At 44.4% G+C, this 58,824-nt stretch overlaps 1 protein-coding gene and 1 long non-coding RNA gene across 3 annotated transcripts; both read right to left on the bottom strand.

The window, feature by feature from the left end:
• Positions 1-429: 429 nt before the first annotated feature.
• LOC139580281 (transmembrane protease serine 9-like) lies at positions 430-38,380 on the bottom strand. Its single transcript, XM_071408828.1, has 17 exons — positions 38,027-38,380; positions 36,693-36,713; positions 36,401-36,563; positions 36,025-36,293; positions 35,784-35,929; positions 34,907-35,534; positions 34,528-34,693; positions 34,105-34,361; positions 33,502-33,599; positions 32,803-33,173; positions 4,247-4,267; positions 3,983-4,088; positions 3,082-3,757; positions 2,703-2,868; positions 2,280-2,536; positions 1,677-1,774; positions 430-1,348 (listed from the first exon to the last, which is right to left on the bottom strand). Exons 1-17 carry the CDS (start codon positions 38,082-38,084, stop codon positions 992-994), a joined length of 3,858 nt encoding a protein of 1,285 aa, XP_071264929.1. The 5' UTR covers positions 38,085-38,380; the 3' UTR covers positions 430-991.
• On the bottom strand, positions 23,967-28,134 carry LOC139580391 (uncharacterized). Of its 2 annotated transcripts, XR_011676028.1 has the most exons (4): positions 27,671-28,134; positions 27,280-27,369; positions 27,097-27,178; positions 23,967-26,345 (listed from the first exon to the last, which is right to left on the bottom strand). It is a non-coding gene; the product is annotated as an uncharacterized lncRNA (long non-coding RNA). The 2 variants fall into 2 exon arrangements; XR_011676027.1 differs by having other exon boundaries at positions 23,967-27,178; positions 27,671-28,133.
• Positions 38,381-58,824: the final 20,444 nt, after the last annotated feature.

The raw sequence follows: 58,824 nt of genomic DNA, 5'->3' as shown, positions 1-58,824 counted from the left end.
TGTCAAAGGACATGACCGAGACAGCTGTCAAAGGACATGACCGAGACAGCTGTCAAAGGACATGACCGAGACAGCTATCAAAGGACATGACCGAGACAGCTATCAAAGGACATTACCGAAACAGATAAAGGATATTACCGAGACAGATAAAGGACATTACCGAGACAGATATTGCTCTTCTATTGTTAAAATGATTCTGTATTTTTGTTTATATAAAGGATATACTGTAATGTAACTCTCAATACGGATTTAAAGATGACATTTTCAAGTTGAATATAATCTATGACCTATAGTAATCACTCAGGTTGTACAACTGATATAAAACACTTTTGACACAATCGTTTGGCTGCACTACAACATTTACACAAATGTTGTGTGGTGTCTAGTCTATATAAATTCTGCTGTTTATTGGAAATAAAAAAATAACTAGACAATTCATCATTTTAATTTCCAGATGCAACAGTAGATCAAGTCATTACATTTAAATAAATAATTTCCTGATCTGTCTCATAACATGAAAAACTGACCTGCATAGACTTGATAATAGACTACAAAGAGAGAATACTTGTGAACTGATTAGTGGTAGTTTCATATTTCAATCCAGTCAGAATAAATAAACAATTAGATGAGATAAACCTTCTGCATAGGATAACGAGCAGCAGTAGTTACAATGTTTATGTTTTCCTTACTGATAATTTGGACCTATCAGGATTGGGCGAAGGCGATGCTTAAATTTCAGTGCTTTGGCTGAGAGTTTCCTTTTGCAAAGGATGGAGACATCGCAAACCCAAACTCTCAATTTGAAACACATGGACCCAGAAATAAATCACGCAGCTGACCAAATTACGCAAGATTTTAGTTCTGGGATAACCAAGATTAAACTCACCAAAACATTCTAAGCTGCAATATATAAAGCGCAAGGGTACATACTTCAAACAGAGCACATTTAGACCCTATTGCCAGAGGTTTACATGAAGGTGACTCCTCAGCGTCACCTGGCTTGACCGAGAGACAGTAGGAGAGAGAGGAGAGACAAGAAGAGCAGGACCAGGGATGAGTGGGCCAGAGTTACCCCACTGGTAGTTGCACTGACAGTTGTGCTGTTGGCAGTGTTGGTGTTATTGACGGGGGTTCTGGCTGTGACGGGTGAAGGGAACGTGCCCACAGTGGTCTGAAGGAAGCTCTGGAAGCGAGCGGTTTTGGTGAAGACCTGGATGTTGGAGGAGCGAGGACTCTGGCTCCATCGTGTTTTGCTGGAGCTGGTCTTATTGCTGCTGTTGACAGTCAACACAGCAGCTTGGTACCATGCATCACCCTGCTTACACATCAGAGGACCACCCCCTTCACCCTGAGGGGAGAGAGAAGAACGAACACACGGGGGGAGAGGTCAGCATTGTCATGTCAGATAGACAGCCAGACTGGTTGCCTACCAAGCTACTGGAAGATCATTATGAAACTTGGGACTGTCCTCACTAGGTGGATCTAAATGTCCTACCATCAGGCAGGCTCTGCTGACGTCAAATCTGGAGATGCCAAAGTCAAACAGTTGCAGAGCTATCCTCAATAGCTAAACAGACATAATGCAACCATCCTTGCTGTACACCAGTTGACACTTCTGAGTCGACATTTGAAACCCGTTATTGTGCGTTTGCTTTGTTTGTCGGACCCATCTGTACCTGTCGAAGGTCCAAGGCAGAAGTGCAGATGTTATCAGAGGAGCCAGAGCTCCCACAATCCACCACAGAGGTCTGGGACTGCTCCAAGTTCTGTTCGGCTAAGGAACGACACAGAATAGAGAAATAGAGGACGAAAATCACAAGTTGACCAAACAGAAAGAACACATTTATTTGATCAGGTAAGTTGACTGAGAACACATTCTCATCTACAGCAATGCCCTGGGGAATAGTTACAGGGGAGAGAGGATGAATGAGCCAATTGGAAGCTGGGGATGATTAGGTGGCCATGATGGTCAGATTGCGAATTTAGTGAGGACATCAGGGTTAACAACCCTACTATTACGATAGGTGCCATGGGATCTTTAGTGACCACAGAGAGTCAGGACACTTGTTTAAAGTCCCGCCCTACACACGGCAATGTCCCGAATCACTGCCCTGGGGCATTGGGATATTATTTTCTTATGACCAGAGGAAAGAGTGCCTCCTACTGGCCCTCCAACACCACTTCCAGCAGCATCTGGTCTCCCATCCAGGACCAACCCTGCTTAGTTTCAGAGGCATGCCAGAAGTGTTAGTCTGTTCCAGTATTACACACTGACTCACCTCCACCCTGGCCCCTGCCCCAGCCAGCCACCCAGCACCGAGTCCCTATGCTGAAGGTGCTGCTTCCCTGGTCCACACAGATGGGCTGGATGTAGTCAGACAATGTGTGTTGGCTGGCCAGTCTGAGGATTGCCACGTTGTTGGCCGTCAAGTTGCTCATGGTGATGTTGATGACTTTAAGGGTTACCTCGTTGGGGTTGGAGCCGTTCTGCTTTAGACGACCCATGATCACGGTCCACTGAGAGGCGTTGGACTGACTGGGAAGTGGGAATAGTGAAGTTGGGGAACTTTAGCTTGGCATTACCGATACCTTCTACGTAATAGGTCCTTGTTTCAACTTGAGCACCAAGACACCAAGTGATGGAGATCTGACCATATGCATCTGACCAACTCACCCGTTTACATACAAGTGGAGTGTGTTACCTGGAGAAGCACCCAGCATCGCTCATGACATAGTCCTCTGCCACCATTGTGCCCCCGCAGACGTGTGTTCCGTTTGTCTGTAGACTGGCTATCCAGGGCCAGGATCCCCCTGAGGCCAAGCCCCCACCAGTAAGGGAGTTCAAAGAGGCACTGCCGCACACCACGGCTGCAGAAACAGGGAGAGAAGCGCTACAGAAGTCAGGACTGACTTTTGGCTGAGTGTAGATTTAAAGAGAGGGATAAACACTAACGTTTGGATGTGGTCAAATGGAGAGTTACAGATACGTTGGCTATAGCTACAACAGGAGTAACAGATGGGTGTGGCTACAAGAGGAGGCAGCAATTTGTGTGTTTCACAGAGGGAAGTAAATCCACTTACGTTCAGGAGTGGTTTTAGGGACAGTTGTGGTGGTTTTAGGGGCAGTTGTGGTCATAGGTGTGGTGGTAATGGATGGAGCAGTTGTGTTGGTCGTCGAGGCAGCTTTGGTCACAAGGGCAGTTGTGGTGGTTTTAGGGGCAGTTGTGGTCATAGGTGTGGTGGTAATGGATGGAGCAGTTGTGTTGGTCGTCGAGGCAGCTTTGGTCACAAGGGCAGTTGTGGTGGTTTTAGGGGCAGTTGTGGTCATAGGTGTGGTGGTAATGGATGGAGCAGTTGTGTTGGTCGTCGAGGCAGCTTTGGTCACAAGGGCAGTTGTGGTTTTAGGGGCAGTTGTGGTCATAGGTGTGGTGGTAATGGATGGAGCAGTTGTGTTGGTCGTCGAGGCAGCTTTGGTCACAAGGGCAGTTGTGGTGGTTTTAGGGGCAGTTATGGTGGTGGCTGGGGCTGGAAGACCAGTACAGGAGACACTGAGGTCAGAATCAGTCCCACTGGAGGAGAAGGTGACGTAGCCTGGCTGGTCACTGGTGATCTGGGTGTTGATCCAGGTCTGGTACTGAGACACCCTTGCGTACACTCCTGGGAGATTTGCCTGTGCACACCCGTAGCCGAAACTCACAACGCCAGACTGGATCCAGCGAATACCCTGTTTGCTCACCATTGGACCTCCTGAGTCCCCCTATGCATTGACAGATTTACAGTCACTGAGATTAGATTTTCTTATGAAACATACGACCCAGGTAGACCACCACATTTGATGTACTGGTACTGAGAGAGTAAATATATAAAAATGTAACAGTATTGTTTTTAAAAGAGTGGAACTGTTGAGTTTGGTGTTTGGGTTAAATGTATCCCACAATCCTACAAATCCTTACCTGGGAAAGCAGTGAGCAGCAGTCAATACCCACTCTTTGTTGATGAGGGATCCCCCACAAAAATGGCTGCCTAATCTGTGAAGACTGGCCTGCCATGGCCAACTCCCTGCAGGAGCGTCCTGACCCCCCACGATCCTAGTGTTAAGAGGAGGGGTTCCGCACACTAACAGAGATAGAGAATGATGGGTTATTTGGAAGGTTTTTGTTGAATAGGTCACATTGGTGTAAACAGTGCATTATAAAAGGTTTTAATCGTGTTTAGAGAATATCTGTTATTGGTGAAAAGGACTTACCATTCAGCTGTGAATGAGAGCCTGAAATACAAGACAGAAAGAAAAGGAAATTCCTTAATCCTTAACAAAGGTTATCCAAACCCTGGCATTTTCACTGGGTACATAACAATGTGTTATAACAATTGGTACTTATGCTGACGTCAGTCGGTATGTTCACTCTGATTAGTATGGGACAGTATGCACACTCTTAGAAAAAAATAGTTCCAAAAGGGTTCTTTGCCTGTCCCCATGGCAGAACTCTTTGAAGAACCCTTTTGGGTTCCAGGTAGAACCCTTTCCACAGACAGTTCTATATGGTACCCAAGAGGGTTCTCTGTGGAACCTAAAAGGGTTCTTCAAAGGGTCTGCCATGGGGACAGCCAAAGAACCCTTTTGGAACTATTGTTTTCTAAGAGTGTGCATACTGTCCCATACTGATCAGAGTGAACATACCGACTGACGTCAGCATAAGTACCAATTGTTATAACACACTGATTGTTAAACCTCTTAAGGATCATACCCAAATCTAACTGCCTGTAGCTCAGGACCTGAAGATGGCGGCGGAAGAAATGGCAGCCGTTTTACAGGCGACAAACCAATTGTGCTATTATGTGGTTTTTTTCTCATATTATTTGTAAATTATTTTGTACATAATGTTTCTCCCACCGTATCTTACGGCAAAAAGAGCTTCTGGATATCACGACAGCGATCCCTCACCTCGGATTAGACAAAGATTTTTTCTTCAACAAGCAGGACGCACAGGATGTACTTCAGACGCTCGACAAGGCCAAAATCCCTGTCATAGCACGACTAACTGGTGCCCCCGCACATTGGCAACCCGGACTATTTGCATTGTGTCCCGCCAACCCTCTTTTACGCTGCTGCTACTCTCTGTTTATCATCTATGCATAGTCACTTTAACTGTACCTACATGTACATATTACCTCAATTAGCCCAACTAACCGGTGCCCCCGCACATTGACTCTGTAGCTGGCCTCGCTACTGTTATTTTCACTGTCATTTTACAGCTTTTTATTGTATTTCTTTACTTATCTATTGTTTACCAAATACCAATTTTTTATTAAAAATTACACTGCTTGTTAGGACTTGTAAGTAAATATTTCACGTTGTACTCAACCTGTTGTATTCGGCGCACGTGACAAATAAACTTTGATTTGATTTGAAGCAAGGATATGCATATTCTTGATACCATTTGAAAGCTAACATTGAGGTTTGTGGGAATCTAGGAGAATATAACACATTAGATCTGGTAAAAGATAATACAAAGAAAATAACATGCATTTTTTTATCATCTTTGAAATGCAAGAGAAAGGCCACAATGTATTATTGCAGTTTTGGCACAATTTTGATTTTGGCCACTAGATGGCAGCAGTGTATGTGCACAATGTTCTACACTGATCCAATGAACCATTGCATTACTGTTTCAAAATATTGTATAATGTCTGCCTAAATGTGCCTAATTGGTTTATTGATACGTTTTCAAGTACATAACTGTGCACTCTCCTCAAACAATAGCATGGTATTCTGTCCATATCAGATATGTCCGTGTCCTGGGAAATTTTCTTGTTACTTACAACGTCATGCTAATCACATTAGCGCACGTTAGCTCAACCGTCCCTTCGGGGGGACACCAATCCCGTAGAGGTTTTCTTACCGTATGTTCCCAGCCAAAATAGTCATATATTATGACGTTTTTGTTTTGGTCTTAGGCAGTTTTTTTCCGGCTGTTCGTGCACACCAAAAAATGATTGAGGCAAGTCGAAGTTCGGTAGTTGACGTCTACGCCCTTTTGTCGGTGACTGGTCAAACGTACTACTCCTAGTAGGAGTGGAAACATGAACCCACTGGGCACAGACGTCAGTTCAATGTCTAGTTTGGATTTACTTTGGTTGAATTGTCAACTAACGTGAATACAACGTGAAATCAACAATAACATCACCATGTTTTTGGATTAAGGTTAAAAGTTGGGTGAAAAAAAATATGATGTTTACTTTTTTACATTGATCAACATCACTTTGACTGTCTGGGTTGAAATGACGTGAAAACAATGTTGATTCAACCAGTTTTTGCCCAGTGGGAAGTGTTTGCTGTCATTTAATGAGAAATGACTAGTTTTCATGCACATTTTTTCACATGAGAAATACTGCACCAAACATCTTAGCTAGATGTTGAACTGCTTGGCTAAGACCTCCTCGGCTCCAATTTACTCAACACTTTTGAAAACGCATAGACCTACCTGTAAACTATAATCCAGAATCTAGATGTATCAGTGTGACTTGGCATAGGCCTACCTGTAAACTATACTCCAGAATCTAGATGTATCAGTGTGACTTGGCATAGACCTACCTGTAAACTATACTCCAGAATCTAGATGTATCAGTGTGACTTGGCATAGACCTACCTGTAAACTATAATCCAGAATCTAGATGTATCAGTGTGACTTGGCATAGACCTACCTGTAAACTATAATCCAGAATCTAGATGTATCAGTGTGACTTGGCATAGACCTACCTGTCATGTTGTCTTTGATCATGTCTTGTCCCTGTGCTTCCCTCTGCTGGTCTTATTAGGTTCTTTCTCTTTCTCTCTCTCTATCGTTCCGTTCATGCTCCCAGCTGTTTCTCATTCTCCCTACGACCTCATTTACTCTTTCACACCTGTCCCCTATTTTGCCCTCTGATTAGAGTCCCTATTTCTCCCTCTGTTTTCCGCTCCTGTCCTTGTCGGATTCTTGTTTGATGTTTGCAGTTTCTGTGTCCTTGTTCCGCCCTGTCGTGTTCTTTTGCCTTCTTCAGATGCTGCGTGTGAGCAGGTGTCTATGTCAGCTACGGCCTGTGCCTTCCTGAAGCGACCTGCAGTCTGTGGTCGCGTCTCCAGTCGTTCCTCTCTATTGACGAGAGGATTTCAGTTTCCTGTTTTGGATTACCATTGATTTATATCCAGGAGAATCATTATTTGTTTTATACTGGAATAAAGACTCTGTTACTATTACGTCGCTTTTGGGTCCTCATTCATCTGCATAACAGAAGAATCCGACCAAGATGGACCCAGCGACTACGGATTCTCTCAACACTGCCGTCAAGTTCCAGGGAGCAATGCTCGGCAGACACGAGCAGGAATTGTCTGCTGCTCGTCATGCCGTTGAGACCCTGGCCACTCAGGTCTCCGACCTGTCAGGACAGTTTCAGAGTCTTCGTCTCGTGCCACCAGCTACTTCCTGGTCTTCCGAGTCTCCGGAACCTAGGGTTAATAACCCACCATGTTACTCTGGGCAGCCCACTGAGTGTCGCTCCTTTCTCACCCAGTGTGATATTGTGTTCTCTCTCCAGCCCAACACATACTCAAGAGAGAGAGCTCGGATCGCTTACGTCATATCACTCCTTACTGGTCGGGCTCGGGAGTGGGGCACAGCTATCTGGGAGGCTAGGGCTGAGTGTTCTAACGTTTATCAGAACTTTAGAGAGGAGATGATACGGGTTTTTGATCGTTCAGTTTTTGGGAAGGAGGCTTCCAGGGCCCTGGCTTCCCTATGTCAAGGTGATCGATCCATAACGGATTACTCTATAGAGTTTCGCACTCTGGCTGCATCCAGTGACTGGAACGAGCCGGCGTTGCTCGCTCGTTTTCTGGAGGGACTCCACGCTGAGGTTAAGGATGAGATTCTCTCCCGGGAGGTTCCTTCCAGCGTGGACTCTTTGATTGCACTCGCCATCCGCATAGAACGACGGGTAGATCTTCGTCACCGAGCTCGTGAAAGAGAGCTCGCGTTAACGGTGTTTCCCCTCTCCGCATCTCAACCATCTCCTCCCACCGGCTCAGAGACTGAGCCCATGCAGCTGGGAGGTATTCGCATCTCGACTAAGGAGAGGGAACGGAGAATCACCAACCGCCTTTGCCTCTATTGCGGTTCTGCTGGACATTTTGTCATGTCATGTCCAGTAAAAGCCAGAGCTCATCAGTAAGCGGAGGGCTACTGGTGAGCGCTACTACTCAGGTCTCTCCATCAAGATCCTGTACTACCTTGTCGGTCCATCTACGCTGGACCGGTTCGGCTGCTTCCTGCAGTGCCTTGATAGACTCAGGGGCTGAGGGTTGTTTTATGGACGAAGCATGGGCTCGGAAACATGACATTCCCCTCAGACAGTTAGGGAAGCCCACGCCCATGTTCGCCTTAGATGGTAGTCTTCTCCCCAGTATCAGATGTGAGACACTACCTTTAACCCTCACAGTATCTGGTAACCACAGTGAGACCATTTCCTTTTTGATTTTTCGTTCACCTTTTACACCTGTTGTTTTGGGTCATCCCTGGCTAGTATGTCATAATCCTTCTATTAATTGGTCTAGTAATTCTATTCTATCCTGGAACGTTTCTTGTCATGTGAAGTGTTTAATGTCTGCTATCCCTCCTGTGTCTTCTGTCCCCTCTACTCAGGAGGAACCTGGTGATTTGACAGGAGTGCCGGAGGAATATCATGATCTGCGCACGGTCTTCAGTCGGTCCAGAGCCAGCTCCCTTCCTCCTCACCGGTCGTATGATTGTTGTATTGATCTCCTTCCGGGGACCACTCCCCCTCGGGGTAGACTATACTCTCTGTCGGCTCCCGAACGTAAGGCTCTCGAGGATTATCTGTCTGTTTCTCTCGACGCCGGTACCGTGGTGCCTTCTTCCTCTCCCGCCGGAGCGGGATTTTTCTTTGTTAAGAAGAAGGACGGTACTCTGCGCCCCTGCGTGGATTATCGAGGGCTGAATGACATAACGGTTAAGAATCGTTATCCGCTTCCCCTTATGTCGTCAGCCTTCGAGATTTTGCAGGGAGCCAGGTGCTTTACTAAGTTGGACCTTCGTAACGCTTACCATCTCGTACGCATCAGAGAGGGGGACGAGTGGAAAACGGCGTTTAACACTCCGTTAGGGCATTTTGAATACCGGGTTCTGCCGTTCGGTCTCGCTAATGCTCCAGCTGTCTTTCAGGCATTAGTTAATGATGTACTGAGAGACATGCTGAACATTTTTGTTTTCGTTTACCTTGACGATATCCTGATTTTTTCACCGTCACTCGAGATTCATGTTCAGCACGTTCGACGTGTACTCCAGCGCCTTTTAGAGAATTGTCTCTACGTGAAGGCTGAGAAGTGTGCCTTTCATGTCTCCTCTGTCACTTTTCTCGGTTCTGTTATTTCCGCTGAAGGCATTCAGATGGATCCCGCTAAGGTCCAGGCTGTCAGCGATTGGCCCGTCCCTAAGTCACGTGTCGAGTTGCAGCGTTTTCTCGGTTTCGCTAATTTCTATCGGCGTTTCATTCGTAATTTCGGTCAAGTGGCTGCCCCTCTCACCGCTCTGACTTCTGTCAAGACTTGCTTTAAGTGGTCCGGTTCCGCCCAGGGAGCTTTTGATCTCCTCAAGAAGCGTTTTACATCCGCTCCTATCCTTGTTACTCCTGACGTCACTAAACAATTCATTGTCGAGGTTGACGCTTCAGAGGTGGGCGTGGGAGCCATTCTGTCTCAGCGCTTCCAGTCTGACGATAAGGTCCATCCTTGCGCTTACTTTTCTCATCGCCTGTCGCCATCGGAACGCAACTATGATGTGGGTAACCGCGAACTGCTCGCCATCCGCTTAGCCATAGGCGAATGGCGACAGTGGTTGGAGGGGGCGACCGTCCCTTTTGTCGTTTGGACTGACCATAAGAACCTTGAGTACATCCGTTCGGCCAAACGACTTAATGCACGTCAAGCTCGTTGGTCGTTGTTTTTCGCTCGTTTCGAGTTCGTGATTTCCTATCGTCCGGGAAATAAGAACACCAAGCCTGATGCCTTATCCCGTCTCTTTAGTTCTTCTGTGGCTTCTACCGACCCCGAGGGGATTCTCCCTGAAGGGCGTGTTGTCGGGTTGACTGTCTGGGGAATTGAGAGACAGGTAAAGCAAGCACTCACTCACACTGCGTCGCCGCGCGCTTGTCCTAGTAACCTTCTGTTCGTTCCTGTCTCTACTCGTCTGGCTGTTCTTCAGTGGGCTCACTCTGCCAAGTTAGCTGGCCACCCCGGCGTTCGGGGTACGCTTGCTTCTATTCGCCAGCGGTTTTGGTGGCCTACTCAGGAGCGGGACACGCGTCGTTTCGTGGCTGCTTGTTCGGACTGCGCGCAGACTAAGTCAGGTAACTCTCCTCCTGCCGGTCGTCTCAGACCGCTTCCCATTCCTTCTCGACCATGGTCTCACATCGCCTTAGACTTTATTACCGGTCTGCCTTCGTCTGCGGGGAAGACTGTGATTCTTACGGTTATCGATAGGTTCTCTAAGGCGGCACATTTCATTCCCCTCGCTAAGCTTCCTTCCGCTAAGGAGACGGCACAAATCATCATTGAGAATGTGTTCAGAATTCATGGCCTCCCGTTAGACGCCGTTTCAGACAGAGGTCCGCAATTCACGTCACAGTTTTGGAGGGAGTTCTGTCGTTTGATTGGTGCTTCCGTCAGTCTCTCTTCCGGGTTTCATCCCCAGTCTAACGGTCAAGCAGAAAGGGCCAATCAGTCGATTGGTCGCATTTTACGCAGCCTTTCGTTTCGAAACCCTGCGTCTTGGGCAGAACAGCTCCCCTGGGCTGAGTACGCTCACAACTCGCTTCCTTCGTCTGCTACCGGGCTGTCCCCGTTTCAGAGTAGTCTTGGCTACCAGCCTCCTCTGTTCTCGTCCCAGCTCGCCGAGTCCAGCGTTCCCTCCGCTCAGGCTTTTGTCCAACGTTGTGAGCGCACCTGGAGGAGGGTCAGGTCTGCACTTTGCCGTTACAGGGCGCAGACTGTGAGAGCCGCCAATAAACGTAGGATTAAGAGTCCTAGGTATTGTCGCGGTCAGAGAGTGTGGCTTTCCACTCGTAACCTTCCTCTTACGACAGCTTCTCGCAAGTTGACTCCGCGGTTCATTGGTCCGTTCCGTGTCTCTCAGGTCGTCAATCCTGTCGCTGTGCGACTGCTTCTTCCGCGACATCTTCGTCGCGTCCACCCTGTCTTCCATGTCTCTTGTGTCAAGCCTTTTCTTCGCGCCCCCGTTCGTCTTCCCTCCCCCCCCCCCGTCCTTGTCGAGGGCGCTCCTATTTACAAGGTACGGAAGATCATGGACATGCGTTCTCGGGGACGTGGTCACCAGTACTTAGTGGATTGGGAGGGTTACGGTCCTGAGGAGAGGAGTTGGGTTCCATCTCGGGACGTGCTGGACCGTTCGTTGATCGATGATTTCCTTCGTTGCCGCCAGGGTTCCTCCTCGAGTGCGCCAGGAGGCGCTCGGTGAGTGGGGGGGTACTGTCATGTTGTCTTTGATCATGTCTTGTCCCTGTGCTTCCCTCTGCTGGTCTTATTAGGTTCTTTCTCTTTCTCTCTCTCTATCGTTCCGTTCATGCTCCCAGCTGTTTCTCATTCTCCCTACGACCTCATTTACTCTTTCACACCTGTCCCCTATTTTGCCCTCTGATTAGAGTCCCTATTTCTCCCTCTGTTTTCCGCTCCTGTCCTTGTCGGATTCTTGTTTGATGTTTGCAGTTTCTGTGTCCTTGTTCCGCCCTGTCGTGTTCTTTTGCCTTCTTCAGATGCTGCGTGTGAGCAGGTGTCTATGTCAGCTACGGCCTGTGCCTTCCTGAAGCGACCTGCAGTCTGTGGTCGCGTCTCCAGTCGTTCCTCTCTATTGACGAGAGGATTTCAGTTTCCTGTTTTGGATTACCATTGATTTATATCCAGGAGAATCATTATTTGTTTTATACTGGAATAAAGACTCTGTTACTATTACGTCGCTTTTGGGTCCTCATTCATCTGCATAACACTACCTGTAAACTATAATCCAGAATCTAGATGTATCAGTGTGACTTGGCATAGACCTACCTGTAAACTATAATCCAGAATCTAGATGTATCAGTGTGACTTGTTACCTTTCTTCTTTCCTCAATATCATCAATTAGTATTTCTGCTTCACTCAATACTTTTGAAAACACATACCTGTCCACCTGCACACATGTGGCTTATTAACTTGAAGAACTTGAAAGTTGAGTCTGCTAGGTATGCTTTCCCGTCACCAACTACTTATAGGACAACAGACACAAGAAACATATCTTCCTACCCAGTAACTCTTACATTTCTCAGAAATCGCTCAAACGTTTCCTGGTTGCAAGAATTCTTATAGTTCACCTTATTTCAGTTTATTTGACAAAACAAGCAGTCATTGTGTAGAGAATCATTGCACAATCTAAACCGGTGAGAATAACTTTTCCATAAGCCAAAATATTGTATTTTCAGCGGTTTGAAGTTGGTGTATAAACCCGAAAGTAAAAGACTCAAAAACGCTTCTTAGACTTACTTTCAAAGAGAATGAGATATCTGTAACTCACATTTCTATGTGAAATTGGTTGGGTCGCCCAAAAGGTTACATATTGCAGTGTTAAATCGATTTGAGTTCAGTTAATTCATTCAGTCCAAATGTCTTTATATACAAACTGAAATAAACTTAGTAGCGAACTTCTTTAAACCAGGTGAGTATAAATGAAGAACGCTGTAGGATAAAGACAGCGATAAATTGAGAATTGTACTACTTACCTTTTGACAGGAATGTCACCATTATGGTCACCACACAAAGAGTCCTGAGGAAGGCCATGCTTTCTTGTTGGTACCCTGGACTCAATCTTCCTTCCTAAGCAACCCTCTCTTATGTTGTCTTTTCTCAGCTCCTCCCTTCCACCCACCACATTACCTGCTAGACACACACGTGATACGTCCCTTACATACTTTTCCTTCAAAAAATGTTCTCCTCTGTCCACTTCCTTCAAAGCATGCATAACTAATGCTGTAATCTATGGTTAGCCCAAGCCTAGCTCTTTGGTTTCCATTACAGAGTTATAATGTCCGCACAATTTTTATCACACCATTGCCAATTTAGAATAATTTTACTACTGTAATTTAGTTGTAATTTTAAAAGACTAATTTAGTTGTAATTTTACAACTGTATCTTATAAATGTTATATGTAGATGTTAACAGTGCTATCTTTCATTGCCTGACAACAAAGCAGTGCATGAAATTGTGAAGGAGAGAACCAGTTCCTGTGTCTGCAATTCTTTATGATCATGACTAAAATCAACACACCAAATACTTACTGTGAGTTTTCCATGCCTAGGAGCACTGACTAAGTTTAGCCACCGAGGCCCAAGACAAGAACCTACACTAAACCCTAATCCTATCCCTTACCTTAGAAGCCCCTAAAGTTGATGTCTGGGCCTTCATGAAAATCTAATTAGCATAAACACCTGTTAGTTTAAACTAGACATATTTGCATTGGATGAGTCTCAATTCACCGCATCTGCCGATGCCGCACTTCCTCATCTGCTGTGGAAGGTGACAGAGCTAGAGCGGTGTTTGTCAGACCATGAGACATCCCCAAAATTGGTCTTCTCACAAAATCATCTGTAGCGTCGGAACGGTTTGCTCTGTGACCCCCACAAGCATCTTGGGACTAGTCTGAAGTTGGTACAGCCGATTTGCCAGCTTCAGTCTGTAGCGTCCGAACAGTTTGGGCTACACACTAATATGACCCCTCTGTGGAAAGGATCACGCACAGGGCTTAGACTGTTATGGGTTAACCGTTTTAAAGGTCAACTTCAATTGGGTGATGTCATAGTTGGGTTGTCCTAAGCATACTACTCATCAAAAACCCAAAGACAACAGGGTGTGAAACACCAGTCCTTAAGCAGGATTTTTTTGAGTGGTATTTTTTCACGAAGATAATATGTGTCACGTTCTGACCATAGTTCTTGTGTGTTTTGCTTGTTTTAGTGTTGGTCAGGACGTGAGCTGGGTGGGCATTCTATGTTGTGTGTCTAGTTTGTCTGTTTCTATGTTTGGCCTAATATGGTTCTCAATCAGAGGCAGATGTTTTGTGTTGTCTCTGATTGGGAATCATATATAGGTGGCTTGTGTTGGGGTTTGTGGGTGGTTGTTTCCTGTCTCTGTGTTTTCTCTGTACCAGATAGGGCTGTATCGGTTTGCCACATTTGTTATTTTGTATTGTGTTAAGTGTTCACGTTTATTCTTTCGTAATTAAACATGTTGAGCACAAGCTACGCTGCGTCTTGGACCAATCCCTGTTACACCTCCTCTTCAGACGAAGAGGAGGAAGGCTGCCGTTACAGAACCACCCACCAAACTCGGACCAAGCAGCGTGGCTACGGGCGGCAGCAACAGCAGCAGCGGTACCAGGAGGAATGGACTTGGGAGGACGTGTTGGACGGAAAGGGTTGCTACACATGGGAGGAGATCCTGGCTGGTAAGGATCGCCTTCCATGGGAACAGGTGGAGGCAGCTAGGAGAGTGGAAGCAGCTGCGAAGGGGAACCTGTGTTATGAGGGAACACGGCTGGCCAGGAAGCCCGAGAAGAAACCCCAAACATTTCTTGGGGGGGGGATAAAGGGAAGTGTGCCGAAGTCAGGTAGGAGACCTGCGCCAACTTCTCGGGCTTGCCGTGGAGAGCGAGAGTACGGGCAGACACCGTGTTGTGCGGAAAGGCGCACGGTGTCTCCTGTACGTGTGTATAGCCCGGTGCGGTACATCCCAGCTCCACGTATCGGCCGGGCTAGAGTGGGCATCGAGCCAGGTGCCATGAAGCCGGCTCAACATATCTGGTCTCCAGTACGTCTCCTCGGACCGGTGTACATGGCACCAGCCTTACGCATGGTGTCCCCGGTTCGCCAGCACAGCCCAGTGCGGGCTATTCCACCTCGCCGCACTGGCCTGGCTACGGGGAGCGTTAAACCAGGTAAGGTTGGGCAGGCTCGGTGCTTAAGAGCTCCTGTACGCCTTCACGGTCCGGTATATCCGGCTCCACCTCCTCGCCCCAGCCCAGTAACACCAGTGCCTACACCACGCACCAGGCTTCCTGTGCGTCTCCAGAACTCTGTTCCTCCTCCACGCACTCTCCCTGTGGTGCGTGTCTCCAGCCCGGTACCACCAGTTCCGGCACCACGCACCAAGCTTACTGTGCGTATCCAGAGCCCTGTACGCACTGTTCCTTCTCCCCGCACTCGCCCTGAGGTGCGTGCCCTCTCACCTCAAATCTTTCTCTCGACCTGTGTGGATCTACGTTGTAAATGTTCATTCATTCATAGGCTAGGTTGTAGCAACGTGATGATGGGGATAGGCAACATTTTAGTATCATGTAGTAAACTAAACCTATCGCTGTTACACTGAGCTGGGTGAATGGAATATGAATGAGTCATCCAACATGATGGAATAGAAATAAGGCCATGCTCATTAAAAAAACAATCGTCCTCCTTCATCTTAAATGGCACTGACCGCCACTGACACACACCATTAACCAACCATTCAATACATATAGTTTATTTTGACTACAATCACAAGGATAAGCTTCTATCTAGACATCCAAGCATTGCTTGCTGTTTGGGGTTTAAGGCTGGGTTTCTGTACAGCACTCTGAGATATCAGCTGATGTAAGAAGGGCTTTATAAATAAATTTGATTTGATGTGTTTGTTTAGGTTTTCCTCTCCTGTTAACAGTATAGACGTTTTACCGTGCGACCCAATTAGATGGCCACCGTTTGAAGGGTGGTGTCAGAGGTCAGGGGGTGATGTCATCGTGGAAGCACTCTATATGTTTTACTGAGAGGTCTGCCCTATGGTCCTGGGACATTACAAGGTTATAGTACCACAGCCACCCTGAGTGGCTTACAGTAGGCCACGCAAGTACACAAATGGGATGTTACATCAATGTTTTTACGGTACAGTACACTGTTATGGTAAGGCAGAGAGGAGGAGGGAGGAGGACAAGGAGGGGATGGATACTGGTGAGAGAGAAGGGAGAAGAGGAGAAGCGGCAGGAAAGAAACAGTGAATGAAAGGTATAGAGAGATGGAAAGGAAGCGAAAGAGGGAAAAGCTGAAGGAATTATTTTGAAAGAGAGAAAGAGACATATGGAGCAGAAGAAAAGAGAGACATTGTAGCTGAAGTTGGGAGACAGGAAGACAGAGTAGAGGGCCATGTCTCAGGGCTCCCCCTCTCCCTGGTTACCTCTACCAGGAGGCTGAAGGTAGGAGACAGGAAGACAGAGTAGAGGGCCATGTCTCAGGGCAACCTCCCTCCCTGGTTACCTCTACCAGGAGGCTGAAGGTAGGAGACAGGAAGACAGATTAGAGGGTCATGTCTCAGGGCTCCCTCTCTCCCTGGTTACCTCTACCAGGAGGCTGAAGGTAGGAGACAGGAAGACAGAGTAGAGGGCCATGTCTCAGGGCAACCTCCCTCCCTGGTTACCTCTACCAGGAGGCTGAAGGTAGGAGACAGGAAGACAGATTAGAGGGCCATGTCTCAGGGCAACCTCCCTCCCTGGTTACCTCTACCAGGAGGCTGAAGGTAGGAGACAGGAAGACAGATTAGAGGGCCATGTCTCAGGGCAACCTCTCTCCCTGGTTACCTCTACCAGGAGGCTGAAGGTAGGAGACAGGAAGACAGATTAGAGGGCCATGTCTCAGGGCAACCTCCCTCCCTGGTTACCTCTACCAGGAGGCTGAAGGTAGGAGACAGGAAGACAGATTAGAGGGCCATGTCTCAGGGCAACCTCCCTCCCTGGTTACCTCTACCAGGAGGCTGAAGGTAGGAGACAGGAAGACAGAGTAGAGGGCCATGTCTCAGGGCAACCTCCCTCCCTGGTTACCTCTACCAGGAGGCTGAAGGTAGAATACAGGAAGACAGAGTAGAGGGTCATGTCTCAGGGCTCCCTCTCTCACTGGTTACCTCTACCAGGAGGCTGAAGGTAGAAGACAGGAAGACAGAGTAGAGGGCCATGTCTCAGGGCAACCTCTCTCCCTGGTTACCTCTACCAGGAGACTGAAGGTAGGAGACAGGAAGACAGATTAGAGGGCCATGTCTCAGGGCAACCTCCCTCCCTGGTTACCTCTACCAGGAGGCTGAAGGTAGAAGACAGGAAGACAGAGTAGAGGGTCATGTCTCAGGGCAACCTCCCTCCCTGGTTACCTCTACCAGGAGGCTGAAGGTAGAAGACAGGAAGACAGAGTAGAGGGTCATGTCTCAGGGCAACCTCTCTCCCTGGTTACCTCTACCAGGAGGCTGAAGGTAGAAGACAGGAAGACAGAGTAGAGGGTCATGTCTCAGGGCAACCTCTCTCCCTGGTTACCTCTACCAGGAGGCTGAAGGTAGGAGACAGGAAGACAGAGTAGAGGGCCATGTCTCAGGGCTCCCTCCCTCCCTGGTTACCTCTACCAGGAGGCTGAAGGTAGGAGACAGGAAGACAGAGTAGAGGGCCATGTCTCAGGGCTCCCTCCCTCCCTGGTTACCTCTACCAGGAGGCTGAAGGTAGGAGACAGGAAGACAGAGTAGAGGGCCATGTCTCAGGGCAACCTCCCTCCCTGGTTACCTCTACCAGGAGACTGAAGGTAGGAGACAGGAAGACAGATTAGAGGGCCATGTCTCAGGGCTCCCTCTCTCCCTGGTTACCTCTACCAGGAGACTGAAGGTAGGAGACAGGAAGACAGAGTAGAGGGCCATGTCTCAGGGCAACCTCCCTCCCTGGTTACCTCTACCAGGAGGCTGAAACTTGCCTATAAGTGGATATTCCAGCAAGACAATAACCACAAGCACACATCAAAATCCACATTCTGTAATGGCCATCTCAGTCTCCCGACTTGAACCCCATTGTGGTTTGAATTGAAGAGGCCATAAGTGCAGATGAAGGATATCAAGGATCTGGAATGATTCTGAGAAATGGTCCTCCCAATGTGTTTTTCAGTCTCAAAATATTTTACAAAAAGGTTTTAGTGCAGTTATCCTCACAAGGGGAGGGTGCAGGAGTATTGAAAACAGGGGTGCCAATCATTTTGACCCCTATCTTTTGGAAATAATAAGAATTACTTGCTAAACAAAACCTCTTTCTCTGAGCAATTGTATTAGTATAAAAGTATATACACTTGTATTATTTATTTATTTTGTACACAGCCATCTTTATCAAGGGTGCCAATAATTTTGTTTGTGATTGTAAATGTAAAAAAATCAAAGCACACTGCTCAGGGAATGGACACTAGAAAAGAGCAGGAGAGCAATGTTATGGTATTAGTTGGCTACATTTTACTGCAAGTGACAAGTCCACAGAATAAATAATAAATCCACATTGTAGTTAGCCATGATAGCCTTTATAATAGAATGCTTGTGACCACACACACACACACACATATCTATATATTGCACTTGGGAAAAACCTCTGAAAAAAGTGGCTAAGAATTCAATGAATGTAGTTCATCTCACTCCACACAAAAAGCTCAGAGTGAAACATAACAGTGGCGACGATAGTCCCCACTAGGGCTGAACAATTCTGTGCACTTCCAATAAATTCCCAGATTTTCCAGAAATCCTGGTTGGAGGATTCTGGATTTCCTGATTATTCCCTCCTGACTCCACGATTCTTCTAACCAGGATTTCGATAAAACCAGGGAATTTGAAAGTTTCTGGAATTTGCAACCCTAGTCACCACTATACTAGGCATTGATTGAGTGCACAAGGCTACATGTGAAAATAATGTTCACTGAGTTACAAAAAAGAATCCCCCCTCACTCACACCAAAGTGTCACAGTATGTCAACACAACAATGTACCTTCTTTAAGCATACAGTCAGAGGGGTATTCCAGAAAGCAGGATAATTAAATTAGGCAGCTTACTTTGATAAACAGCCACATATAACTCCTAGTTTTTTTGGTTGATTGAAAGCTTAATGTGTATCTTGGTTGCTCTTGTAGAGTCAATTATACCACGCCAACTTCAAGTCAATATTTCTAGTTATTTCTAGAGATTCTGGAAGTTAGCTGGTTAACCTTGTTGCTCAAGGTTCCATTTTAGGACGACTATTGTTTTCAGTATATATTTTACCTCTTGGGGATGTCATTCGAAAACATAATGTTAACTTTCACTGCTATGCGGATGACACACAGCTGTACATTTCAATGAAACATGGTGAAGCAACAAAATCGCCCTCGCTGGAAGCCTGTGTTTCAGACATAAGGAAGTGGATGGCAGCAAACTTTCTACTTTTAAACTTGGACAAAACAGAGATGCTTGTTCTAGGTCCCAAGAAACAAAGAGATCTTCTGTTGAATCTGACAATCTTGATGGTTGTACAGTCGTCTCTAATAAAACTGTGAAGGACCTCGGCGTTACTCTGGACCCTGATCTCTCTTTTGACGAACATATCAAGACTGTTTCAAAGACAGCTTTTTTCCATCTACGTAACATTGCAAAAATCCGAAATGTTCTGTCCAAAAATGATGCAGAAAAATGTATCCATGCTTTTGTCACTTCTAGGTTAGACTACTGCAATGCTCTACTTTCCGGCTACCCGGATAAAGCACTAAATTGATTTGATTTAAATTAACTTCAGTTAGTGCTAAATACGGCTGCTAGAATCCTGATTAGAACCAAAAAATTTGATCATATTACTCCAGTGCTAGCCTCCCTACACTGGCTTCCTGTTAAGGCAAGGGCTGATTTCAAGGTTTTACTGCTAACCTACAAAGCATGACATGGGCTTGCTACTACCTATCTTTCCGATTTGGTCCTGCCGTACCTACACGTACGCTACGGTCACAAGACGCAGGCCTCCTAATTGTCCCTAGAATTTCTAAGCAAACAGCTGGAGGCTTTCTCCTATAGAGCTCCATTTTTATGGAATGGTCTGACTACCCATGTGAGAGACGCAGACTCGGTCTCAACCTTTAAGTCTTTATTGAAGACTCATCTCTTCAGTAGGTCCTATGATTGAGTGTAGTTTGGCCCAGGAGTGTGAAGGTGAACGGAAAGGCACTGGAGCAACGAACCGCCATTGCTGTCTCTGCCTGGCCAGTTCCCCTCTCTCCACTGGGATTCTCTGCCTCTATCCCTATTACAGGGGATGAGTCACTGGCTTACTGGTGCTCTTCCATGCCGTCCCTAGGAGGGGTGCGTCACTTGAGTGGGTTGAGTCACTGACGTGGTCTTCCTGTCTGGGTTGGCGCCCCCCCCTTGGGTTGTGCCATGGCGGAGATCTTTGTGGGCTATACTCGGCCTTGTCTCAGGATGGTAGGTTGGTGGTTGAATATATCCCTCTAGTTGTGTGGGGGCTGTGCTTTGGCAAAGTGGGTGGGGTTATATCCTTCCTTTTTGGCCCTGTCCGGGGGTATCATCGGATGGGGCCACAGTGTCTCCTGACCCCTCCTGTCTCAGCCTCCAGTATTTATGCTGCAGTAGTTTGTGTCGGGGGGCTAGGGTCAGTCTGTTATATCTGGAGTATTTCTCCTGTCTTATCCGGTGTCCTGCGTGAACTTAACTCATTGTGGATAGGGGGCAGCATTTTCACGTTTGGATGAAAAGCGTGCCCAGAGTAAACTCAGTCCCAGTAGCTAATATATGCATATTATTAGTAGATTTGGATAGAAAACACTCTGAAGTTTCTAAAACTGTTTGAATGGTGTCTGTGAGTATAATAGAACTCATATGGCAGGCGAAAATCTGAGAAAAATCCAACCAGGAAGTGGGAAATCTGAGGTTTGTGGGTTTTCAACTCTTGGCCTATCGAATACACAGTGTCTATGGGGTCATTTTGCACTTCCTAAGGCTTCCACTTGATGGGTGTAATATCTAGTTGAGAGAGAGGGAGGTGGGTTTAATATCTAGTTGAGAGAGAGGGAGGTGGGTTTAATATCTAGTTGAGATGGAGAGAGAGGGGAGGTGGGTTTAATATCTAGTTGAGATGGAGAGAGAGGGGAGGTGGGTTTAATATCTAGTTGAGAGAGGGATGGGAGATGGGTTTAATATCTAGTTGAGAAGGAGGGGAGGTGGGTTTAATATCTAGTTGAGAGAGAGGGAGGTGGGTTTAATATCTAGTTGAGATGGAGAGAGAGGGGAGGTGGGTTTAATATCTAGTTGAGAGAGGGATGGGAGATGGGTTTAATATCTAGTTGAGAAGGAGGGGAGGTGGGTTTAATATCTAGTTGAGAGAGAGGGAGGTGGGTTTAATATCTAGTTGAGAAGGAGAGAGGGAGGTGGGTTTAATATCTAGTTGAGAGAGAGGGAGGTGGGTTTGATATCTAGTTGAGAAGGAGAGAGGGAGGTGGGTTTAATATCTAGTTGAGAGAGAGGGAGGTGGGTTTAATATCTAGTTGAGACAGGGGGAGGTGGGTTTAATATCTAGTTGAGAGAGGGGGAGGTGGGTTTAATATCTAGTTGAGAGAGAGGAGGTGGGTTTAATATCTAGTTGAGAGAGGGGAGGTGGGTTTAATATCTAGTTGAGAGAGGGGGAGGTGGGTTTAATATCTAGTTGAGGGAGGGGAGGTGGGTTTAATATCTAGTTGAGGGAGGGGAGCTGGGTTTAATATCTAGTTGAGGGAGAGGGAGGTGGGTTTAATATCTAGTAGAGGGAGGGGAGGTGGGTTTAATATCTAGTAGAGAGAGAGGGAGGGAGGTGGGTTTAATATCTAGTTGAGGGAGGGGAGGTGGGTTTAATATCTAGTTGAGGGAGGGGAGGTGGGTTTAATATCTAGTTGAGAGAGGGGAGGTGGGTTTAATATCTAGTTGAGAGAGAGGGAGGTGGGTTTAATATCTAGTTGAGATGGAGAGAGAGGGGAGGTGGGTTTAATATCTAGTTGAGAGAGGGAGGGGAGATGGGTTTAATATCTAGTTGAGAAGGAGGGGAGGTGGGTTTAATATCTAGTTGAGAAGGAGAGAGGGAGGTGGGTTTAATATCTAGTTGAGAAGGAGAGAGGGAGGTGGGTTTAATATCTAGTTGAGAAGGAGAGAGGGAGGTGGGTTTAATATCTTGTTGAGAGAGAGGGAGGTGGGTTTAATATCTAGTTGAGACAGGGGGAGGTGGGTTTAATATCTAGTTGAGAGAGGGGAGGTGGGTTTAATATCTAGTTGAGACAGGGGGAGGTGGATTGAATATCTAGTTGAGAGAGGGGGAGGTGGGTTTAATATCTAGTTGAGAGAGGGGGAGGTGGGTTTAATATCTAGTTGAGGGAGGGGAGCTGGGTTTAATATCTAGTTGAGGGAGAGGGAGGTGGGTTTAATATCTAGTAGAGAGAGAGGGAGGGAGTTGGGTTTAATATCTAGTTGAGGGAGGGGTGGTGGGTTTAATATCTAGTTGAGGGAGAGGGAGGTGGGTTTAATATCTAGTAGAGAGAGAGGGAGGGAGCTGGGTTTAATATCTAGTTGAGGGAGGGGAGGTGGGTTAAATATCTAGTAGAGAGAGAGGGAGGGAGTTGGGTTTAATATCTAGTTGAGGGAGGGGTGGTGGGTTTAATATCTAGTTGAGGGAGAGGGAGGTGGGTTTAATATCTAGTAGAGAGAGAGGGAGGGAGGTGGGTTTAATATCTAGTTGAGAGGAGGGAGGTGGGTTTAATATCTAGTTGAGAGGAGGGTGGTGGGTTTAATATCTAGTTGAGAGGAGGGAGGTGGGTTTAATATCTAGTTGAGAGGAGGGAGGTGGGTTTAATATCTAGTTGAGAGAGAGGGAGGTGGGTTTAACATCTAGTTGAGAGGAGGGAGGTGGGTTTAATATCTAGTTGAGAGAGAGGGAGGTGGGTTTAATATCTAGTTGAGAGAGAGGGAGGTGGGTTTAACATCTAGTTGAGAGAGAGGGAGGTGGGTTTAATATCTAGTTGAGAGGGAGGTGGGTTTAATATCTAGTTGAGAGAGAGGGAGGGGAGGTGGGTTTAATATCTCTATGAGAGAGGGGAGGTGGTTTTAACATCTAGTTGAGAGGAGGGAGGTGGGTTTAATATCTAGTTGAGAGGGAGGGGAGGTGGGTTTAATATCTAGTTGAGAGAGAGGGAGGGGTGGTGGGTTTAATATCTAGTTGAGAGAGAGGGAGGTGGGTTTAATATCTAGTTGAGAGGGAGGGGTGGTGGGTTTAACATCTAGTTGAGAGAGAGGGAGGTGAGTTTAATATCTAGTTGAGAGAGGGAGGGGGGTTTAATATCTAGTTGAGAGGGAGGGGTGGTGGGTTTAACATCTAGTTGAGAGGAGGGAGGTGGGTTTAATATCTAGTTGAGAGGAGGGAGATGGGTTTAATATCTAGTTGAGAGAGAGGGAGGTGGGTTTAATATCTAGTTGAGAGAGAGGGAGGTGGGTTTAACATCTAGTTGAGAGGAGGGAGGTGGGTTTAATATCTAGTAGAGAGAGAGGGAGGTGGGTTTAATATCTAGTTGAGAGAGAGGGAGGTGGGTTTAACATCTAGTTGAGAGAGAGGGAGGTGGGTTTAATATCTAGTTGAGAGGGAGGGGTGGTGGGTTCAGGGGCGAAAATCTGAGATCAACCTTGGAGGGGACAATTACATTAAATTTTCTCAAGAGCAATTCCTGAGGGGGACACCAAAAGTAGTGCTGTAACACATAGCATACGTTGTTAAATGTATATTGAGGAACCATAATTCCTACAACTGGATAATTGATAGGTACAGTAGTTAACTGAAGGGTTTTCCCAACTTGTTCAAATGTTTAAATCATTATAATTCTACTACTAATAATAGTTATAGCAGTGCTCCTTACCAGTCCAGTATGTATGCAGGTATTCGTACTTACAACCAGCAATATCAAGAAAGGTCAGTAGGTGACAATGGTACTGTAAACTGTATGGGTGTAGTTTTCATAAATACAATGAACATGGTGTGATCACATCTAAAAGAATCTCCATTGAGAACCATCACAAAGTTGGTCTCCGTATTGAATTGACCTTTTAATTTGACTTTTTCTGATACATTTATATAGTCATTAAATATGTGCACCTGGCCTGAGTTTACAATATCTTTACAAGAACAAAAAGCTTAAAATAAGTACAGTTCTAAAAGCAAAATAACTACTTCAATGAAAAACCCAAATAAATCAAACAAAATATCCTTCAGTCAGTGTCTCAACTCTTCAAACAGCAGCTATGGACAAGTATGTCGCACAAAGTATGCAATTTTAAATAAAATAACATGAAATAAATCATTTGTAAGTGTACTGAAAACTACTAAACAAAAGAACAACTATCAATTACACCATGGGTTCTCAAACAGGGGTCCATGGACTAATTGCAAGGGGTCCGTGAAATAAAAAAGTGTAATGAATGTAGTCAGTACCACAAGGTTTCCAGTAAGTTTACATATAATATAGAGGGGGTGGAGGTCCCTGAGGACCGCTCAAAACCTTGCCTGCCTTGCCTCAAAATATGCAGGGGTTCCAGTACCCCAAAAAGGTTGAGAACCACTGCTATACACACTACTGAACAAAAGAACCGAGCATATGTTTGCGGGTTTCCTCAACAACACATCAGTTGGCACTTTCGCAATGCCCTCGCCTGTTGTCTCCGACACCCTGTATAGCCCAATAAACTCCTTGTGAGGGACATGGTCATGGTCAACATAACGCAGACAGACATTCTCCTGTTCAGCACCAGAGACATCTTGAGTACCATCAACAATTAATGAAAATTGTACAATCGGAAGAGACCTAATCTCAGCTGCAATGCCTCGAATGACTATTGGCCATGATGTTCAGAATTTCATTCTGTGCTTTGGGGCCTGTGTACATTGTGGTACGCTCTGTTAACCACTTCAGTAAAATGGGATCATCCTCTTCTGCCCTAAGTTTCAAAATCTGGTATAAATTCCCACTGTCATCCGTGTGGCCTCTAAAGGCTTGTCCCTGTCTTACTACATGCCGCACCGAACTAACAATTTTCATCAAGCAATGCCTTGCGTCATCCTGCTGTTTACCCCACGCGCTGGACATAACTGGACACTGATTGGATTTAGCTGGTGTGCTGTTACAATTACAAAGTGGCGGTGGGTTTGGCAATTTTGATGTGCTGTGAATTTTTCAATGGCTTTTCTCCAGTTCCTAAATCCTGCACTAATGAAGGCAGCATCAGCTCTTTGGCCAAAAGATGGCTGGCTTGAAAACCCTTGGCTACAGTGAAAACACAACACTCCTTTTATTGATGGATTATAATGTAGCCAGGGGAAATCGCGAAACCATCTCTCTTGAAACGTCAATCAATCAATCAATCAATTTTATTTTATATAGCCCTTCGTACATCAGCTAATATCTCGAAGTGCTGTACAGACACCCAGCCTAAAACCCCAAACAGCTAGTAATGCAGGTGTAGAAGCACGGTGGCTAGGAAAAACTCCCTAGAAAGGCCAAAACCTAGGAAGAAACCTAGAGAGGAACCAGGCTATGAGGGGTGGCCAGTCCTCTTCTGGCTGTGCCGGGTGGAGATTATAACAGAACTATGCCAAGATGTTCAAAAATGTTCATAAGTGACAAGCATGGTCAAATAATAATCATGAATAATTTTCAGTTGGCTTTTCATAGCCGATCATCAAGAGTTGAAAAACAACAGGTCTGGGACAGGTGGCGGTTCCATAACCGCAGGCAGAACAGCTGAAACTGGAATAGCAGCAAGGCCAGGCGGACTGGGGACAGCAAGGAGTCACCACGGGCGGCAGTCCCGACGCATGGTCCTAGGGCCCAGGTCCTCCGAGAGAAAGAAAGAGAGAAGGAGAAAATTAGAGAGAGCCAAGATTTTCAAAATTTCCATAAATGACACGCATGGTCAAATAATAATCAGGAATAAATCTCAGTTGGCTTTTCATAGCCGATCATTAAGAGTTGAAAACAGCAGGTCTGGGACAGGTAGGGGTTCCATAACCGCAGGCAGAACAGTTGAAACTGGAATAGCAGCAAGGCCAGGCGGACTGGGGACAGCAAGGAGTCACCACGGCCGGTAGTCCCGACGTATGGTCCTAGGGCTCAGGTCCTCCGAGAGAAAGAAAGAGAGAAGGAGAAAATTAGAGAGAGCCAAGATTTTCAAAATGTTCATAAATGACAAGCATGGTCAAATAATAATCAGGAATAAATCTCAGTTGGCTTTTCATAGCCGATCATTAAGAGTTGAAAACAGCAGGTCTGGGATAGGTAGGGGTTCCGTAACCACAGGCAGAACAGTTGAAACTGGAATAGCAGCAAGGCCAGGCGGACTGGGGACAGCAAGGTGTCATCATGCCCGGTAGTCCTGACGTATGGTCCTAGGGCTCAGGTTCTCAGAGAGAAAGAGAGAACGAGAGAATTAGAGAGAGCATACTTAAATTCACACAGGACACTGGATAAGACAGGAGAAGTACTCCAGGTAACCAACTGACCCTAGCCCCCCGACACAAACTACTGCAGCATAAATACTGGAGGCTGAGACAGGAGCGGTCAGGAGACACTGTGGCCCCATCCGAAGAAACCCCCGGACAGGGCCAAATAGGAAGGATATAACCCCACCCACTTTGCCAAAGCACAGCCCCCGCACCACTAGAGGGAAATCCTCAACCACCAACTTACAATCCTGAGACAAGGCCGAGTATAGCCCACAAAGGTCTCCACCATAAATTGTGGGTGTGGCTGATATGGTTTTGTGCCATCACTGTGGTAACTGGACAATGCTGTGCCACTGTCCCCTATACTGGTGCTGCTGGCAACAAGGGTGACACTTGGTCCTGCCGTGGCTGTGACACTGTCCTCTGAAGTCTCTCTCCCTGGCTCTTTCCCTTTCACTACCCTAACTGACTCAGTCTGTCTCCTAGAAAATAAATAAGGTGTTTGCCGTACTCCTAACTACCGGTACCCAAAACTACACAATTAATCACAACAGCAATACCATTGCCGTAAACAAATCTTAGTTTAGTCACCAGTTTAAGTTGAGAGTGGGGGTATCCATGGCATTTTCCAATTATGTCCCTATTTTACAAGTCAAAAAAATTGAGAACCTTTCATAATGTTGCCAAACAAAGACTCAACAAACTTACCTGAGACTCCCTGTCTGCCAGTCTGTCCCTGCATATCTGTCCCCAGCTCTGCTGTCTGTGTGCCATCTGTTGCCTGCTCTGCCTAATGACATCATTGTGAAACATTTCCATTAGCATTTCACTTATTTCTTATGAACATTTTATCAACTAGTCTTTGAGATATTAGGATACTAGAGTTCTTACTATGCGTTTTGGTGTACTGACAAATACTCTTGATGTCCGTCTTCTTCTAAATGTTCGCCATTTTTCTACCTGGCTGGCTGGCTGGTCTAGCTGCACACACACACATTTACACAACACATGCTGCAACCTTTTGTAATTTAAATAGTTTGTTTCATATTGGCTGGCTTCCAACAATAGCTGAATTTGTAAAGCTAGCGAGCACCAATTCTGTTGCTGTGTGTTTGCTATAATCTTTGCTACCTGGTTAAATAAAGGTTAAATAAAATAAAATAAAATAAAAAAAGTTCACTAGCGACAATTTATCTTTTGCAACGAGACCATTATATATATTTAAGACAATGGTAGAAGAGAGTGTAGTTCTGTTCAGTTTGGACTTCAGTTTATCGCTAACCTTATCACAGGGACGTCGAAGCACTACAGGTGCATGCTGATCTTGGAATAAACTGATGATAGCAAAGATTCCATCTTTGACGACGCCACATAAATGGAATAGGTACTAGCTAGCTTGATAGTTAATGTTTGCTTTAGTTTGCGCGCTAGCTCTGCAAATTCAGCTAGTGTGTGAACCCTGCCAACATAAAAATAAATAAATAACATTGCTATGGACCTGCTATGGATTGACTGGATTAACCTCACGTCAGTTACGTACATGTCCCTTTCGGACAGTAGATACGAACCCTTTATTACCTTGCCAGCTAAAGAACTGGCAGTGGATCAAACCATTGTGAGGCAAAGGGCGGGGGGGGTCGCAATCTTTTGAAACTTAAACGCGCTATTAAGTGTCTATAATCAGCACAAGTGCTTTCATTGCGTATTATTAATATTATTGAAATTACATAGTTATGTTTACAGTGATATATTGGGGGGGACAAATCATATTTTTCCCAAGATGGGGGGGTCGTGTCCCCCCCGTCCCCCCTGGGATTTCCGCCTATGGGTGGGTTTAATATCTAGTTGAGAGAGAGGGAGGTGGGTTTAATATCTAGTTGAGAGGGAGGTGGGTTTAATATCTAGTTGAGAGAGAGGGAGGGGAGGTGGGTTTAATATCTCTATGAGAGAGAGGGGAGGTGGTTTTAACATCTAGTTGAGAGGAGGGAGGTGGGTTTAATATCTAGTTGAGAGAGAGGGAGGTGGGTTTAATATCTAGTTGAGAGGGAGGTGGGTTTAATATCTAGTTGAGAGAGAGGGAGGGGAGGTGGGTTTAATATCTCTATGAGAGAGAGGGGAGGTGGTTTTAATATCTAGTTGAGAGGAGGGAGGTGGGTTTAATATCTCTATGAGAGAGAGGGGAGGTGGTTTTAATATCTAGTTGAGAGAGAGAGGGGAGGTGGGTTTAATATCTAGCTGAGAGGGAGTGAGGTGGGTTTAATATTGAATTGGGAGAGAGGGAGTGAATATGGTTTTAGTATCTAGTTCGGAGAGAGTGAGGAGAATCAATGAGAGTGATAAATGCTTAAGTAGTCACTGAGAGGGATAAATATTTTGCAAAGAAAGTTCCTTACATTGTATATTAGAAGATGACTTGGCCACCATGGCCATCTGCTCTGGGATCAAAGCAATAGGCTGCAACCCAGAACATGTGAGTCACATTTTGTCTGTGTGTGTGCGTGTGTGTGGGTGTGTGTGTGCCTGCATGCTTCTATCATATCTTGTGTGTGTGTCTTAAGTCTTTCTTATGTGTCCTGTGTGTTTCTCATATGTTGTGTGTGTGTGTGTGTGTGTGTGTCAGTGTGTGTGGTGTATTGGAGGAGGTGGACATTTCCCACAGTTAGCTCCTACAGTGTGGAGACTTCTCTTATTTTGACTGGGACGACCATGGATCCGACACAGGCTGGAGCTCATCAAAGGCCATTACCGAGACAGATATCAAAGGACATTACCGAGACAGCTATGAAAGGACATTACCGAGACAGCTATCAAAGGACATGACCAAGACAGCTATGAAAGGACATGACCGAGACAGCTATCAAAGGACATGACCAAGACAGCTATCAAAGGACATTACCGAGACAGTTATCAAAGGACATGACCGAGACAGCTATCAAAGGACATGACCGAGACAGCTATCAAAGGACATGACCAAGACAGCTATCAAAGGACATTACCGAGACAGCTATCAAAGGACATTACCGAGACAGATAAAGGACATTACAGAGACAGATAAAGGACATTACCGAGACAGATATTGCTCTTCTATTGTTAAAATGATTCTGTATTTTTGTTTATATAAAGGATATACTGTAATGTAACTCTCAATGCGGAATTAAAGATGACATTTTCAAGTTGAATATAGTAATCACTCAGGTTGTACAACTGATATAAAACACATTTGACACAATCGTTTGGCTGCACTACAAAATGTACACAAACGTTGTGTGTTGTCTAGTCTATATAAATTCCGCTGTTTATTGGAAATAAAAAAAATAACTAGACAATTCATTCATAATTTTAATTTCCAGATGCAACAGTAGATCAAGTCATTACATTTAAATAAATAATTTCCTGATCTGTCTCATAACATGAAATACTGACCTGCATAGACTTGATAATAGACTACAAAGAGAGAATACTTGTGAACTGATTACAGTGGCAGTTTCATATTTCAATCCAGTCAGAATAAATAAACAATTAGAGGAGATAAACCTTCTGGTTTTTAGTAGACTGTTGCAGACAGCGTTAGACCAGGCAGTGTTCGCGGACAAATCCTGCACATAAACCAAATAATCTGTTGAGACGGAATGGGAGGCATAGGATAACGAGCAGCAGTAGTTACAATATCAAATCAAATTGTATTTGTCACATACACATGGTTAGCAGATGTTAATGCGAGTGTAGCGAAATGCTTGTGCTTCTAGTTCCGACAATGCAGTAATAACCAACGAGTAATCTAACCTAACAATTCCACAACTACTACCTTATACACACAAGTGTAAAGGGATAAAGAATATGTACATAAAGATATATGAATAAGTGATGGTACAGAACGGCATAGGCAAGATGCAGTAGATGGTATAGAGTACAGTATATACATATGAGATGAGTAATGTAGGGTATGTAAACATTATATTAAGTGGCATTGTTTAAAGTGGCTAGTGATACATTTTTACATAAATTTCCATCATTTCCCATTATTAAAGTGGCTGGAGTTGAGTCAGTATGTTGGCAGCGGCCACTAAATGTTAGTGGTGGCTGTTTAACAGTCTGATGGCCTTGAGATAGAAGCTGTTTTTCAGTCTCTCGGTCCCTGCTTTGATGCACCTGTACTGACCTCGCTTTCTGGATGATAGCGGGGTGAACAGGCAGTGGCTCGGGTGGTTGTTGTCCTTGATGATCTTTATGGCCTTCCTGTGACATCGGGTGGTGTAGGTGTCCTGGAGGGCAGGTAGTTTGCCCCCGGTGATGCATTGTGCAGACCTCACTACCCTCTGGAGAGCCTTACGGTTGTGGGCGGAGCAGTTGCTCTACCAGGCGGCGATACAGCCCGACAGGATGCTCCCGATTGTGCATCTGTAGAAGTTTGTGAGTGCTTTTGGTGACAAGCCGAATTTCTTCAGCCTCCTGAGGTTGAACGCTGTCTGTGTGGGTGGACCAATTCAGTTTGTCCGTGATGTGTACACCGAGGAACTTAAAACTTACTACCCTCTCCACTACTGTCCCGTCGATGTGGTTAGGGGGGTGCTCCCTCTGCTGTTTCCTGAAGTCCACAATCATCTCCTTTGTTTTGTTGACGTTGAGTGTGAGGTTATTTTCCTGACACCACACTCCGAGGGCCCTCACCTCCTCCCTGTAGGCCGTCTCGTCGTTGTTGGTAATCAAGCCTACCACTGTAGTGTCGTCCGCAAACTTGATGATTGAGTTAGAGGCGTGCATGGCCACGCAGTCGTGAGTGAACAGGGAGTACAGGAGAGGGCTCAGAACGCACCCCTGTGGGGCGTCTGTGTTGAGGATCAGCGGGGTGTAGATGTTGTTACCTAACCTCACCACCTGGGGGCGGCCCGTCAGGAAGTCCAGTACCCAGTTGCACAGGGCGGGGTCGAGACCCAGGGTCTCGAGCTTGATGACGAGTTTAGATGGTACTATGGTGTTAAATGCTGAGCTGTAGTCGATGAATTCCTCTTGTCCAGATGGGTTAGGGCAATGTGCAGTGTGGTTGCGATTGCGTCGTCTGTGGACCTATTGGGTCGGTAAGCAAATTGGAGTGGGTCTAGGGTGTCAGGTAGGGTGGAGGTGATATGGTCCTTGACTAGTCTCTCAAAGCACTTCATGATGACGGAAGTGAGTGCTACGGGGCGGTAGTCGTTTAGCTCAGTTACCTTAGCTTTCTTGGGAACAGGAACAATGGTGGCCCTCTTGAAGCATGTGGGAACAGCAGACTGGGATAAGGATTGATTGAATATGTCCGTAAACACACCAGCCAGCTGGTTTGCGCATGCTCTGAGGACGCGGCTGGGAATGCCGTCTGGGCCTGGAGCCTTGCGAGGGTTAACACGTTTAAATGTTTTACTCACCTCGGCTGCAGTGAAGGAAGGCCCGCAGGTTTTGGTAGCGGGCCGTGTCATTGGCACTGTGTTGTCCTCAAAGCGAGCAAAAAGTTATTTAGTCTGTCTGGGAGCAAGACATCCTGGTCCGCGACGGGGCTGGTTTTCTTTTTGTAATCCGTGATTGACTGTAGACTCTGCCACATGCCTCTTGTGTCTGAGCTGTTGAATTGCGACTCTACTTTGTCTCTATACTGGCACTTAGCTTGTTTGATTGCCTTGCGGAGGGAATAGCTACACTGTTTGTATTCGGTCATGTTTCCGGTTACCTTGCCCTGGTTAAAAGCAGTGGTTTGCGCTTTCAGTTTCACGCACATGCTGCCATCAATCCACGGTTTCTGGTTTGGGAATGTTTTAATCGTTGCTGTGGGTATTATGTCGCCGATGCACTTTCTAATGAACTCGCTCACCGAATCAGCGTATTCGTCAATGTTGTTGTTGAACGCAATGCGGAACATATCCCAATCCACGTGATCGAAGCAGTCTTGAAGCGTTGAGTGAGACCAGCGTTGAACAGACCTGAGCGCTGGAGCTTCTTGTTTTAGTTTCTGTTTGTAGGCTGGAAGCAACAAAATGGAGTCGTGGTCAGCTTTTCCGAAAGGAGGGCGGGGGAGGGCCTTATATGCATCGCGGAAGTTAGAATAACAATGATCCAGGGTTTTACCAGCCCTGGTAGCACAATCGATATGCTGATAGAATTTAGGAAGTTTTGTTTTCAGATTAGCCTTGTTAAAATCCCCAGGTTTCCTTTTGCAAAGGATGGAGACATCGCAAACCCAAACTCTCAATTTGAAACACATGGACCCAGAAATAAATCATGCAGCTGACCAAATTACGCAATATTTTAGTTCTGGGATAACCAAGATTAAACTCACCAAAAAATTCTAGAGCAGCAATATATAAAGCGCAAGGGTACATACTTCAAACAGAGCACATTTAGACCCTATTGCCAGAGGTTTACATGAAGGTGACTCCTCAGCGTCACCTGGCTTGACCGAGAGACAGAAGGAGAGAGAGGAGAGACAAGAAGAGCAGGACCAGGGATGAGTGGGCCAGAGTTACCCCACTGGCAGGAGTAACAACAGCGGTATTTGCGCTGACAGTTGTGCTGTTGGCAGTGTTGGTGTTATTGACGGGGGTTCTGGCTGTGACGGGTAAAGGGAACGTGCCCACAGTGGTCTGAAGGAAGCTCTGGAAGTGAGCGGTTTTGGTGAAGACCTGGATGTTGGAGGAGCGAGGACTCTGGCTCCATCGTGTTTTGCTGGAGCTGATCTTGTTGCTGCTGTTGACAGTCAAAACAGCAGCTTGGTACCATGCATCACCCTGCTTACACATCAGAGGACCACCCCCTTCACCCTGTGGGGAGAGAGAAGAACGAACACACGGGGGGAGAGGTCAGCATTGTCATGTCAGATAGACAGCCAGACTGGTTGCCTACCAAGCTACTGGAAGATCATTATGAAACTTGGGACTGTCCTCACTAGGTGGATCTAAATGTCCTACCATCAGCAGGCTCTGCTGACGTCAAATCTGGAGATGCCAAAGTCAAACAGTTCCAGAGCTATCCTCAATAGCTAAACAGACATTAATGCAACCATCCTTGCTGTACACCAGTTGACACTTCTGAGTCGACATTTGAAACCCGTTATTGTGCGTTTGCTTTGTTTGTCGGACCCATCTGTACCTGTCGAAGGTCCAAGGCAGCAGTGCAGATGTTATCAGAGGAGCCAGAGCTCCCACAATCCACCACAGAGGTCTGGGACTGCTCCAAGTTCTGTTCGGCTAAGGAACGACACAGAATAGAGAAATAGAGGATGAAAATCACAAGTTGACCAAACAGAAAGAACACATTTATTTGATCAGGTAAGTTGACTGAGAACACATTCTCATCTACAGCAATGCCCTGGGGAATAGTTACAGGGGAGAGAGGATGAATGAGCCAATTGGAAGCTGGGGATGATTAGGTGGCCATGATGGTCAGATTGCGAATTTAGTCAGGACATCAGGGTTAACAACCCTACTATTACGATAGGTGCCATGGGATCTTTAGTGACCACAGAGAGTCAGGACACTTGTTTAAAGTCCCGCCCTACACACGGCAATGTCCCGAATCACTGCCCTGGGGCATTGGGATATTATTTTCTTATGACCAGAGGAAAGAGTGCCTCCTACTGGCCCTCCAACACCACTTCCAGCAGCATCTGGTCTCCCATCCAGGACCAACCCTGCTTAGTTTCAGAGGCATGCCAGAAGTGTTAGTCTGTTCCAGTATTACACACTGACTCACCTCCACCCTGGCCCCTGCCCCAGCCAGCCACCCAGCACTGAGTCCCTATGCTGAAGGTGCTGCTTCCCTGGTCCACACAGATGGGCTGGATGTAGTCAGACAACGTGGGTTGGCTGGCCAGTCTGAGGATTGCCACTTTGTTGGCCGTCAAGTTGCTCATGGTGATGTTGATGACTTTAAGGGTTACCTCGTTGGGGTTGGAGCCGTTCTGCTTTAGACGACCCATGATCACGGTCCACTGAGAGGCGTCGGACTGACTGGGAGGTGGGAATAGTGAAGTTGGGGAACTTTAGCTTGGCATTACCGATACCTTCTATGTAACAGGTCCTTGTTTCAACTTGAGCACCAAGACACCAAGTGATGGAGATCTGACCATATGCATCTGACCAACTCACCCGTTTACATACAAGTGGAGTGTGTTACCTGGAGAAGCACCCAGCATCGCTCATGACATAGTCCTCTGCCACCATTGTGCCCCCGCAGACGTGTGTTCCGTTTGTCTGTAGACTGGCTATCCAGGGCCAGGATCCCCCTGAGGCCAAGCCCCCACCAGTAAGGGAGTTCAAAGAGGCACTGCCGCACACCACGGCTGTAGAAACAGGGAGAGAAGCGCTACAGAAATCAGGACTGACTTTTGGCTGAGTGTAGATTTAAAGAGAGGGATAAACACTAACGTTTGGATGTGGTCAAATGGAGAGTTACAGATACGTTGGCTATAGCTACAACAGGAGTAACAGATGGGTGTGGCCACAAGAGGAGGCAGCAATTTGTGTTTTTCACAGAGGGAATTAAATCCACTTACATTCAGTGGTTTTAGGAGCAGTTCTGGTGGTGGTTGTGGTTTTAGGGGCAGTTCTGGTGGCAGTGGTGGTTTTAGGGGCAGTTCTGGTGGTAGTTGTGGTTGTGGTTTTAGGGGCAGTTCTGGTGGTAGTGGTGGTTGTGGTTTTAGGGGCAGTTCTGGTGGTAGTGGTGGTTGTGGTTTTAGGGGCAGTTCTGGTGGTAGTGGTGGTTGTGGTTTTAGGGGCAGTTCTGCTGGTAGTGGTGGTTGTGGTTTTAGGGGCAGTTCTGGTGGTAGTGGTGGTGGTGGTTGTGCTTCTAGGGGCAGTTCTGGTGGTAGTGGTGGTGGTGGTTGTGGTTTTAGGGGCAGTTCTGGTGGTAGTTGTGGTCATAGGTGCAGTTGTTGTGGTGGTGGCTGGGGCTGGAAGACCAGTACAGGAGACACTAAGGTCAGAATCAGTCCCACTGGAGGAGAAGGTGACGTAGCCTGGCTGGTCACTGGTGATCTGGGTGTTGATCCAGGTCTGGTACTGAGACACCCTTGCGTACACTCCTGGGAGATTTGCCTGGGCACACCCGTTGCCGAAACTCACAACGCCAGACTGGATCCAGCGAATACCCTGTTTGCTCACCATTGGACCTCCTGAGTCCCCCTATGCATTGACAGATTTACAGTCACTGAGATGAGATTTTCTTATGAAACATAATGGGTCAGTTTTTCAGACACCAATTAAAACAAGTTTTGGACTAAAAAGCACTTTTAATGGATAATCTCTATTTAAAGTCCTTTTCAATTTAGGACTAGGCTAGGTATAATCTGGGTCTGAGAAACCAGACACAGATTATGAATGTGTCATTAGCCCACATTGTAATAAACAAAGAAGATAACCAAGAGATTTTACCTGACAGGAATCCTTTCCTCCTGCTGATAGACCAGCACAGATCATGTTATCAGTGATAGAACCAACTCCATTGTTACAGTTACACTGCCTGTTCCCCACTACTGGCACATCCACTTCCTGTAGGGTCTGTGGTGAGGGCAGGGACACTGAGGAGAGACAACAGGTATTCCTCAACATACATAATACCTATCAGAATTATGATCCATCATCAGCAGCACTTAAATCAAGCTACAGCACTCACCTCCACTGTGGATGCTGCCCCAGCCGGTGACCCAGCTAGTAGCCCCAGCATGGAAGGAGCTGCCTGGTGCAGCTAGGCAGACTGGCCGAATGAAGTTTGTAAAAGTCACAGTGGAGGAGAGCTTCAGCAGACACATGTCATTGTCACTGGTACTTCTGGTGTAGTTGGGGTGGCGGATGATCTGAGTGACTGTCCGGGTCACCTCATTGGGGTTGGAGCCCTGCTGGCTCAGACGACCCACGTAGACCACCACATTTGATGTACTGGTACTGAGAGAGTAAATATATAAAAATGTAACAGTATTGTTTTTAAAAGAGTAGAACTGTTGAGTTTGGTGTTTGGGTTAAATGTATCCCACAATCCTACAAATCCTTACCTGGAAAAGCAGTGAGCAGCAGTCAACACCCACCCTTTGTTGATGAGGGATCCCCCACAAAAATGGCTGCCTAATCTGTGAAGACTGGCCTGCCATGGCCAACTCCCTGCAGGAGCGTCCTGACCCCCCACGATCCTAGTGTTAAGAGGAGGGGTTCCGCACACTAACAGAGATAGAGAATGATGGGTTATTTGGAAGGTTTTTGTTGAATAGGTCACATTGGCGTAACAGTTCATTATAAAAGGTTTTAATCATGTTTAGAGAATATCTGTGAGTGGTGAAAAGGACTTACCATTCAGCTGTGAATAAGAGCCTGAAATACAAGACAGAAAGAAGTTTTCTTACCGTATAATTCCAGTCAAAACAGTTTGCACATATACTATGACGTTTTTGTTTTGGTCTTAGGTAGTTTTTTTCCGGCTGTTCGTGCACACCAAAAATGATTGAGGCAAGTCGAAGTTCGGTAGTTGAAGTCTACGCCCTTTTGTCGGTGACTTGTCAAACGTACTACTCTAGTAGGAGTGTAAACATGAACCCACTGGGCACAGACGTCAGTTCAATGTCTAGTTTGGATTTACTTTGGTTGAATTGTCAACTAACGTGAATACAACGTGAAATCAACAAAAACATCACCATGTCATTGGATTCAGGTTAAAAGTTTGGTGAAAGAAAATATGTACATTGATCAACATCACTTTGACTGTCTGGGTTGAAATGACGTGAAAACAATGTTGATTCAACCAGTTTTTGCCCAGTGGGAAGTGTTTGCTGTCATTTAATGAGAAATGACTAGTTTTCATGCACATTTTTTCACATGAGAAATACTGCACCAAACATCTTAGCTAGATGTTGAACTGCTTGGCTAAGACCTCCTCGGCTCCAATTTACTCAACACTTTTGAAAACGCATAGGCCTACCTGTAAACTATAATCCAGAATCTAGATGTATCAGTGTGACTTGTTACCTTTCTTCTTTCCTCAATGTCATCAATTAGTATTTCTGCTTCACTCAATACTTTTGAAAACACATACCTGTCCACCTGCACACATGTGGCTTATTAACTTGAAGAACTTGAAAGTTGAGTATGCTATGCTTTCCCGTCACCAACTACTTATAGGACAACAGACACAAGAAACATATCTTCCTACCCAGTAACTCTTACATTTCTCAGAAATCGCTCCAACGTTTCCTGGTTGCAAGAATTCTTATAGTTCACCTTATTTCAGTTTATTTGACAAAACAAGCAGTCATTGTGTACAGAATCATTGCACAATCTAAACCGGTGAGAATAACTTTTCCATAAGCCAAAATATTGTATTTTCAGCGGTTTGAAGTTGGTGTATAAACCCGAATGTAAAAGACTCAAAATCGCTTCTTAGACTTACTTTCAAAGAGAATGAGATATCTGTAACTCACATTTCTATGTGAATTTGATTGGGTCGCCCAAAAAGTGACATATCATATTGCAATGTTAAATCGATTTGAGTTTAGTTAATTCATTCAGTCCAAATGTCTTTATATACAAACTGAAATAAACTTAGTAGCGAACTTCTTTAAACCAGGTGAGTATAAATGAAGAACGCTGTAGGATAAAGACAGCGATAAATTGAGAATTGTACTACTTACATTTTGACAGGAATGTCACCATTATGATCACCACACAAAGAGTCCTGAGGAAGGCCATGCTTTCTTGTTGGTACCCTGGACTCAATCTTCCTTCCTAAGCAACCCTCTCTTCTGTTGTCTTTTCTCAGCTCCTCCTTTCCACCCACCACATTACCTGCTAGACACACACGTGATACGTCCCTTACATACTTTTCCTTCAAAAAATGTTCCCCTCTGTCCACTTCCTTCAAAGCATGCATAACTAATGCTGTAATCTATGGTTAGCCCAAGCCTAGCTCTTTGGTTTCCATTACAGAGTTATAATGTCGGCACTATTTTTATCACACCATTGCCAATTTAGAATAATTTTACTACTGTAATTTAGTTGTAATTTTAAAAGACTAATTTAGTTGTAATTTTGCAACTGTATCTTATAAATGTTATATGTAGATGTTAACAGTGCTATCTTTCATTGCCCGACAACAAAGCAGTGCATGAAATTGTGAAGGAGAGAACCAGTTCCTGTGTCTGAATTCTTTATGATCATGAGACTAAAATCAACACACCAAATACTTACTGTGAGTTTTCCATGTCTAGGAGCACTGACTAAGTTATGCCATCGAAGCCCAAGACGAGAACCTACCCTAAACCCTAATCCTATCCCTTACCTTAGAAGCCCCTAAAGTTGATGTCTGGGCCTTCATGAAAATCTAATTAGCATAAACACCTGTTAGTTTAAACTAGACATATCTGCATTTTTGCATTGGATGAGTCTCAATTCACCGCATCTGCCGATGCCGCACTTCCGCATCTGCTGTGGAAGGTGACAGAGCTAGAGCGGTGTTTGTCAGACCATGAGACATCCCGAAAATTGGTCTTCTCACAAAATTTATCTGTAGCGTCGGAACGGTTTGCTCTGTGACCCCCACAAGCATCTTGGGACTAGTCTGAAGTTGGTACAGCCGATTTGCCAGCTTCAGTCTGTAGCGTCCGAACAGTTTGGGCTACACACTAATATGACCCCTCTGTGGAAAGGAACACGCACAGGGCTTAGACTGTTATGGGTTAATCGTTTTAAAGGTCAACTTCAATTGGGTGATGTCATAGTTGGGTTGTCCTAAGCATACTACTCATCAAAAACCCAAAGACAACACGGTGAAAAACGGCAGTCCGTAAACAGGATTTTTTTGAGTGGTATTTTTTCACGAAGATAATATGATAAAGTGATCTCTCTTCCTCCTGGGTTGTTTTGAAGAAAAAGGTGTGGCTGTTCTAAAAAAATAAAGCTTTGTATCCTCATTCCTACTTAAGGCCAGGCACCACAGTCTAACAGGGATGTTTTCCCCCTGTCATCTGACTGAAACTTTACCAATTGAAAGTATACATAAATACAAGATATTATTGTATTGCAAGTTTTATTTATTTTAAAATTAAAATATGCAAATGAGGCAAACCATTGTTAAATGTGCGATCATTTGCATATTACGAGAATCTGTTTTTCAACACATTGCTTCAAGGAAGAATGTTTTTGTTTTTTGTTTTATTGTGATAAGACACTCAATGGTCAGACTTTTACAGAACAGTTTATATAAATATTGTAATTTCATGGAATTATTTAAAAAACACTATTCACATGTATGACGGATGCAGATTTAGCATATATTTACACAGCATAGTCTAGTGGTTAGAGCTTTCTGCCCCTGAACAAGGCAGTTAACCCACTGTTCATAGGCTGTCATTGAAAATAAGAATTTGTTCTTAACTGACTTGCCTAGTTAAATAAAGGTAAAATAATAAAAACGACATAAGATATCAAATTTAAAAAACCCTCGGTAAAAGTCTGACAACAAAACCTGAGAACCTGTGTGTGGAATAATGGGAATGTATGTCCTTTGAAGACTGAGAGAAATGAATTGGCGCACCAAGAACATGTCATTTTGAGAAAATGGCCGATAAAGATAGGCTAATGCAATTAAAATGTACTTTCCATAAATATGACCATTTATGTCACATTAATTAAACTCGTATTCAATTATCACTTCTAAACCGACAAATACACATAAAATATACCTTTTATAAAAACATTAGCACGTTTAATACATTTGTTTCAAGCAATAGAGCATATGCTTTGAATACTGGTCTGTTGGGCAAATATGTAGTTTTGGGCAAACTCTCATATCACTTTGCTCAATTTGTCACATACAAGGATTTTGTATGGTTGTTGAAATGTGCAGAACATGAATCAGCTATGCCTGCCCCATATGTAAGGCCCTCTGAGTTGTTGCTGGTGACGATTTACTTTCTTGACTGTATCATGGGACCTGCGCTTGACACACTCAATTGAAGCAGCATCAGCTCTCACAACTCCTCTCTGACTGCTCCAGTCTCACCAAAGTGCTGTCAATCCACAATTTGTTCATCACATTTGTTATAGCAGTGGCTCCCTCATTGAACGTGGCTACTGCCATACTGGCTGCTCCGGCAATGCAGCTTTTTCCCATGAAGACAGTTTTGGGGCATTGCGACCATATGATAAAATAATTTATATGTTTAGAGATATTGATTAAATAATTCTACCCTATGCACATTTGTGGCCTGCTGGAGGTCATTTTGCAGGGCTCTGGCAGTGCACCTCCTTGCGCAAAGGCGGAGGTAGCGGTCCTGCTGCTGGGTTGTTGCCCTCCTACGGCCTTCTCCACGTCTCCTGATGTACTGGCCTGTCTCCTGGTAGCGCCTCCATGCTCTGGACACTACGCTGACAGACACAGCAAACCTTTTTGCCACAGCTCGCATTGATGTGCCATCCTGGATGAACTGCACTACCTGAGCCACTTGTGTGGGTTGTAGACTCCGTCTCATGCTACCACTAGAGTGAGAGCACCGCCAGCATTCAAAAGTGACCAAAACATCAGCCAGGAAGCATAGGAACTGAGAAGTGGTCTGTGGTCACCACCTGCAGAATCACTCCTTTTTTGGGGGTGTCTTGCTAATTGCCTATAATTTCCACCTTTTGTCTATTCCATTTGCACAACAGTATGTGAAATTTATTGTCAATCAGTGTTGCTTCCTAAGTGGACAGTTTGATTTCATAGAAGTGTGATTGACTTGGAGTTACATTGTGTTGTTTAAGTGTTCCCTTTATTTTTTTGAGCAGTGTAGTTATATAGCATGTATAAGGAATAATTCAAGTATTAAACATAAGTCCAACTAGGTTGGACTGGGAGGGAGATAAATGTGTGTGTATGTGTGTGTGCCTAGGAAAATACCGAGAACAATTAAACTGTGTTTGAACCGACCTGGCTAGAACTCTGAGAAACTTATGATAGAACAGGGAGTACTTCTCAAGGTTTCCCTAATCTCGGGGGAATGGAACTGTCGGCTGGGTAGTGATACACAGTGGTGAGAACTATGGAGAAGGATAAAACTCACCTACTGTTTGTGTGTATGTATGTGCATAGGATATCTACTGTTTGTGTGAAACTATGTGCGTAAGTAAGGAGCAAGTATAAAATTGATGTTTTTGTATAATGGACTTCAGAGTACTCTCGTGAATAAACATTTTGACTATTGTAAGCTGGGACTCTCGTCTGTTTCATTCAACCAGAATCTTACAAACTCTGGGTTGCAGACTGAGTAGATTAACTTAATTGAAGTTTATGAACATTGATAACGAAATTCTCATAACACCATATTACAAAGTTCAGACATTCATTTGCATTCTGGGTTCCTCCGTGATACATTCTTTTGAGGACGTTATCATTTGACATCCTCAAATATACAGATACAGTGGGGAGAACAAGTATTTGATACACTGCCGATTTTGCAGGTTTTCCTACTTACAAAGCATGTAGAGGTCTGTAATTTTTATCATAGGTACACTTCAACTATGAGAGACGGAATCTAAAACGATAATCCAGAAAATCACATTGTATGATTTTTAAGTAATTAATTTGCATTTTATTGCATGACATAAGTATTTGATACATCAGAAAAGCAGAACTTAATATTTGGTACAGAAACCTTTGTTTGCAATTACAGAGATCATACGTTTCCTGTAGTTCTTGACTAGGTTTGCACACACTGCAGCAGGGATTTTGGCCCACTCCTCCCTACAGATCTTCTCCAGATCCTTCAGGTTTCGGGGCTGTCGCTGGGCAATACGGACTTTCAGCTCCCTCCAAAGATTTTCTATTGGGTTCAGGTCTGGAGACTGGCTAGGCCACTCCAGGACCTTGAGATGCTTCTTACGGAGCCACTCCTTAGTTGCCATGGCTGTGTGCTTCGTGTCGTTGTCATGCTGGAAGACCCAGCCACGACCCATCTTCAATGCTCTTACTGAGGGAAGGAGGTTGTTGGCCAAGATCTCGCGATACATGGCCCCATCCATCCTCCCCTCAATACGGTGCAGTCGTCCTGTCCCCTTTGCAGAAAAGCATCCCCAAAGAATGATGTTTCCACCTCCATGCTTCACGGTTGGGATGGTGTTCTTGGGGTTGTACTCATACTTCTTCTTCCTCCAAACACGGCGAGTGGAGTTAGACCAAAAAGCTCTATTTTTGTCTCATCAGACCACATGACCTTCTCCCATTCCTCCTCTGGATCATCCAGATGGTCATTGGCAAACTTCAGACAGGCCTGGACATGCACTGGCTTAAGCAGGGGGACCTTGCGTGCGCTGCAGGATTTTAATCCATGACGGCGTAGTGTGTTACTAATGGTTTTCTTTGAGACTGTGGTCCCAGCTCTCTTCAGGTCATTGACCAGGTCCTGCCGTGTAGTTCTGGGCTGATCCCTCACCTTCCTCATGATCATTGATGCCCCACGAGGTGAAATCTTGCATGGAGCCCCAGACCGAGGGTGATTGACCGTCATCTTGAACTTCTTCCATTTTCTAATAATTGCGCCAACAATTGTTTCCTTCTCACCAAGCTGCTTGCCTATTGTCCTGTAGCCCATCCCAGCCTTGTGCAGGTCTACAATTTTATCCCTGATGTCCTTACACAGCTCTCTGGTCTTGGCCATTGTGGAGAGGTTGGAATCTGTTTGATTGTGTGTGGACAGGTGTCTTTTATACAGGTAACGAGTTCAAACAGGTGCAGTTAATACAGGTAATGAGTGGAGAACAGGAGGGCTTCTTAAAGAAAAACTAACAGGTCTGTGAGAGCCGGAATTCTTACTGGTTGGTAGGTGATCAAATACTTATGTCATGCAATAAAATGCAAATTAATTATTTAAAAATCATACAATGTGATTTTCTGGATTTTTGTTTTAGATTCCGTCTCTCACAGTTGAAGTGTACCTATGATACAAATTACAGACCTCTACATGCTTTGTAAGTAGGAAAACCTGCAAAATCGGCAGTGTATCAAATACTTGTTCTCCCCACTGTACCATTTTCTGTGCAACCTCTATTAAATAAAATGTATGGCCTCCAAGGTTCTGGTGACAGGGTGAATTTTCACAATTCTCTATGGCTCGCTGGTACCAGCACCAATGCACACACCTATCCCGTAGTTGGAAGTGAATCCTCTCTTGTGCCATCGAAGGATACATTAATGTCTATGATGACATCATCATCCTCCTTCAGCGTCTCTGTTATGTCTGGGTCTATATCTGTACCCTCATCCTCCTTCAGTAACTCTGCTATGTCTGGGTCTATATCTGTACCCTCATCCTCCTTCAGTAACTCTGCTATGTCTGGGTCTATATCTGTATCCTCATCCTCCTTCAGTAACTCTGCTATGTCTGGGTCTATATCTGTATCCTCAACCTCCTTCAGTAACTCTGCTATGTCTGGGTCTATATCTGTATCCTCATCCTCCTTCAGTAACTCTGCTATGTCTGGGTCTATATCTGTATCCTCATCCTCCTTCAGCATCTCTGCTATGTCTGGGTCTATATCTGTATCCTCATCCTCCTTCAGTAACTCTGCTATGTCTGGGTCTATATCTGTATCCTCATCCTCCTTCAGCAACTCTGCTATGTCTGGGTCTATATCTGCATCCTCAACCTCCTTCAGTAACTCTGCTATGTCTGGGTCTATATCTGTATCCTCATCCTCCTTCAGTAACTCTGCTATGTCTGGGTCTATATCTGTATCCTCATCCTCCTTCAGTAACTCTGCTATGTCTGGGTCTATATCTGCCTATGCTCTTCTAATTATCTTTGCAGCACTCTCCATTGACTGTAGCCCTCTCTGCATCTCTGAAACTAAAGTGGGGGGAAAAAGTACTTATTATGTCTGTCGACATTACAGACATAACTGCAGGACGAAATATTAGCATATCAGCATGCATTTACTTTACGTAAAGCTAATTTCTCACTAATCACATTAGGCTACAGCCCTATGACAATGTAAGCCTATGTGACAGTCTCATTGTAAAGTGATGTTTTCCTATCACTCTACTTTTATTAACTTTGAATACATTTGCTGGAGTAAGGAAATAAATATGATTTAGACACAGCAAGTCACCTGTCAATAATGGGCCACTCTCCCTTTTTTTTAACCTGTCATTCTCCTCTCATGTCTCTAATATGAGCTGAGACGCAAGGAAGGAATCGCTAAGATTTTGCTTATTTTCTTTAGATCTGCATAACCAAGTCCAAATTCGTGGGCTAGAAGAACCATCCTCACATTTATATCAAATGCCACAGAGAGAATACAGTAGACGGTATCCGTCAAACGAGTGATTTATGACCTATTTTATGGGTCACGTGGTTACGCCCATATATGTACATCCTGTCCTTCCGTTCTCACGGTATGAGTGAGTGCTTATGCCCATATATGTACATCCTGTCCTTCTGTTCTCACGCTCTCGAGTGAGTGTTTATTTAACCAGATAGCTTTAAGCTTTAACATAAACAGATGCACTGTCATGATGATTGATGTGTAGTGACCTCGTTGAACTGTGGAATGTGTATGCCCCCCCTGTTGTAGTGAACTTAGGGCCTGGCTGTTGTATATGAAAACAGTAATGTCCGGGGGTATTGGACAGCCGCAGTATAAGTAAGCGCTGTGAACACTACAAGCGACCTCGATAAACCCCCAGAACAATAAATAAGAAATTAAAATAAACCCAGAACAGAAAAGAGGAAATTAAACATGTCTCCAGGACAAATTGTAGGTGTACTGTGTTCCTCGTGTCAAGAACACAATGACAAAACCATCGAAGACATTCTTTGGGAAGTCCCTGATTGTTTTAATGGAGTGCTGGATATCAGTGACGGTCATATGGGTTACATTTTCCTACCGGACGATTCAACTGTGAAGATTTTCACAAACAGCGGCCACAGCACCCTTTTTCAAACAAAAGCAGGGAGTTAATCTCCTGCGCTGCGGATGAGAGAATGGCTTAAGATACGGCTGGCTCTATGCCAGATCGAACACGCCCTGAGTGGAATAACCCTGCCCGAGTACACACTGGAAGAGGAAGTCTGCGGGCGAGAGGATTTGAAAGCCATAAGAATCTCTTCATTGGCGTATTGTCCAGACTCCAAAGTGACAATTTTAGTTTGTGCTCAATTCGATAGTTCCAATGCAACCAAATCAGTATGTATTTTCAAAAGCCTGCACGGAGGCTTTTTTTGTGCCAGTCTTTAGCTTTATGTGGGGCGATTATCACACATTCCTGGACATGATGAAACAGCTGGAAAATCTTTTCCAACATCGTGAACAATTATGCCGCTGGGTGCTTCTATCCTTAAGACAGACCCAGGGCCGAAAGGCAAGACGTTTGATCTATCCAGGGAAAGAAAACATACGGAACCTGGCTGGAGCGGGATATCTTGCGGGGAAGAGACACTGTCTGAACCGGGCAGACCCTGACCCTTCTAAACATTGTTTTAAACACTAGGGGTCATTTGCACATAGGTTCTCCAAAAACAAAAGGTGTTATTTCCCGAGGATGGAGGAATCAGTCAAACACACCTAGAGAATCTTCCAAAATAATCAAAAGCTCTTATTTTATATGAATACAGTCTTTCCTACAACAAATATAAGCATCTAAAGGGTATTAAAGTGTAGTACTGTGCGGTAATATGTTGGCTCCAACATGGCGGAGAATGGCTGGGTGCTGTCTCAGAATATTGCATGCTGTACTTTGTACTAAAGTAATTTTTTTAAATCTAACACAACGGTTGCATTAAGAACCAGTATATCTTTCATTTGCTGTACAACATATATTTTTTAGCAAAGTTTATGATGAGTTTTGCATGCTCTCTATGGATACGGTATGACCAGTTATACATTTTTTTATTAGTTATACATTTTTTGATAGAATATATTAAAACAATGTCTCTCCAACGATCGCTATACAAACCATGCAGAATCTACAAAGCCAGAGGACATCGAATTTTCCGATATGTCTTTATGTCAATTGTACGTATTTTTTAAGTTAAAATGTATATATTTTAATATTATTTAAAACGTCTATAGGATTCCCAGATGCTACCGGGAATAATTGATATGGGTCATCCAACATTAGCTGTTATTGAAGATACAAAAAGGGGTTTTAAGAAATACATTTGTTTGATGGACAGATTTGTAATATTATAAAAAATAATATAACATTATTATTATCATAATCTTTATTATTATTATTATGTTACAGGCGAGACATACCCAGAAATGTCAACGTCTTGTCAAGTGCTCAAATCTGTACAGCAGCCCCATATAATCACGTACAGTAGCGCCAATTTACAAGAATGTGTTTACCAGGCTGTGATGAAAACATTTTAAATGAGCTCTAATTCAAACATACAATGATATATATTTGATACAATTACCCATTTAAAACTGTTGTTACAATATCACTTCTCATTGTGTACATTTCAAGATTTCACAAACATAAAACAACTATCTAATTAATGTTTCTCAGTCCAACTGTAACGACTTTCCTCTTCTTCTGACGAGGAGTAAGAGATATCGGACCAATGTGCAGCGTGGTAAGTGTCCATTTTAATAGTTTAAAACTGAACACTACAAAACTACAAAATAACAAAGTGAATGAACAAACGAAAATCGAAACAGTCCCGTATGGTGCAAACACAGACACAGGAAACAACCACCCACAAAAACCAATGAAAAACAGGCTACCTAAATATGGCTCCCAATCAGAGACAACGACTGACATCTGCCTCTGATTGGGAACCATACTAGGCCAAACACATAGAAAATTAACCATAGAACAAAACATAGAAAAACAACATAGAATGCCCACCCCAACTCACGCCCTGACCAAACTAAAAAAAATACATAAAAAAGGAACTAAGCTCAGAACGTGACACCAACACACTGATGAGTTTCCTATTTACTAAAGAACAATCACTAAGACAAAACACAAAAAGTTGTAATATAATCTGTATACATGTCATTCTATACTGAAAACAGGTACATTCTGAAAGATTTTGATGTTGATGTGACAACACTTTTTTTTTTTATTCATCTCTCAATTTAGGATAATACTGTTTATTTTATACTTTGCTTAAATTGTATTATTTATCTCGTCTCATACCATGCTAATAATACACTACCAAGCCATGCAAACGGATGTGGAATTAACCCCATAACAGGTGTGTCTTTATGGATCAAGAATTGATCAAGAATACCAATAGGCTTGATCAGATCCTCTTCCCTATTCGGGCATCATATAATGCACAGCCACATGCAAACCCATAAAACGCCACCAATAAAACCTTAACATGACTACTTGCAATGTCATTATTTTCGTCACCATCCATCAATGGTTGAATTGATTTTATTTTTCTTTGTACATGCACCGAGCTTCCAATGGCTGGAGCCAAGCAACAGGGTAAATGAAAAAGACCCAAATAAAACGTATGTGAAAAGATGGGGTTAAAGTATAAAACTTTGCTGTTTTTTTTATTAATTTTTTTGTTTTGTTTTTGTTACAACCAACAGGTCTTCCTAACATTTGCCATAACTAGTAAGCCTTACATCATGAATGTATATGGGCTCCCAAATATGTACCTGGGAACACACGGGAGGGGTGGAACCACAAGCCCTTCTAAGTAATTGAGCCGAAAACATAATTACTATATTGTAATTAAAATCATTGACCCATAAGAGAACACATGGCCAAAGCAAAGCATGACCCATATAGAATTAAAACATTATTCTTAATGAGAAATATAATCCAGTAAACAAGTGTTTGCATAATGAAAGATCATAAAAGGTAATTTCAGATTCAGGTTTAGGGGGGTAATAACTTTTTAACTTTAAGGAAACCACTATTCACACTATGTAGATTATAAACATGTACAGACATAGAAAACCATCTCATCAAGGTGTAACAGGGATGAATGGCTATTCAATATACAACAATACCCTACATTACTCATCTCATATGTATATGTATATACTGTACTGTTATCATCCACTGCATCTTACATTTACATTTAAGTCATTTAGCAGACGCTCTTATCCAGAGCGACTTACAAGTTGGTGCATTCACCTTATGATATCCAGTGGAACAACCACTTTACAATAGCGCATCTAACTCTTTTAAGGGGGGAGGGGGGTTAGAAGGATTACTTTATCCTATCCTAGGTATTCCTTAAAGAGGTGGTGTTTCAGGTGTTTCCGGAAGGTGGTGATTGACTCCGCTGACCTGGCGTCGTGGGGGAGTTTGTTCCACCATTGGGGTGCCAGAGCAGCGAACAGTTTTGACTGGGCTGAGCGGGAGCTGTACTTCCTCAGAGGTAGGGAGGCGAGCAGGCCAGAGGTGGATGAACGCAGTGCCCTTGTTTGGGTGTACGGCCTGATCAGAGCCTGAAGGTACGGAGGTGCCGTTCCCCTCACAGCTCCGTAGGCAAGCACCATGGTCTTGTAGCGGATGCGAGCTTCAACTGGAAGCCAGTGGAGAGAGCGGAGGAGCGGGGTGACGTGAGAGAACTTGGGAAGGTTGAACACCAGACGGGCTGCGGCGTTCTGGATGAGTTGTAGGGGTTTAACACAGGCAGGGAGCCCAGCCAACAGCGAGTTGCAGTAATCCAGATGGGAGATGACAAGTGCCTGGATTAGGACCTGCGCCGCTTCCTGTGTGAGGCAGGGTCGTACTCTGCGAATGTTGTAGAGCATGAACCTACAGGAACGGGTCACCGCCTTGATGTTAGTTGAGAACGACAGGGTGTTGTCCAGGATCACGCCAAGGTTCTTAGCACTCTGGGAGGAGGACACAATGGAGTTGTCAACCGTGATGGCGAGATCATGGAACGGGCAGTCCTTCCCCGGGAGGAAGAGCAGCTCCGTCTTGCCGAGGTTCAGCTTGAGGTGGTGATCCGTCATCCACACTGATATGTCTGCCAGACATGCAGAGATGCGATTTGCCACCTGGTTATCAGAAGGGGGAAAGGAGAAGATTAATTGTGTGTCGTCTGCATCTTGCCATCTTTATGTAATACATGTATCACTAGCCACTTTAAACTATGCCACTTTATGTTTACATACCCTACATTACTCATCTCATATGTATAGACTGTACTCTATACCATCTACTGCATCTTGCCTATGCCGTTCTGTACCATCTCTCATTCATATATCTTTATGTACATATTCTTTATCCCTTTACACTTGTGTGTATAAGGTAGTAGTTGTGGAATTGTTAGGTTAGATTACTTGTTGGTTATTACTGCATTGTCAGAACTAGAAGCACAAGCATTTCGCTACACTCACATTAACATCTGCTAACCATGTGTATGTGACAAATAAAATTTGATTTGAACAGTAGTCTTCTGTAACAAGCAATACGTATTAAATATGTTTACATACATCCATGACTGAATGGTTTCACAAACTCCTATAAAACGTCTTATGGCTGCAATCCCGTTAACGGGATGATATGACAACAGCCAATGAAAGTGCAGGGCGCCAAATTCAAACAACAGAAATCTCATAATTAAAATTCCTCAAACATACAAGTATCTTATACCATTTTAAAGGTAATCTTGTTGTTAATCCCACCAAAGTGTCCGATTTCAAATAGGCTTTACAGTGATAGCACCACAAACGATTATGTTAGGTCACCGCAAAATCACAGAAAAACACAGCCATTTTTCCAGCCAAAGACAGGAGTCAGAAAAAGCAGAAATAGAGATAAAATTAATCACTAACTTTTGATGATCTTCATCAGATGACACTCATAAGACTTCATGTTACACAATACATATATGTTTTGTTCGATAAAGTTCATATTTATATACAAAAACCTCAGTTTACATTGACGCCATGTTCAGAAATACCTACAAAATATCCGGAGAAATTGCAGAGAGCCACGTCAAATAACATAAATACTCATCATAAACTTTGATGAAAGATACATGTTTTACATAGAATTAAAGATACACTTGTTCTTAATGCAACCGCTGTGTCAGATTTAAAAAAGCTTTACGGCAAAAGCACGATATTCAATCATCTGAGAACAGCGTTCAGCCACAAAAGGAAGCCATACAGTTACCCGCCAAATTGTGCAGTCAACAAAACTCATAAATAGTATTATAAATCTTCACTTACCTTTGCTGATCTTCGTCGGAATGCACTCCCACAAGAAATGTTTGTTTTGTTCGGTAATGTCCATCATTTATGTCCAAATAGCTATTTTTGTTAGCGTGTTTGGTAAACAAATCCAAAGTCAGGAAGCGCGTTCACTAAAAGTAGACGAAATGTCAAAAGGTTCCGTAACAGTCCGTAGAAACATGTCAAACGATGTATTGAATCAATCTTTAGAATGTTTTAACATAAATATTCAATAACGTTCCAACCGGAGAATTCCATTGACTTCAAGATGTGCGATGGAACAGAGCTCGCTCTCATGTAGACGCGCATGGTAAGAGCATGGGCAGGTCATGGCAGACCTGACTCATTCCTGTCTCTTTCGGCCCCACTTCACAGTAGAGGCATCAGACAAGGTTCTACAGACTGTTGACATCTAGTTTGTTGAAGGAATACCCGCATCCCTGTCTGATGATGAACTCTGACCTCCTCATAAAAACAATCTGCTGGTTTTGGACAATATGCTATTTGCATGTAGCGAACATCCTGAAATTGCCCGAGCTTTTACACAATATACTCATCATCGAAACCTGTCCGTGCTTTATTTGGTACAAAATCTGTTTCACCAAGGTAAAAATAGCCGTACCATTAGTTTGAACGCCAATTACATGGTTTTGTTCAAAAACCCTAGAGACAAACTACAAATAAACACTCTAGCTCAGCAGATGTACCCTGGAAGGAAATCCTACTTTATGGAAAGCTATGAGGACGCTACCAAAGCGCCATTTTCTTATTTAATCGTGGATTTAAAATCAAATACTCCAGAACACCTGAGGCTCCGAACAGGACTGTTTCCGTGGGAGTGGCCGACGGTTTACATTCCTAAAAAGTAACCGATATGTCTCTGCGTTTAAAAAGAAACCTACAACTCTTGAGAACCCTAGTTGGGGCTACCCCTAAAGAACGGAAGGCCATCTTGGGTCACTGTTCTTCAGATCTCATATTATCCCTAGGTGAGATTGCTTTGAATTTTCTCAAAGGCCACATTCCACTCACCCTGACCCAATTAAAAAAATTAAAGAGACAAAAGACCGCGATCAAACTCTTTGCCAATAAAAGGGCCAGTCTTCAAAAGAAAAGCCAGCATACAACAGTCTGGGGGTTTTCTTCTACCTTTAAGTATAGCCGTGCCCTTCATCACCAGCCTTATTGCTACCAGACGTGGGGGTTGAACACAGAGTGTGATGGCAAATAAAATGTACTTGGTGCCTCAACAAGAGTTGGATAGACTTAAACAGCAATTACAGGGTCCTGAAAATATCAGACAAACAGCGGAAAATGATTTGGATACGTTCATGAAGGATATTTTGAACAGAAAAGGGTTGAACCCCTATGATAAGGTCCAGAAATACACAAAGCTCTTGCAAAGGTATTTGGCCTTGGTAAAACAAGGTGAGAGACCAACCATTTAACGCTTCCCCACCGGACCCTTTAAAAGATGACGCGCCTAGAGAGAGCCAAGCCCCTGTAATGCCGGGACCGGTGATCTTACCGGTTGAAGATCACATGCATGTTGAAGATAATGTTATGCATGACATGTTGACACATGTTCCGGCACGTAACCGGAAAAATGTTAGATACATTATGAACAAGATAAAAGACTCAAAGGGGGCCGCTACTTGGAATGACAAAGGAGAGTTTATCTTTCAGGGGGATGTTGTCAAGGGTTTTCATATGATGGACTTGCTTAGAAGTACAACAGCAGCCCACAAGGTTGCTGATGACAGAAAACCTCCTGGGTGGGGTCAGTTTCTTAAAGCCCTGGCAATCCTCAACATTCCACTCTCAGGTCTACCAAACTATAAGCTTCGTCAACAGATTCAAACTTTAAAACAAAACCCTTCAAAGAGCTACAGCACCCCTAAAGATGTTCTAGCAACCCCTCCCCCCTTTGAAAGGGCTGATGATAACTCATTTACACCCCTGAACGTCTCCGGACCTTTTCCTAATCCTGATCTCAGGGTGGTTAGACTTTTGAATGACTTTTGATTAAATTCATTACATTTTATTTGAAAAACATGATACAATTGAACATTTGTGACATTCTTTAAACATTTGACGTGAGCATACGCCTTGATTACAGGGTCTTAAGGTAGATCTCAGTATAACCGGCAGGCCCAGAGAGCAAATAAAGTGGACCTACAGGCTTACCGCTGGCCAATCAGATAGCTCAGATCACCGTGTCAGCAACAGTTTCCTGGAGCCATAGACTGTAAATAGAAACCTCCAACGCACAGCAAAGTTGATACTGTGATTTCAAAACGTGTTCTCCTTACTTCCACTCACACAACAACCAGTACTGCAGCTGCTATGAATGAGTAGAGCAAAGTTTTCCGATTAGCTTGTGTTGTTATTATTAGCAGCTTGTGTCTGTTTATAATATCGAGGAATATTTACTTTCTTTGGTCACAGGAGTAAAAATGTGAATTGGTGAATGAGGCAGAAATAATGCAGTGTGACTTGAGTTTTGACATCAGCTGGAAGACTGTGTCCCCTTTTCTCATCAGAGAAACAACACCATGGTAACAACACAACATGACAACACCATGGTTGCAACACAACAACAGCAGAGGAAATCAATCAAATCAATTGCGGTCGTACTCCCTCTAGTCATTTGTGTGTCTTTAATTATTGAATCAAAACAATGTGCTTAAAGCATCAGACAACCTCAGTGCATATAGTTGATTTGATTAAAACACATAGGATGTGTTTATATATATATATGTATATATATATATACGATCAAATACACGTTTAACATTTTTGACCAATCGATTTGGTCTCAAACTCTCGGTCGACCAGTATAATATTTTTGTTGTGACAGCCCTGCTCTTATGACTGCATGCTGTGTTTTATTCTAGGCCTGAAGATATTTCATGTCATCATCATGTCTAGACAATAAAAGTCTACAGTTTGTGTTCTTGGAAGTAGCCTATGACAACTAGCCAACTCTGTCTCCTCCGTTGCAAAAATACTGAATCTTAGGAGTCGAGATGCCGATTCCTAGCGGAATCGAAGCTTGACACCCAGAAATGGGAGTTGACATTGGGAGTCGACGGGCAAGGAGTCGAGGAACCGATTATTTTGGAGTCGACTCTCCAACACTCGTCAAAGTTGTTAACTCACGTCTAAATTCTCAAACAAAATAATTACTGCAATTCCAACTGCAAAACATCTTAGCTTTGATACAACAATGTGCCTCGCTAACAGCTAAATGTTGTTTTTGACTATATTATAATTCAAATTCTATTTGAGGCTCCACATGTTGTCATAGAAAATATTCATGTTTTTTTCCAACAGCCAATGAGCAACTCTGCTGGAAATCCAGCTACGTGTTGATCGTTGAGATCACAGAAATGTAATGTATTTTATTTCTATAGATGAGGCCAGTCTCTTTGGCAAATGACAGATGTGGAATGTTAACTAAATAGACTGGTACCCAGACTACCTTATGTTGTGGTCTCCTGTGGAATGTGAACTGGCTCTGTTTTTCTCTCAGTGTGGTGAACGCTCTGGAGCTGAGGGACCACCTCCACAAGCAGGCCAAGAGACTCTCAGCTGGGATCAAGAGGAAGGTGAGAGAGGACACACACCTCACAGCACTCAACACACCTGGACTAACACTGTGGAGAGGGAGACTTTTAGTTCTGCCTGTCTGAGATGGGCTTGGTCCAGGGATTCAGATCAGGCCTAGCAGTTGAGGCCTTTTAGTGAACACGATTCGTGACTTTGGAATTGTTTACCAAACGCGCTAACCAAAGTAGCTAATTGGACATAAATAACGATAATTATCGAACAAATCAAGCATTTATTGTGGACCTGCGATTCCTGGGAGTGCATTCTGATGAAGATCATCAAAGGTAAGGGAATATTTATCATGTAATTTCTGGTTTCTGTTGACTCCAACATGGCGGCTAATTTGACTATAGTTCTGAGCGCCGTCTCAGATTATTGCATGGTTTGCTTTTTCCGTAAAGTTTTTTAAAATCTGACACAGCGGTTGCATTAAGGAGAGGTATATCTATAATTCCATGTGTATAACTTGTATTATCATCTCCATTTATGATGAGTATTTCTGTTGAATCGATGTGGCTATGCAAAATCACTGGATGTTTTTGGAAATAGTGAACGTAACACGCCAATGTAAACGCAGATTTTTTTAATATAAATATGAACTTTATCAAACAAAACATACATGTATTGTGTAACATGAAGTCCTATGAGTGTCATCTGATGAAGATCATCAAAGGTTAGTGATTAATTTTATCTCTATTTGTGCTTTTTGTGACTGCAATCTTTGGCTGGAAAAATGGCTGTGCTTATTCTGTGGCTTGGTGGTGACCTAACATAATCGTTTGTGGTGCTTTTGCTGAAAAGCATATTTGAAATCGGACACTTCAGTGGGATTAACAACAAGATTACCTTTAAAATGGTATAAGACACATGTATGTCTGAGGAATTTTAATTATGAGATTTCTGTTGTTTTGAATTTGGCGCCCTGCACTTTCACTGGCTGTTGTCATATCATCCCGTTAACGGGATTGCAGCCATAAGAAGTTTTAAAGCAGATTTCTGCAGTAAAGATGTGATCAATACATGTGGATTAATTCATACCTGTGCTGTTTGTAAATACCCTGGAAAGGTTGACTGATAACCTGAACCAGGTTTCAGGCACTGGTGGTGGGGGGTGGTGATGATGATGGTGGTTGTGACGGAGGTGATGATGATGGGGGTGGTGATGATGATGGGGGTGGTGATGATGATGGAGGTGGTGATGATGGTGGGGGTGGTGATGATGATGGGGGTGGTGATGATGATGGTGGTGGTGATGATGATGGTGGTGGTGATGATGATGGTGGTGATGATGGAGGTGATGATGATGATAGTGGTGATGTGTCCTCTCATGTGTATTGGCTCTATCTAGTTATGGTGGTGGGGGTGGTGATGATGATGGTGGTGGTGATGGAGGTGATGATGATGATGGTGGTGATGTGTCCTCTCAGGTGTATTGGCTCTATCTAGTTATGGTGGTGGGGGTGGTGATGATGATGGTGGTGGTGATGGAGGTGATGGTGGTGATGTGTCCTCTCAGGTGTATTGGCTCTATCTAGTTATGGTGGTGGGGGTGGTGATGATGATGATGGTGGTGGTGATGGAGGTGATGATGATGGTGGGGGTGATGGAGGTGATGATGATGGTGGGGGTGGTGATGATGATGGGGGTGGTGATGATGATGGGGGTGGTGATGATGATGGAGGTGGTGATGATGGTGGGGGTGGTGATGATGATGGGGGTGGTGATGATGATGGTGGTGGTGATGATGATGGTGGTGGTGATGATGATGGTGGTGATGATGTGTCCTCCTCTCAGGTGTATTGGCTCTATCTAGTTATGGTGGTGGGGGTGGTGATGATGATGGTGGTGGTGATGGAGGTGATGATGATGATGGTGGTGATGTGTCCTCTCAGGTGTATTGGCTCTATCTAGTTATGGTGGTGGGGGTGGTGATGATGATGGTGGTGGTGATGGAGGTGATGATGATGATGGTGGTGATGTGTCCTCTCATGTGTATTGGCTCTATCTAGTTATGGTGGTGGGGGTGGTGATGATGATGGTGGTGGTGATGGAGGTGATGATGATGGGGGTGGTGATGATGATGGTGGTGGTGGTGACGTTGATGGTGGTGATGTGTCCTCTCAGGTGTGTTGGTTCTATCTAGTTATGGTGGTGGGGGTGGTGATGATGATGGTGGTTGTGATGGAGGTGATGATGATGATGGTGGTGATGTGTCCTCTCAGGTGTATTGGCTCTATCTAGTTATGGTGGTGGGGGTGGTGATGATGATGGTGGTTGTGATGGAGGTGATGATGATGATGGTGGTGATGTGTATTGGCTCTATCCAGCACCTGAAGGGGAAGTATGGGCGTGGTTACAGCCTGGAGGTGAAGTTGAGAGAGGAGCTGACGGGGCTCCAACAGGTGGCGCTGCTACATAAGGAGATACAACAAATCCTCCCTCATGCTGCAAGACAGGAGAGGTGAGTCAGAGCAGGTGTGTGTGTGTGCAATGACATGCTAAAGCAGTCTGTCTTGCAGCTTTGTCACCCTGATGGTTTACAAGATCCCCATGGAGGACGTCAAGACACTGGCCAAGTCCTTCTCTCAGCTAGAGAGTGGTGATTTGTGTGTGTGATCCCTCTCTGCCTCGTGTTTCATTGATCAGTTACATGGTATTAAAAATTCATAATAATGTCCTCTACTCCTCTGCCTCCAGCTAAGCAAGCTTTCAACCTTGAAGAGTACAACTTTTCACAATCTACCTTAGAGCAGGTGAGAACCTACCTTGAACCTCATGTGATGTTACACTTCCTGTTTGAACCTTACCTTAAACCTCATGTGATGTTACACTTCCTGTTTGAACCTTACCTTAAACCTCATGTGATGTTACACTTCCTGTTTGAACCTTACCTTAAACCTCATGTGATGTTGCACTTCCTGTTTGAACCTTACCTTAAACCTCATGTGATGTTACACTTCCTGTTTGAACCTTACCTTGAACCTCAGATGATGTTACACTTCCTGTTTTAACCTTACCTTAAACCTCATGTGATGTTACACTTCCTGTTTGAACCTTACCTTAAACCTCATGTGATGTTACATCAACTGCAATGCAAACCCCATCAACTTCCTATTTCTCTAAAGTAGTTTTCCTTTCTGTCTTTCTTTCTCCCCCTCTCTCAGGTGTTCATGGAGTTTGCTAAGGAGCAGGAGAAAGAGGAAGTGGATTCCCTCAGCACCACGTTTCAGTGGCAGCGTCTCCGCCAGGGCGGCCCTGCGCGCCAACCAAACAGACAGCATTGTGCACCAGCTCTGAGTTCCGCTGGGGGGGGGGGCTGACTGTCTGTGGCGGGCACAGTGTCTAGGCACCCAGAGTGCCTGACTACATGGCACTAACCTCATAATTTTACTATGGCACAGGCTATGCCAGCCCTGGCAGTGCACTCAACCCTCGCCTCACCAGCTCAAACCCCCACCTGCCACCAGCCCAAACTAATGAGATGAGATGGTTGTCACAGGACGCCTCTATGGGCATTGCCCTGGAAGCCTTGCACTCACACTGGAAGTCTGTGTGTGGGATGGTTCCCCTCTCTTTGAGTTGTGTGTTTTCTGACTTGCTCTGCTCCACCTAAGCAGAATCCCTCCTCTGATGACGCTCTGATACCTACTCCTGTTTGGTAATAGGATAAAACATTTTCTTTGAAATAAAATCTGAATTCACAGGGAGTTGGTATATATTGATATACAGTATATAGTATTTTTTGATTCCTTATCCTTTCCATCCATTTCTCTCCCTGGGGTAACCATGTCCCACCTTGGGACATGGTTACTGCTTTAGCACCTTACAGGCTCCAACCAATAGTGCGAGAAAAAAAAGTTGTGTGTGTAAGTAAAGAAATAAAACAACAGTAAAAAGTAGCAAGGCTATATACAGACACCGGTTAGTCAGGCTGATTGAGGTAGTATGTACATGTAGGTATGGTTAAAGTGACTATGCATATATGATGAACAGAGTAGCAGTAGCGTAAAAAGAGTGGTTGGCGGGTGGTGGGACACAACGCAGATAGCCCGGTTAGCCAATGTGCGGGAGCACTGGTTGGTCGGGCCAATTGATGTAGTATGTACAGTGGGGCAAAAAAGTATTTAGTCAGCCACCAATTGTGCAAGTTCTCCCACTTAAAAAGATGAGAGAGGCCTGTAATTTTCATCATAGGTACACTTCAACTATGACAGACAAAATGAGAAAAATAAATCCAGAAAATCACATTGTACGATTTTTAATGAATTTATTTGCAAATTATGGTGGAAAATAAGTATTTGGTCACCTACAAACAAGCAAGATTTCTGGCTCTCACAGACCTGTAACTTCTTCTTTAAGAGGCTCCTCTGTCCTCCACTCGTTACCTGTATTAATGGCACCTGTTTGAACTTGTTATCAGTATAAAAGACCTGTCCACAACCTCAAACAGTCACACTCCAAACTCCACTATGGCCAAGACCAAAGAGCTGTCAAAGCACTTCATGGCTACGGACGTGAGTGCTACGGGTCTGTAGTCATTTAGGCAGGTTGCCTTTGTGTTCTTGGGCACAGGGTCTATGGTGGTCTGCTTGAAGCATGTTGGTATTACAGACTCAATCAGGGACATGTTGAAAGTGTCAGTGAAGACACCTGCCAGTTGGTCAGCACATGCCCG

This window comes from Salvelinus alpinus, chromosome 7, assembly GCF_045679555.1.
Source record: "Salvelinus alpinus chromosome 7, SLU_Salpinus.1, whole genome shotgun sequence".
Taxonomy (NCBI): Eukaryota; Metazoa; Chordata; class Actinopteri; order Salmoniformes; family Salmonidae; genus Salvelinus; species Salvelinus alpinus.
The sequence above is the reverse complement of the archived record's forward strand: the minus strand, read 5'-3'. Positions and strand labels throughout refer to the sequence as shown.

Coding starts and splice junctions, on each gene's coding strand:
- LOC139580281 (XM_071408828.1), bottom strand. CDS start 38,084: ATGGCCTTCCTCAGGACTCTTTGTGTGGTGATCATAATGGTGACATTC. Junction 35,930..36,024: donor GGGCAGCATCCACAGTGGAG/GTGAGTGCTGTA, acceptor GTCTCTCCTCAG/TGTCCCTGCCCTCACCACAG. Junction 4,268..32,802: donor CTGTCTCTCGGTCAAGCCAG/GTGACGCTGAGG, acceptor CTTGTATTTCAG/GCTCTCATTCACAGCTGAAT.